Here is a 72,089-nt window from a genome sequence, read left to right as displayed (position 1 = left end):
TTATCTGTCTATTTACAACAGCTGCCGTAACTACAACAACAGACGCATTCGGCTGAACGTCGCCAGTTAACAGGGTCCCTAGTTAAACCGTAACACCGGCTCGTTTTTAGCTTTGGGCTCTGAAGCTAGCTAACACTATGTACAGAGTGCATAGTGTTACCACATATACAGTGTCTACAATCGACAAACTGAAATTAGAACCGTCTGTGAATCAGCTTTAAACTTTGCTAATACCTGGACAAGGTTGTGGACTGCGAGTTGAAGCCCAATTGGAGAGACAGCGAGATCCTCTTTGTGGCACTGGCACCTCAGTGGCTAGTCTGTGGCAAGCGTCAATCAGACGTCAGTCAGGCGTCAGGACTGTGGCACCTCAGTGTCTAGTCTGTGGCACCTTGTGGCACCTGAGCGGCAACTCAGCAGCAAGCGTCAGTCAGATGTCACAACAGCAGCACTCGGTCGGCACCAGTCAAGAAGCTGCCGGACTGAGTGGGCGGAGCCACATTTCCTGAGAACACCCATTGTTCTTACGACAGGTCAGCTGCCGTAAATCAGTTTTATGATTTTAGTTAAGTCACCTGAGCCACCCGTTCTATGTATACATCCGTAACCACGTTGTACTTTTTTGTTTCTCATTCATTTTATTTAAGTATGATTTTGCTGGTTTTGCAACAAAAGGGAACATAATACACTTTCCTTAATATTTATAAATTTACTAATTATTTAATTTACAACAATCAGATAAAGTAATGAAAATAAATCATTTGTTTTATTATCATTTAAAAGTATATATATATATATATATATATATATATATATATATATATATATATATATATATATATATATATATAAATAAAACGTTTTAAAATAAAACCCATAAACAAAATACAAGTCTGAAAATATCGTCACTCTTCCTCTGCTTATATGTAGGTGCTACAAGCTGCCAGTGACAACAGTTGTCACAGGAGGGCCACCAGTAGTCAGAGGTGTTGTCTCGTTCGTCTCAGACTGCCACCTAGTGTTAGACTATTGCCACTAGTCAGAGGAGTGCCACTATAGTTGTTAGAGGATTGCCAAGCTGCCACAGGACTGCCACTAGATGTCAGAGTTTATTTAAAAAATACTTTTTGAAAGGTTCTGTTTTGCTCGATTTATGTTCTGTTTTGATCTGTTTTCAATGAAAAGTGCTGTTGAAAGTTCTTAGATGTAATTAATGTGATGGTGAATGATTCAATAATAGTCAAAATTCAGTTACACATGAAAGCATAAATATTTGCTGAATCAATAAAGTTGCAGTTGTCATGGGTGGGAACACAAGAGGAATAGAACCAGACACAGAGACTGTCAGGAAACAGGGTTGACAGAACCTATTTTTATATAACAATGTTAACAAACAATTGGAATCAAAATAAAACTGAACAAGTAAAAAAAATAGAATAAACTGTTAATTAAACATATAAAAACAACATGAGAATTTATCTACAAATGAATTAAATATGGCAAGAAATTCTGCCCAAAAACATGCAGTATCTAGCGGTGAGGTTGCAGATTGCAACCAACTGAAACTCCTCCCCTGTGCCAAGGGTGCTAACCACACACCTTAAATGAAGCATTTGCGAAGAACGGACAAATGTTTGGGTCGCCTACCATAGTTCTGTTAGGTGTGTTCATTTAAGGAGTGTGCTAATCACATTCCTTAAATGAACCATCCACCTTGTAGCCCTTATCTATGAACTCTTCACAAAACATATCGTAATCACTCTGGTACTGGAATTCAAAGACAAAGACACTTCGTGGTGAGTCTTCGTCTTCTTCATCATCCAGATTTTGATTCTCAAGATCATCTAGTGCTTTGAGCTGGTTTATTTTGTTTTTTATTTTTGTTTTTTTGTATTTTTGTATTTTCATATTTGTCACTTCTGGCAAAGTGACTGTTCCATTGAAAGCCTTGGTCTGGCACCACTTGGCTGCCAACAAAGTGTGTTCCAATCTTCTTAATTTGCCATCATTCTGCATTTGAAGAAAAGGAGCATTATAAAAAAACACCATTCATTTTAAGTACATTTCGTTTTTTAAATCACTTTGACTAGAAAATATGAAACAATAACTAAATAGCACTTTTAATTTCAACAAGAAAGAAGTAATACATCAAAATGCTACATCAGCACAGTAATACTATTTCCAAATGTCTACAGTGATGTGCACAAAATGCTTGTGTACCCGACTGGAGGTCCTTGAGCACCATGTATGTTGTGTCAAACCAAACAAACGTTGGATCCGGTGGGTGTTATAGGAGAGAATAACCAACATTTTTTTGTAATCATAAGCAGGAGTTCACTGGAGCATGAATAATGTAGTGGAACCCCAATTTGGAATTCGCCATCCAAGTAGGGTGGAAAATGTTCCTGTTGTGTTCTTATATTGCAGAAGGGAGACATAATGCTAAACCCTTTGTTTAACTGTGTAATGATGTGTTCAGACATGCTATATCAGACTTGCACAACAATTACCTGTTGGTCTGTCGGGTCTTGGGCTGCAGTGCTGCTGGTTGTGTTATCTGCTCCACTTGAAATTAACAGAAAGAGAATAAATTGTTATATTACTTTCAGGATTTACTTTTCTCTAAAAGATGAAAAATTCACACTTTACAGAGAATACTGGATTCTTATGGCAAACTGAGTATAGGCATACAGTTAGCTGTAGAAACACAGTTCTTCATTTATTTATTATTAACCTTGATACTTTTTTGATTTATATCAATTGCATTGTCCTGAGGTGACTTTGCCCCTCATCACGCAACTTGTTTGTGTCTTTGCTGTGTCTGTATTTTGTTAATTGTTGTCATTCAAATCCATAATATCTTCATTTAACACACACCACCTCTATAGCACCTCTATTTAAACAACTGCACCAGGAGAGTATCGCAGTACTATGAGTTCAAACATTTCCTTAAACTTTACTTTACAAAATACCCTGTATTCACACAAACATTCATTCATTTCACACACATCAAAAAACCACACCACAAATAGTCTGTCTCTAAATGTAGCCTGCAGTAGCCTCCTTAATTGAAACAACTAGTACAAAATCCACTGTTGACATTGCTTATTATTATTATTATTATTATTTGCTTTTATTGTTTTTGACAATCCAGTTTGACAATACATTTTTTTCATTTAGCCCCAATTTGTTTTAACTTGAAAATAAAAAGCATAATTTTGACCCTATACTAGGCCTGTGTTTGAGTGAATTCACCCGCTCTCCTCACATCGCCTGGTCACATCTATCCTTCAACAGGCATAAATTAATAAGAGATATATAAATATATGTATATTTATATCCTAGTTATAGCTATTATGCAGATGTCTAGCCATTACAGACATCTGTTGGCATACTACATATAAACAAAGACTCAAGGAGGCAAGCAACAGGAGAAATGCAAAGTGAAGTTTAACTATACTTCTACCTAGCTCTCCAACTGTTGCTAACCACAAAGCACCCCCCACTATCATATTTACTTTCCCAAAAGCGAAGGAATGACTTAGATCTCACAATGAGGTCTTACCTTTGTGCGTCTTCCTGTTTCAAAAGGATACGTTTTGCCTCGTGTAGCCAAAGACCAAACGTTTTCCTCAGCCACTGAATTGTTACCTTAAAAGCAACATGAATGCACATTTTGTGACCACATTTCATTTCTTCCAGAGGTGTAAGGTGTACAAAATTGTAAAATCAAATTAATCCAATGTTTAACAATTTGCATAAACAACCTTTTATTAAAGCATTATTTGTGCTTAAAACTATCAGCAGGGCCACCGGAAAGCTTGGTAAAAATAAAACTCCAAAGTTATTTCACAAAGTATGGCCAAGAATTCTATTTTTGGGCTGTATGTTATGTATTTATTACACTGCTGTCAATAGCAAATATATGGTCATACAGTCAAAGGTTTATGCTTATGTTTTTCATCAAAATAGCATACATTCACTGGATAACAGTAAAGCGTGGGTATATGTTATCAAAAACAAAGTGACAGTGTATTTCAAAGAACATAACATTTATTATTATAAATGGGATGGTTTTGTCTCTCACAATTGTGTATTATGTGTATAATTATTTTTTGTTGAATACTATGAATCATACCTCTGGCAGAATCACTTCTTCCAGGTACATCTTTTGCTCAACTTCTGTTCCTGGTACAGGCAGGATGTTCTTCAGCCTGTTCATCATCTGTGCAGTCTAAGTTAGTTATTACACATAATCTCCAAAATACAGACCTTTTTGAGGAGCTTTGGTGACAATGTTGTGCTTGTGTTTTTTGATATTATTTGAAATACAGTTAATAATTTCCTATTGAATGTACAAATTGCATGGAATTATTTATTATCTAAGAGTGGAATAAAAACGATTTGAGACAAATAAAAATATCTTTTGCTTCTAGTTATGAGGTAACATGGCAATGTCTTGGGCATACCTTCATTTCATCCAACAATGTGTTGTTGGTGGCATACATCATCTGGAGCCCTGGATAAAAACCCTTATTTTGGTGGAGATAGACTCTGTTGGACAGAAGCTTGCCATCTTGTAGATTTTTCTCCAGATCCTGAGAATAGCATAATAATTCTGATGTTAAAGTATTGGCAATCCCAATTGAATGGGAGTAAGACAAATATGAAAAAACAGCTGCTTAATACAGTATAGTAGTCATTTCAAATCTTTAATTATAATCCATTACTCAAAAGTTTGGATTTTGGGTGTCACTACATCTGAGAAGTTTGACAACCATCCATATAGCGACAGACTGCATTTCAAAATCATTTGACAACATAAAAATTCTTGCATCTCACAAATGTAGGAGGGAGTTCTTAAATACATTAATAATACGTATTTGAATGATCCTTTTTTACCTTTATTTCTTGGTCAGTCAACATGTTGTCCACCTCATGTCCAGTTGATTCCAGGCTTTCCTTACTGGTGACAAAAAGAGAAAGGCTTTTCTAAGCAACCATCCTGCTACACTCTGATCTTTGAATTACCTTTAAAGGTTTTTTTGATAGTATATATGAATACTGTGAGTAAGATATCACAGAAGTATGTCATTTTTAGAATAACTATGCCTTCAAAATCTTCCAAGAGGATATTAGTGGAAGGAAATGCAAGACTCAGGCAAAAGTTGTTTCAAGGTAGGTGAGATCATTACTATCGTAGCACTCACATATTGGGTTGGGCAACATTATTGCAGCCACAATCAAAGTCTTTGTCGGTCCACTCTTCAACAATTCCAGCACAATGGAAATTAATCCATTTCTTGCAGTTTTCGCATTGAAGCCATTTGTAATCCCTTAGGATTTGGTGGAGAAACCTAAATTGAACAGATAATTAAAAACCAAAAAACTAACCAAATGTTAAGTGGTGGCTGAAAATGTTAGATATCTTTGAAATGCAAGTTTTGTCATCTAAAACTTAAAGATACAGTGTGTAGTATTTGGCGGAAATTATCAGTGTGGTTGCAGATTGCAACCAACTGAAACAGTAGCAAACCAGTGTTTGGTTTGCTACTGTAGGAACATAGCGGCCGGCTCTCTGAAAAGAACCTGCTCTGTATGTAGATATAAACAGCTCATTCCAAGATAACGAAAACACAATGATTCTTATTTTTAGGTGATAATACACCTAAGAAAAAATACTTAATAATATCATATTCTATTTCTTCCAATAGATCCCTCTAAATGCTACACATTGTTATTTTAACATCTATTAAATATATATTTCTTTTTTTAAATTGAACACAAACTTATAACTTACACGCTTGTCCCCACGACACGCTGAAAAATGCAGGCTCTTATGCACCATGCGATGCAATGGCAGTTGGAGTCCTCCTGATTTTCTTCTGCTCTCGTCAGCCTGACCTCTTTTCTTTTCATTTCCTCTAACTCATCCTTGGTGAGAGGGAAGGCCTTTTTTCAAAACATAGAAAGGGAAACTGGACAGGTTAAAGTCCAGACAACACATTACAAATATATTTATTAAATATAGAACAAAAAAAATCGTTGTTTTCATTACCATCTCTGGGATATCTTTTATCATTTTTGCTGCATGGTATTTCCGCAGAGTCCGGCATTGGGTCATTGTCAGTGACTCTTCTTGGATATCTGTTTTGGTCATTTCATTCTCAGCAGCCTATATGTCAAATGATAAGATTGTTAATTGCACACAATCTGTGAGGATTATTACATTATAATATTTGAATAATGTGCATAGGCCTATTATAATATTTTAACAATGCACACTGTACACCAGAGTTTACGCTAGACTTTTTTGACCGTTAATAAGGCCGTTGATATTCCAGAATTTCAGCCATATAGAACGACTATTGGACATATGTATTAAATAAACATATAATAGCCTAATTCTGTGTTTGTCAAATTCAAAATAGTGTGGCTTCCATGGCTATAGCCAACCGAATTGTTTGAAGCTTCATTCAAAACCAGCTTCAAAACCAAACTACTTGAAAACGGTTCAAAAGCAGGCATAACGTAAACACATATAGCGACTTGGATTTACTCACTGAGCAGACAAAAATCCCACAATTGACAGAATCTTTCTGAAGCCACTGGACAGGGTATCTCACACTCCAGTCCTGCAGCCCACCCTTCTTCCGAAAGACATTTCTGGGGTGCCAAAATGTTAACAAATGCAATTACATGTCAAAGAGATGAAAAATAATTGTGTCATATTTGTATTTTGGTAGCTGACGTAGACTAACTTCAGAAGATCCATGTCATCCTTGTTTAAACCGGTCCTGGTCTTCAAGGAGTCATAAATACGGATTTCTTTTTTGGAGAAATCCAGAACCTTATAAACAACAATGTCAAGATGTAATTCACCAGATGTTGAGATTTATTATGTGTTGTGCTGTTTAACATGGTATTATAAAAAGCACCATTATTCGTCTGGTCTTATAAGTCATACAATCTTTTTTATGTTTATGGTTATGTTTGTAAACAGTCAATAAAAAGTAATAACTGATGCATACCCATAGGATGAAGTGGTTGCCAGTTTATTTACTGATGTGACCCACAATTCTTGGCAGAAATACCATTTCAGCATCCTGTTGTAGAATAGAGAATTATAATTTTACTCAGTCACTGACAAATGCTTACTGAATAATTTAATTTGTAAAGGGTGTTAGTGATTTCTTTTGTCCACATTTGTGTGAAACACGTACAGGGAGATGTTTAACAAGCCTGTCATTGACATTTTTGTTCATGATCCAGTCTCTGTGCCACAAGATGTAGTCAAAATGACCAAGTGCTGCACTCTGTATACAACAAAATCACAAACCTTTGTAATACACAAGCTAAATGACAATAGAAAATATCACATTCACATTTTGATAGCCATAAAATATTACAGTGACCATGTGACAGCACTTACCTTTGAGTTGTCCATGGCAAGCTGTGCCACACGATAGTTGACGGCCTAAAGGAAAATATTTAATCCTAATTATAAACAAAATCACATATGCCAAGCTACACATGCATATCTATCTATACTGAATTTACAGAAACCTTTTGAAACACTGTATATTATTGTAATCATTGTAGTTTGATAAACTATTTCTATGAACATATAACTTACATCATCAGTGAGCCATGGCATAACCCATGCCGATTCGCCCAACAGTTCCACAGGACAGACACTGCAGATATCCAGTATGGACACAGGATACCTTCGCTTGATGTTGACCAACACCTGCCTTTCATCACGCGACCCTGTCAGAAGTTTCCTTAACTTCTCCTGCGTGATATACACATGTAAAAAACAATGCAAATAACTGTATAACTGTAATTTACTGAAGCACCAACACATGTAGTATCCACAGATATTCAAGGTCATACAAAAGCAGCCATATATTAAAAAGACTTGGATAATACTTAAAATGGACACTTTTTTTAATGGAGAAATTATCATTTCCATAGTGAATCTCACCTTGTCGGGATCATCAATGATGTACTTCTGTGCTGAGAATGCCTTGATCTTGTCCATAGCTGACTCTGGTGCCAAATGTGGCCCAGTGGCTGTTTATCTACAAAATAGTGTATATTGTCATTTCATTTCATTTTTTTTAAATTACAGCATGTACTGTACTTCTAACTTCTTACATATAACAACAGCTTTAAAGCCATTTTTTACTAAAACAGTATTACACATTTATAAGTTAAAGGTTGCAGCATGTCCAATTGAAGACTGATAGATTGAGGCGTTGGTCAGAAAATCTGGAGGTGTTACCATAATATACAAAAACAAATTAAACAGAAAAACGTTTTGCTTTTGTTTAGCATGACTAACTTGATGAAAGAATTTCACTTTTACAGCCACAAACCAACATCTATGATTTTAGCTATTTAAACAAGTAAACACAAAAAAACATTATGATATCTACTACAATAGCAGGCATTAGACACTATGTGGCTGCAATTGCATGTGGCATAAAGGTCAAGAAAGGCTGCATGTCGTTCAAAATTTCTCTATAACACAAAAGAATGAAGTCTATAACAAACGGTTGTCAACAACAATTTTTTTTTTTAAATGAAAACAATGACAATTTTGATGTACGCTCTTACCTGAAGATTCCAACACCAACCTGCCATGTTGTCCTATCGCTAGTGGTGTGCTGCATATTGCCATCATATTTTGGAGGAAGCGATTGTTTATTTTCTCATTGTGCAATTCAATGAGAACTCTGTTTGAGGTGTGCCTCCTTCATTTGGCAGACAGAATACCGAAATGCTGCCAGCTGAAGTTTAGCAGCTCCTCCAGTCGGTTGACAAGGTCAGTGATGGAACCCTCAGAATTGACACCAAGTGCTGCACAGGCATCTTGTAATTCTTTCTTTTGTGGCTGAAATAAACAATGCAGCTTTCAGTATACATTCCAATGAAAAAAATGTACAACAACTTAAATTAAAGCTGCAAGCAGCATTGATCGGGCCCTCGCAACGTCACACACGTCGAGGGTACTGGCAGGACTCTGGTTGACGCGGCAATGCATTTCTGTGACCATCATACACTGCATGCACAAGTTAGATGATATTTCCTGCGTCGACCAGCAGCATAGCAAGACCATGTTGCCAGGTCTTAAGCCTCAAATGTTTTGAGTGTACCTCCGATACAATTATAAATGTAAGCCTGTTAAGATCATTAAGAAAATGAACGTGTGAATGTGCTTCAGTATTTGTAACATAACAGACTGTCAGGTTACTGGGATGGAGTTCAACTCCCTGCAGTGTCCTACTGATTGTATTTGGACTTACATGAAAGTTAACAGAACAGCAGTGTCATTTGTTTTTACTTGAACACTTTAATTTGACACTGTTTTCATTTTAAGCTCTTCTATAACTTAAGATTGTAGTGTGAAGCATTCATTGTAACATTTAACCTGATGCTCATGTAGAAGCTCTGGACAGATCATTTATACTAATGGTGTTTTTTTGCCGCCACGGACACATAGTTCGATAACTTTTTGATCTTTGAGTATCGTTTCACTGCCAAGGTCTCAAGAGCATACTGACCAAATCTGAAGGCAATCGGGTTTAATCTCTAGGAGGAGTTCGTTAAAGTACGGCGCCTTGAAACGGTCCAAAAACGTCATAAAATTCAAAATGGCCGACTTCCTGTTTAGTTTAGGATATACCTCCTTTTGACTTTTTTGTACGTCCCCTCACGTTCCACATACCTACCAAATTTCATACAGCTAGGTGAAACCCAAAGTTGGGGCTACTCTGTAGGGGGCGCTATCGAGCCAAAATGTCATGCACATATTGGACACCCCAATAATACTGGAATTTTCACCACGATTGAATTTTGTGCCAAATTTCAAAAGATTCCCAGTATCCCAAGCACCTCCTTTTTGCGATGAAACTGGTACGATAATAATAATAATAATAATAATAATAATAAATAATAATAATAATTAAAGCTGCAAGCAGCATTGATCGGGCCCTTGCAACGTCACACACGTTGAGGGTACTGGCAGGACTCTGGTTGATGCGGCAATGCATTTCTGTGACCATCATACACTGCATGCACAAGTTAGATGATATTTCCTGCGTCGACCAGCAGCATAGCAAGACCATGTTGCCAGGTCTTAAGCCTCAAATGTTTTGAGTGTACCTCCGATACAATCATAAATGTAAGCCTGTTGAGATCATTAAGAAAATGAACGTGTGAATGTGCTTCAGTATTTGTAACATAACAGACTGTCAGGTTACTGGGATGGAGTTCAACTCCCTGCAGTGTCCTACTGATTGCATTTGGACTTACATGAAAGTTAACAGAACAGCAGTGTCATTTGTTTTTACTTGAACACTTTAATTTGACACTGTTTTCATTTTAAGCTCTTCTGTAACTTTAGATTGTACTGTGAAGCATTCATTGTAACATTTAACCTGATTCTCATGTAGAAGCTCTGGACAGATCATTTATACTAATGCCCGCTGACATGGTTTGAAAAACACTGTTGATTAACTTTTGTTCTCCAAGCATCTTAGTTTGCACATATTTAGATCAGAGAAGTCTTTTTCTCATGGTGTGCCCACAAACCCTGTTTGGGCCGCTGTTATGATAGAATTCTGTTTACGTCCGTGGTTGCCAGTAGGTGGCGCTATGACTATGAGTTAATATTGGCATGCAGAAGTCCTAAAATCATGACAGCAATCAAGCATGTCAAGTTTGGGGCAGTTTTGACAAAGTAAGGTTGAGTTACAAAAGCTTGATGGATGATGGCGAATCATGTAAAATTGCCGCGACACCAAGTCCATGTTATCCGATTAAACATCAAGCTTTTAGTAACTTTTAATCGTTAAGGTCTTTAGGTTGTTCTGACCAAATTCTAAGCTGATCGGATTATTTCCCTAGGAGGAGTTCGTAGTGCAGCACCTGGAAAAGGAAATAAAACCACAAGAAATTCATACAAAATTCAAATTGGCTGACTTCCGGTTGGGTTTAGAGCATGGACCCCTAGACTTTTTTTTAAGTCTACATGTGATACACCTGCTTACTTAATTTCATACATCTCGGTGAAACGTACAGCGAGGGCTGCATCGTCGAAATATTGTAGGGGGCGCTATCGAGCCGAGTTGCCACTCTGAAGCATTAAAATCACATCAGATAACTACATTCAGGATTTTAAATGTGTGTGACAAGTTTGATTTTGTTTTGAGTATTTTTAGTCCCTCAAAAACACCTTTGTTTTTCATGGCGAGGAATGCATCGCCACGGCAACGGCATTTCACGAAACAACAAGCTTTGAGTAACTTTTAATCACAAAGGTCTTTAGATTGTTCTGACCAAATTCTAAGTTGATCTGATTAATTCCCTGGGAGGAGTTTGTTAAAGTAGAGCGCCTGGAAATGCAAAAAACGACACTAGAAAATCAGACTAAATTCAAAATGGCTGACTTCCGGTTGGGTTTAGGGCATGGCCCCAAGAGACTTTTATTTGAGTCCACATGTGATACATGTGCCTACCAAATTTTGTTATTCTATGTGAAACGTACTGCGAGGGCTGCTTCGTCGAAATTTTGTAGGGGGCGCTATTGAGCCGATTTGACACTCTGATTGAATAAAATCATATTATAGAACTACATTTTGGCCTTGTGATCTGTGTGTCAAGTTTGCTTGTGTTTCGAGCTTTTTTAACCTCTCCAAATGACCATCGTTTTTCACGGCGAAGACTGCGTTACCACGGCAACGGCGTTCGACAAAACATCAAAAGCTTAGAGAACTGGCATTATGAACTTCTTACATTTGTGTAGAACAAATTTGATGTTGATCTGATTTTCCAACTAAGAGAAACAAGCCAAAGTATAAAGACTTTAACTTACTGTTGCCAGTAGGTGGCGCTATGACTATGATTCAAAATTGTTATATACATGTGTTCAGGGTCAGGATGTTATGACATCTGAGAAATTTGGAGCAGATTAGGCAATGTACAGCCGAGTTACAACAACTTCCTGTTTCATGGCGAATGGTGTTTTTTTGCCGCCACGCCACGGACACATAGTTAAATAACTTTTTGATCTTTGAGTATCGTTTCACTGCCAAGGTCTCAAGAGCATACTGACCAAATCTGAAGGCAATCGGGTTTAATCTCTTGGAGGAGTTCGTTAAAGGAGCGCGCCTGGAAATTGAAAAAACGACACTAGAAATTCAGACTAAATTCAAAATGGCTGACTTCCGGTTGGGTTTAGGGCATGGCCCCAAGAGACTTTTATTTAAGTCCACATGTGATACATGTGCCTACCAAATTTTGTTAATCTATGTGAAACGTACTGCGAGGGCTGCTTCGTCGAAATTTTGTAGGGGGCGCTATTGAGCCGATTTAACACTCTGATTGAATAAAATCATATTATAGAACTACATTTTGGCCTTGTGATCTGTGTGTCAAGTTTGCTTGTGTTTCGAGCTTTTTTAACCTCTCCAAATGACCATCGTTTTTCACGGCGAAGACTGCGTTACCACGGCAACGGCGTTCGACGAAACATCAAAAGCTTAGAGAACTGGCATTATGAACTTCTTACATTTGTGTAGAACAAATTTGATGTTGATCGGATTTTCCAACTAAGAGAAACAAGCCAAAGTATAAAGACTTTAACTTACTGTTGCCAGTAGGTTGCGCTATGACTATGATTCAAAATTGGCTTACAGTTGTCTTCAGGCCTGGAGTTGAATCAAACATGTGAAATCTGGTAAAGATCTGATGATGCAGAGTCGAGTTACATCAGTTTATTTGTTCATGGCGAAGGATCGAAATTCGCAGAGCCGCCACGTCGCCACGCTTCAACAACTTCCTACAATTTTCACAATGAAGCATTATCAAGGTCTTAAGGCTGTTGTGACAAAATTTGAGAGGGATCCGATTAATCTGTGAGCAGTAGGGTGTCAAAGTACACAACCTATGACTTCCTGTTGCCACTAGGTGGCGCTATTACTATGATTCAAAATTGTCATATACATGTGTTCAGGGTCAGGATGTTATGACATCTGAGAAATTTGGAGCAGATTAGGCAATGTACAGCCGAGTTACAACAACTTCCTGTTTCATGGCGAATGGTGTTTTTTTGCCGCCACGGACACATAGTTCGATAACTTTTTGATCTTTGAGTATCGTTTCACTGCCAAGGTCTCAAGAGCATACTGACCAAATCTGAAGGCAATCGGGTTTAATCTCTAGGAGGAGTTCGTTAAAGTACGGCGCCTTGAAACGGTCCAAAAACGTCATAAAATTCAAAATGGCCGACTTCCTGTTTGGTTTAGGATATACCTCCTTCTGACTTTTTTGTACGTCCCATCACGTTCCACATACCCATCAAATGTCATACAGCTAGGTGAAACCCAAAGTTGGGGCTACTCTGTAGGGGGCGCTATCGAGCCAAAATGTCATGCCGCAGCTGGACACCCCAATAATACTGGAATTTTCACCACAATTGAATTTTGTGCCAAATTTCAAAAGATTCCCAGTATCCCAAGCACCTCCTTTTTGCGATGAAACTGGTACGATAATAATAATAATAATAATAATAATAATAAAAAACATTAGAATAACAATAGGTCCTCCGCTCCGACTACGTCGGTGCTCGGGCCCTAATAATAATAATAATAAAAAACATTAGAATAACAATAGGTCCTCCGCTCCGACTACGTCGGTGCTCGGGCCCTAAAAACATTAGAATAACAATAGGTCCTCCGCTCCGACTACGTCGGTGCTCAGGCCCTAATAATAATAATAAAAAACATTAGAATAACAATAGGTCCTCCGCTCCGACTACGTTGGTGCTCGGGCCCTAATAATAATAAAAAACATTAGAATAACAATAGGTCCTCCGCTCCGACTACGTCGGTGCTCGGGCCCTAATTACACATTTTTGGTAAAGTTCAAATTACAGGGGACCATAGGGACAGAAATACATTTTACCCTTATTGCAATTGCTGCAATTCTAAATAATCACCAGTAGAGGTCGACAAACGTTAACAATTGTTTTGTTTTGTTTTTTTACCAGCTTTTCATAACATGCTGAAAGTGCCCTCAGAAATGACCAGGCACATTTTGTCCAAAAGAGAGCAGATTATATGTAGATATATCAAAGTAATTTGATTTTATAAATACTCCTTTCCTTTAAAATCATGTCATGTGTTTTATGTTCTCTTGCTTTTCACACAGTTGTTCTGATAAGACCTCTGCTCAGGTTAAAAATGGGCAGAGCTATGGTGTAAAATAATGTGCCTCCATGTACTAATAAGAATGATCAAAGTGTAATTTGTCCTACCTTAACAGATGCACTAGAGCTGTTAATCAAGCTTAGTTTCAAACTACCGGTTTGTGCACACAGAAACAAGCCTGAGAAGAGGCCGATCCAGGGATTTAAAAAGTAATTTAAATCACCTGTGTGAGTGTTTTCTGGGTGTGCACAGGCCTTCAAATCTGTATTTTGGCAGCGCTATCTCTTGTCATCTGCAACCTCAAACTGTAATCTACATTGTTGGACCTCATCTGACTGAAGGCTGTCTAGCTAGTGTCTCAGGAGATGATACTCAGCATAAGTATATATTTACTGACTGGCCCATCAGTCAGTATCAGAGACAGAGGCTTCCTGGCTACAGTTTAGATTTATGATACACCTAGATAGCTTTTCCATCATTTGTTTAGTGTAATGATGTTACTGTTTATGTGGTGTTTTGGTTTGTTTGTATATGAATTGGCTAACACTGAGGATACCTGTGGTTACATATATGAGTCGGCAGCTACAGGATCTCATAGAGAATGTTGAAGCGCTTTAACTTTTGGATCTGTATGAAACTCATCAGTATGAAACATAAAGTGTGTTTGATAAAAACTAAATCCACCAGCTTTTTTTAAGCAACTACTGAGCCTTTTTTAAAAGAATGAAACTATATATTTGTGTTTTTAAAGATATTTATTTTAGTAGAAGCTGACAGATGAAGGTGTCATTAAGTAGAAAACAAATGATCCCTTCACATCACAGGACATGTTATAAGGTCTGCATGTTTTTCATGAATCTGTTTTCACAATAAAACCCTCACAAATAAGAGAGGAAGCAGCAGCATTTCATCACGATATGTAACAAACAAGCAGAACATCAATGTGTTTGTGGAACGGCCGTTACATATGTATACAATATATGTATATATATATATATATATATATATATATATATATATATATTATGAGAACATTATTAATATTGCTCTCTTTCTGTCTGGACCAATCACACGCACGCACTCACACACATCCACGTCACTGAATGCCATGGAAACAGACGCGACCGCTGCTACTTTAAGGCCTCAGAACTTTCTGATTGCTCACTCTGCACTTCTATTTACACTTTTTCCTTTACTCTTACTATATTTATTATGACCGTTATGCACTAAATTTCTAATACAAAGTCCTTGTATGTGTAAACATGTCAAAAAACCTGTCAGTTACATATCTAAGCATGTTTAAGTAAAATGCATATTGTACAGTAAAGAGTATAAATATGAAACAAGACTTTATAAACATGTATTCATTCATTCAAGTTCAGAGTGCTTATGATAAATATGATTAGTGATACAAATAGCCTAGTTACATTTTGAACTCTACAAATCCTGAATAAGAGCAGAAAATGTAGGCTCTATCTAAGAACTACAGTTGTTTTCTCCTCTTCAGCAGTGCTTTACATTCGTATGAGTGTTTCTGTGTTTCTGACAGTCCTCCGGGAAACATGTCTAATAAGGATGAAGACTGGAGTGACGACCAAGACGCTCAGGTCCTGAGCAAAACGGTCCTCAGAAACACCCAGAAGGCGACCAGCAGCACAGATGTTGAGGTAAATGTGCAAGCTGTACTACAATAAGGGGTAACCAGTATTGTGTATGGCTTTATTAAGTATCCTGAGTTGTGCAAGTCCAAAATACATAAAGCAGAAGATGGTGAAACCTTTAAAAAGGACAGATGATTGTCAGGAAATGTAACAGCTGGTTTTCTGTAGGTTGTTTTGTTTTAGTTTTTAATGTTTCCTGTTCTGGGAGACAGTCAAGCAGGGAAACATTTGCTGATGTTGAATTGGATTTTAAGAAATAGATAAATAATTGAATAAAAAAAGAAACACACACATGCACACACACAGAGAGAGAGAGAGAGAGAGAGAGAGAGAGAGAGAGAGAGCGAGAGAGAGAGAGAGAGAGAGAGAGATCAGAAATGTAATTTGTAGCACAAGAAGCCATTAAATATGTGATTTTCCACATTTACAAAGAAAAAGGGACACTTTCTACATTGGACAGTCTTCAACATCAGGCTGCATGTTTCAGTTCAAAGACTTATTACATTATCTGAATTTATCCCCAGATCAGCCCAAGCTGGTTGGAAAGAAGAGCCTGCTGCAGACCCTGCAGACACTCGGGTCAGTACCAGAGTGGAAGAACGACGACCATCAGCTGGACAGCGACAGTGAGGCAGACATGGTCCCATCACCTGGCAAGAAAAAGAAGAAGAGGAGGAAGAAGCGAAAGCAAGCAGAGACAACAGGAGAGCAGCAAGACAATGGAGACTTGGATCAGACGGTTAATGAGGAGACACTTGCAACAAAAAAGAGGAAGAAAGACAACAAATTTGGTGAGTAATTAACTGGTTAAAGGCTTACATTGCATCAATTTAAAAACTTTTTAGTGTGGAGAAGTATTCATTCATTGGATTAATAAACAACAATGTTGATGTTCACAGTACTTAAATATGAGATAATATCCAAATGTTTTTCTCCCTTAAGCGGCCCTGAAGTTAAAAAACACATCAATGGGTGAAAACAACGGATAACCAAATGATCAAATCCAAACCAGATGACTCGGAGAGACTGAGCAGACAACAATGGAAAACCAAAATGAAGAACAAGAGGAAATATAAAAATATATACAGTCAGAGTAAGCCAGAGAAGGAAATCAATAAAGTAGAATCTGCAGCACAGAACAAGCCAACGGAAGAAGTCAAAATAGATTCATGTAGCAACAACAACGGTCAGACACCAGCCAAGAAAAAGGAAAAGCAAAGTAAACCACAGAAAATGAAAAAGCCAGAAGAGGACACAGACTTATCCGGTACAACAGACACACAGACGCTCGGAGAGGAAAAGCAGCGAGTCGGTGGCAAAGTTGAAAAAAGACTGAATCGTCTGCCAATGGATCAAAACAGAAACCAGATGTACCTGAAGTGGAGATCGCAGGTGAGCAGCAGATGAAAAGACTGAAACCTGAGCTGAGCAAAGAACAGATTCTGAAAAGAGAGAAGCTCCGGAAGTTGCTCCACAGACAGGAACCGGTCCAGCAGGAGAGTCCCGCGGAGACGACAGACGAGCCTACGGTCCCAGAAGAAGAGGCGAAAGAGGACCGCTCTGCCTCCATGAGGTCCCGCATGGAGCAGCGGCTGGAGTCGGCCCGTTTAATGAGGTTTTGTACAGCATGTCCAGCGGCGAGGCGAAGCGTATGTTCAAGCAGGACCCACAGGCCTTCGGGATCTACCACAGAGGATACACGGCGCAGGTTCAGAGATGGCCCAGCAATCCAGTGGACGCCATCATCTCTTACATCAGACAAAAGTGAGACGTTATAATCAATGTATAAAATGCATTGTTACAGACACGCCTCTTTAGTTCAGCTTTTTCTCAAAACATTAACAAGGCCGTCCCTCTACACCGCCAAAACAGTAAAAACAATTTAATATCCTTCACATTTCGTGTTGGGGGTCCTCACCTCCCATCATCTACATCATGTATCTGCTGTACACAGTAAATACCTTCCATTACTCTGCTGAAGAGTAATGCAGGTGATGCTGCTGCGCTGTGGGTGTTGAATTGATGCTTCATTTGGCTGCTGTAAGGAGACGGCTTTGTTAATGTCAGCAGTTTGGGAGAAGATCAACAGTTTTGACTCCTTGTGGTCCTATTACCTAAAAGATCTGCGTTGGCACTGTGTTGATTTCACGTACAGGTGAGCCGCTACTTTTAGTTTAATGTGCTATAATTGTAAACACATCAATTGTGCCTTTTTATTTCAGACCTCCCTCTCTGGTGGTTGCAGACTTGGGTTGTGGCGACTGTAAAATAGCGCGCAGCGTGAAGAACAAAGTGCAAAGCTTCGACCTGGCAGCCGCCTGCCATCTTGTCACAGTCTGTGACATGGCCGACCTGAGTGTCGGTGTTTTCTGCGTGCCAATCCACTTACAGCCTGTGCAGTTGTTCGAAAATATAAAACGCATCGTCTGTGCAGGTCCTTCTTTGTGACGGCTCTGTGGACATCGCCGTGTTCTGCCTCTCTCTCATGGGAACCAACCTGGCAGATTTTCTAGCAGAGGCTAACTGTGTGTTAATGAAGGGTTAAAATATGTCACACCGATTTAGTACAGGCACGGCAGGTTTTTTTGGTGCATGTATAGTACATGTCTGGATAACTGATTTGCACATTTGTTGTAGGAGTGTCCTGAAAATAGCAGAAGTGGCGAGCAGGTTCGAGAACATGCGGAACTTCATCTGGGATTCAAGATGGTGATCAAGGTGAGACAACAAACGAGGGACATCGGGGACAAAGAAACACTTCCTTGTTTGTCTAGTTTCTCATGTTTTTTTAATATAAATGAAGTGTAGATAAAATAAAATGGCTCAAAATCCAATTATGAGAACCCTGATGAAGCAAACGGTTAATCTCACATGTAAACACCTTAATTTTACACTTTTGTTTCCAGCTGTAAAATCTTAAACATTGAAAAATATGCAATAATATTCATTGTCATGAAATCAGGATTCATTTTTTTCCTTTTTAAAGGCAGTTTTCTCAAAAAGGGAATAAGCGGCTGGAAGCTGCATCTTTCATAACGTTTAGTTATAGGTTGTGGTGCTTTGGGCAGGAAATCTCAGGGAGAAAATATATTCAGTAAACTGGTTTATTGTTGGAAAAAAACTGACTTTTAAAATGTATTAGACATACATAATTTAAACAGCTCAGTCTGAAGATTTGAACCAACGATGTGTTCGTCCATCTCTCAAATGTTTCTGACTTCCTACTCTGTTTACACCTCATCTGTTCCTACACTTTAGACATACAGTTGAAACCAGAAGTTTACATACACTGCAAAAAGACACATAACTAATTTTTTTCTCACTGTCTGAAGCTAAATCAGACTAAACCTCTTCTGTTTCAGGTCAGTTAGGATTACCAAAATTATTTATTTTTGCTAAATGCCACAATAATGAGAGAGAGAATATTTTAGAGAATTTTTTATTACTTTCTTCAAGGTCAAAAGTTTACATACATTTCCTTAGTATTTAGTAGCATTGCCTTTGAACTGCATGACTTGGGTCAAACGTTTTGGGTATCCTTCCACAAGCTTCTTACAGTACTCTGCTGGAATTCTGGCCCATTCCTCCTGACAGAACTGGTGTAACTGAGTCAGGTTTGTTGGCCGCCTCGCTCGCACACGCCTTTTCAGATCTGCCCACAAATTTTCGATGGGATTCAGGTCAGGGCTTTGTGATGGCCACTCCAAGACATTGACTTTGTTGTCCTCAAGCCACTTTTTAACTATTTTGGCAGTATGCTTAGGGTCATTGTCCATTTGGAAGACCCATTTGCGCCCAAGTTTTAGCTTCTTGGCTGATGTCCTGAGATGTTGCCTTAATATTTCCAGGTAATGTTCTTTCTTCATGATGCCGTCTATTTTATGAAGAGCTTCAGTTCCTGCTGCAGCAAAACAGCCCCACAACATGATGCTGCCACCTCCATGCTTCACAGTTGGGATGGTGTTTTCAGGTCTACAAGCTTCCCCCTTTTTCCTCCAAATGTAACGGTGGTCATTAAGGCCAAACAGCTCCACTTTAGTTTCATCAGACCACAGGACATGTCTCCAGAAGTTAAGGTCTTTGTCTTGGTGTCTTTTTGCAAACTGTAATCTGGCTTTTTTATGTTTCTTTAGGAGTAATGGCTTCCTTCTTGCTGAGTAGCCTTTCAGCCCATGTCGGTGCAGGACTCGTTTTACTGTGGATAATGACACTTTCTCACCAGCTTCAGCCATCATCTTCACAAGGTCTTTAGCTTTTGTTCTGGGGTTGATTTGCACATGTCAGACCAAAACACGTTCATCTCTGGGACACAGAGCCCGTCTCCTTCCTGAGCGGTGTGATGGCTGGACATTCCCATGATGTTTATACTTGCGTATAATTGTTTGCACAGATGAACGTGGCACCTTCAAGCATCTGGAAATTGCACCCAAGGATGAACCAGACTTGTGGAGCTCCACGATTCTCTCCCTGATTTCTTGGCTGATTTCTTTTGACTTTCCCATGATTTCAAACAAGGAAGCAGAGTGTTTGAGGTGTGGCCTTAAAATACATCCCCAGGTGTGCCTTCAATTAACTCACATGTTGTCAGTTAACCTATCAGGAGCTTCAAAAGCCATGACATCATCATCTGGGCTTGCCCACGTTGTTTAAAGACATAGTACTTTTGGTGTATGTAAACTTTTGACCTCAAAGAAAGTAATATAAAATTCTCTAAGAAATTCTCTTTCTCATTATTGTGACATTTAGCAAAAGTTAAATAATTTTGGTAATCCTAACGGACCTGAAACAGGAGAGGTTTAGTCTGATTTGACTTCAGACAGTGAGAAAAAAACTGTTATGTGTCTTTTTGCACAGTGTATGTAAACTTCTGGTTTCAACTGTAAATGTTCAAAATTGCACCCAAATTATGAAGTTTAATTTGTTTGCTAAAAAGCTCAGTAATTTCCTCTTTCCACTGTGCACTGTAGTTTTTCGCAAAAGATACTCGAAAACACAACAGGAGTACATGCACATTAGATTGCAGATTTAAACACATTTTGTCTTCTAGTGAGTATTTGCAGCAGAATATGTGGAGTTGATCCAAACAAAAAAACTACAGTACAGTTCATGGGATTATAGAATCTCTCTAAACTCAAACTTTAATGTCAAAGATATGCTGGATGATGTCCATGATGTTACATTTCCAGGCTGATAATTGCTAACTCTGGGTGTAATAGCTCCTATAAATTGGGCGGACATTTAATTTAGTGCCGTACACTGTGCGTACAGCTGCATCCTCATTAGCTGGTAGATAAAGGAGGACACATCACCTTTTACAGATGAGGTTGTACTCTGGCACGTTGCCTTCAACTCGGAGCAGCACTCTCTGGTTGAGAAGATTTTCCTGGAGAGCCAGTCTGTGTGTGATGGTTTCACCGCCGTAGTGGCTTTGCAGAGGACTCGTGTGGTTTAAGACTCTCACAAAGGAGATATCTGCAGAAAAGTCAGTTTAGCAGTCAGCTGAATGCATTTGTGTGAATCACTACTTTTGGAGCAACTGAAGTGTGCAGGTGCTCGTAAGAGTATCGTTTCTAAACTCACGGTATCTGGGGACGTAAATGGTCTTTTTCTCTGTGGCTCCATGATCAAAACGACACACACAGGTCAGGTCCTGCCCCTCATGAAGGGCCAGAGGAAACTGGTAAGTCAGCGCCTGGCTTTAATGCGGCCCTCATACTCTGAGTGCAGAAATGTTTGGCCTTTGGCATTTTCTGGAAGGAGCCAGGAGAGGTCAGCCCCGACACCCTCCCCTCTGCAGTCACTCACTGCCAGCCAGAGAGAAGAGTCCTGCTGTCTCACCAGAGACACACTCAGCAGAGCGGCTTCTGAAAAAGACAACGAGGGGACAGGAAGGCGATGAGCAGCTGCGTGAGTTTGTGTGAGTCACAGAGAGAAATATCGCAAAGAAAGAAATAACGTACTGTGGAAGGAGAAAATTACCGATAGAGTCCAGTAGAGCGCTCCACCTTAGCCTATAGTTATGATGTAAGCAATATCGTAACCTTTGTTTTGGACATACAAGGTTTCTGCTCAACGGCAATCATATGCATCACAGTATTTATTAAGAGGAAAAGAAAACAGGATTTCTTCCGATTCTGAAACTTCATCGTTCTCCACTGAAAGCTGCGTTTTTCTAAACTACAACTTTTGCTTGTACAAAGGTTCTCGAAACGAATGCGTAGATGCTCACATCAGTAATTTATGCACAACGTGCATAAACATGCATAAATTACTTTATATAAAACTTTATATACAATACATTTGTACAACCCACCTCGGAATGTGTATTAGAGCCTTTATCCACTGGCCACAACCTGAAAAAAGGCATGTCAACACGACCATTTTTGTTGTGTTAAGGCATAAGAACAAAGCTTGTTAACACAACCAAACTGTACGTGTTAACATGCCTTTTAATGTCTAATTACAAAATATCCTAGGCCTTCCCAATGGCCATCCGATGCATTGAGGTACAATATTGAACCATTCACCCATTCCTCCTGCCCATCAGGACTATCTAATATTCACTCACTGTAGGCTATGGGAGCAATTTTGTGGGTTAAGTGTCTTGCCCAAGGACACATGGACATGGACTAGCGGAGTCAGAGATCAAACCGCCGATCCTCTGATTGAAGGACAACTCTAATCTCAAAGTGCTTTACACTACATGTGATCATTCACCCATTCACACCCATTCATACACAGCCTTGGGGAGCAATTTGAGGGTCAGTGTTTTGCCCAAGGACACTTCAACATGGACTGCAGGAGCTGGGGAAATCGAACCGGGATCGAACCGCTGATCTTCCTACCTTGTAGCTCTACCTCTGACCCAGAGGTATCGGGTCCTGACCTACCCTGACCTTACATTTTACATTACATTACATTACATTAATTTAGCAGACGCTTTTATCCAAAGCAGTCTGTATTATGTAAATTCAGTATCTATCTATACACCATAGGCACAGCTACGGGAGCAATTTTGGGGTTAAGTGTCTTGCTCAAGGACACATTGACATGCGACTAGCGGAGCCGGGGATCGAACCGCCGATCCTCTGATTGAAGGACGGCCCTGCTCTCCACTTAGCCAGGAGGTATCAAATAACAACAGAGACTAAAGTTAATTGTCATGTTTAATATGTATTTAAAGCTACTGTGAAGAACTTTTAACTGGGAATGGATCAGTCTCAGTTAGATAGTCCCGATGGGCAGGTGGCACCTTGCATGGTTGCCCCTCCCATCAGTGTATGAATGGGTGTGAAAGGGTGAATGAACATGTAGTGTTAAAGCACTTTGAGTGGTCGGAAGACTAGAAAAGAACGGTACAAGTACAGTCCATTACCATTAACAAGACCATCAAACAGATTGTCTACCGCACGTCCCTGCTACTGCTGCTCCAAGAAAGGCAGAAATGGACAGAAGTGAGAAAAAACTTGAATATTGGAGACATTGTCCTGGTGGTTGACCCCACTGCTCCTTGGGGTCGTGGCCATTAGGCAGAGTGCTGGAAACCAAGCCTGATGAAAGAGGTCTGGTCCGTTCAGTGGAGTTCCAGACTAAGACTTCAGTAATTAAAAGGCCCATTCTAGAGAATGAAGAATAAGCCTTCCTTCTAAAGCCACAAGACAGCCATGAAGCTGTATGAATGTATATTTATTTTTCTAAATACATAGTTCTTTATATATAGCTCCTTCTTTTTGGTAATACATTTAATTGATTCTGTAGAGAACAATTAGGGGCTGGTTTGTAGGAGCCGCATTTAAGTTCATGTCTATGTATTTTAATTACTGATCTTTTTCTTCATTTGTGTTGAAAGCAAGTGTGCCTCGCCCACAGGTGAGGAGGGCAACCTATAGCACATAGGGAGGTGACGGCAAATACCGTTTTTGACCTCGGCCTCAGACATAAAGCACCTGAACTCTACGTAGTGGTAACAACTATATAGGACACAAAATATAGGGGTTAAAGGAACAACCAAATTTAGGAGTTTTGCCAATACAAAGTGAATACAAGAATGTACTAAAAAAGGGGACCAAACCCTGTCCCTCCCAAAACCACCCATTCGGAAGCAAAGATAAATGCTGCTAGACAGGCAGAGCCGAGCTGTGACGGTCTGTGACAAATGTTGGTTCTTCACGGGAATTGAGCTACTGACAAAATACGACATACCTTCACCTGCAAGCAGAGCAGAGGCAAGCTACATTAGGATCACTATTTTTGATATCACAAGTTCTGTGAAATGTTATGTTTAAATTTGCAAATGAGGCATTTTCTAATGGTACATTTTTGATAAATTTAGGAGAAATCTACAGATACAAATAGACAAAGATGTCATATGTAAAATAAACAGCTACATATGTGTTGTTGTTTTCTTTCCACTAGACTGAAAAAAGATTTGTTATGGAAGTAAAATTCTTCTTTGTGACAGTAGACATTAACTGTAGACATTAACTGTAAATGGACTATACTAGTACAACGCTTTTCTAGTCTTCCGACCACTCGCCATGTCATCATTCACCCATTCATACACTGATGATGGGCTACCATACAAGGTTCGTTCATACACTGTAGGCAATTTTGGGGTTAAGTCTTGTCCAAGAACACATCGACATAAACTAGCAGAGCCGGGAATCAAAGTGCCGATCCTCTGATTGAAGAACAACCCTGCTCTACCACTGAGCCACAGTTGCCCCAACTGTACATAAACAGGTATGTCTGGGCATCACCTCTAACTGACACATTTCAATCTGAAAATGGGAGTGATGGGGAATATTTTTAAAAGATAGTTGATGATTTCATAATCATTGTAGTTTAACCATATCTTCTAAACTAAGTATTTGTTCACTGATCACTTTAAGAAATCACAAAAAAAAAAAAATGTAACAGGGTGTTTTTATTGTGGAAAGAGACAGTCATCTGAGCATGCTCCTGCGCCGTAGTGGAACCGAGGTTCTTTAGTCTACACACTGTATGTCTCTGCTGGAAAATTAAAACTCTCAATAACCCCAAAAGATATTACCAAGAGTAACTTTAATTTCACATTTCATTTCCACACAGTTACATACTTCCACATATATACGACATGTGCTTGGACTAGTACTGCTACACTGTCGACTCAGGATTTATAGTTTTTGATTCTTTAATGTCAATATCCTGTGGAAACTGACATCGGTTCAGGAAACAGGAAGCTGGCATCGACACAGTCCACAGAGCAGTTCCTGATGGTGAGATCATTTCTGCAGATGACCATCACTTCCAGAGGAGCAGCAAGAAAACAACAGTTTCTTAAAGTCAAACAGCGTATCTGGTGTGGAAGATCTGCAGCTCATCAAATGGGCCTTGAGCTGAGGTCTATGGTGTGTGTGTGTCCGTGTGTGTGTCTGTGGTCTCTGTTGTCTCCTCGCTGTCAGCACCGACTGACTGCTGCTCCGCCAACATGTCCGTAAGCTTCAGCTCAAGCACTGGATCCCTGGATCCCTCTGCTGACACCTGTAGAACAAAAGCAGTACTGTGATCATGTGCCGCAACATCAGACTGATGGTTTTCTCCTGATTACGGTTACTTGCCCGGAATTTATCACTTTTCACAAGCTTTCTCCACATAAATGAAGTTTCATTTTAGACAGAAATGAAGATAATCACAAAATAGTGTCATTTCATTTAATTTCTATTAAAATGTTTGTTATTCTTCAGTTTATGTGATAGGAAAACAATAGCTCCTAAAGGTGCCTTTGAGGTGGAATAAAAACAGTGCATGTTTTATTTGGTTTGAGAAACAGGAGCGTTCCTGTTGGACATGCAGTATTAACATTAGGACTATCTATGAACATGATGTTCCCCTTGCTGAATGTCTCTGTATTCTGAGCTGGAGACGGGGCCTCCATCCTGCAGATCTCAAGACAGTTGAGTCATCTCTGTAGCTTCTACTTCATTCAAACTGAAAGGCCTTCACACACCAGGGTCGTTTTCTTTTCATGCAATTCATTTGCACGTAAATATATTTTCTTATTGCCATTTTTGTCATGAGTACTTTCAGACAGAATGCAAATATTATGCAGTGAAAAGGTGTGTGTGTGTGTGTGTGTGTGTGTGTGTGTGTGTGTGCGAGAGAGAGACAGACAGACAGAGATAAAGCAAGACCTACAGCATTGTTAACAAGTTTGAAAAATAAAACTTCTAAAACTCCATGAAATTTGTCCGTTTGACTTTATAGAGGAAGATTTTAGAGGAAGATCTGAGTATCAAGCACTACCTTATATTACTAAAGACTACCATAATCCTCATATTGTCTGTAACAAATCAACCAATCTACTTCCTGTTTACACTGGCTCCGCATTCTCAGTGTACGTGAATAGTCATGTGATATTCGTTTTCAGGCTTGAAACGATGTGACTGAGATTGTTTTTGTTTTACAACCCCGGTTTTAAGCAAAAATGTATTAATGTGGAAGTAGCCTCAGACTCTTACAGGAGGAGCTCCTCTCCGCCTCAGCATGATGCCATCTGTGAGTAACGCCTTCCCTGTATCTTCAAACAGAGCAGAATCCTCCAGCTCACTGTGGCTCTTCAACTCTGTGTACTTGTCTACAAACCTGCGGGAGCAACGTGAAACATTTAGTCACACTGTCAAGGAAATAATGTATTGTATTTAACTCAATGAATGAGTTATTTCAACCCTGCACTTTGTGTGCAAACACTACAGATTCTGGAACACACATAAAAACAATTCACAGCCAAATCATTTAGATCACACCTGACATTCTGACGGGTGTTTTCATGCTTGTATATCATATCTTTTCATAAATCACTCCAAAACCAAAATGATGATTGGGGGGGAACATACCTCTGACACGTCGAAACAAAGTTTGACTTGACCAGATCCAAAGGCCGAGGACCCGTCCCATACTGCACATAGAACTTCCTGAAAGGCAGACACGTATGGGTAAGTGGGGCCTCAACAATAAGGATGCTCACTTGCGCGGGGCAAGTAGAGTACCATGTCAGGCGAGTAACTTTAGCAACTTACTCGCCCAAGTAAGTGATAAAAAGAATTTAACACATTGCTTGTCCGTTGCTGCTAATGGTCGCTAAAGGGTGTTCTGATTTATTTACTTAAAGCTATTATAAGAAACTTATTGTGTTGGTTTTGGCGGTCCCTGTGGACAAAAGTTAAGCACCAAACTCCATTCAGAAAATCTCTCATTTCACTGCAATAAGAATCTGACAGTCTGCCTCTCTCAGTCCTGGTTCTTCTTCTCTCGTGCCTCCCTTCCCTCCAGTGGGCCCAGCAAAACAGCCTGGGACTCCAGCAGCATGGTGTCGGTGTTGGCTCCCAGCGAGGACCGGAGGAGCAGTGAGGAGAAGCTGTGCTCCGGGAGGAGGAGGAGGGGCTGCTGCCGGGAGCAGAGCTCTCCTCCTCCCCCCGGTGCCCCGACTGCAGGTTGAAGTCCACGGTGGACTGGTCTCTGATGGAGGTCCCACTGGAGCCTGAGCTTAAGAAGTTTCTGGTGGACCTGCATGATTTCATCTGATATTGTGTGAAATCAAAACCATACACTGATGACAGAATAAAGAATAACAATTTAAAATGACCTCTGGGTCAGAGGTCAGGAAAATTTAACCCTGTCTTTCAACAACTTTTAGTGCTGACATGAGCAGCAGCTGATTTCCATTTAAAAAATGTTTGTGAGTTCAGATGAGCTCTCAAATTAAATGGCTAGTTTCATATATATTTCATAAACGTATGTACTACTATATTAATCACTCCAAATATAGTGATGAAACTAGTGAATTAAGAATGACGGGCTATAAGGGAACCAGTGAATGCACTGCGGTGTATCCACAAACAGTTAATAAAGCTATGAGCTGTGACAAAACAAAACCCACTGATTTCATATATTCAGGTAAACAACAGGCTTGCTTAACTGATTGGTGTTCTGGTAAACTCAGGTGCTATGACACATGAAGTAGGGGATTCCTAACAAAATATGATTCAAACAGCCACAACTTTGTTTGTGGTTATCAGTGACAAATATCAACACTCCCGATCAATGTGTTATTTTCATAATATTTACACAGAAAGCATGTATGTGCTTACACATGGAAGCACACATAGTCACTATTGTGAGTACTCGACTTACGCTCTAACTTCATCCTCTCTGTAGAAGATTTCAGGCACATCTTCCTGTTTGTTGGTACAGGGTCTGGTGTGTGGCTTCACATGAAGTGGGTCCCTCTTGGGTGGAAAAGCCTCATATACATCATACCAGATGGGTTTGTCTGACGGCTTTATGACCCCAGAGCGCATCAGATCCCGAACCCTGTTCATCACACAATTGATCATTAAAATGGCATTTGACAAAAACATGATTCATTGTAAATCAGAGACTTACACAGACATTAATAATGTTGCTGGCTTAAACTCAAAGATGGTATGTATTAAGCTACTTTAAAGTATGATGTTGACCTCTTGTGTTTCCAAATTATTAGAATGAGCAATAAGAATAAGTGTCACATACTCTGTATTATAATACCCTCAGCAGCCAGCACTGAAGAATTAGTCACTTTGATCGCATTTAATTATGCTGAGCTCCTCAATCCTTCTTTTTTACTGATCTGTTTAATATTAGTCAAGAGCTTTGGACCATGGTTAAGACTCCTTCCGAGTCATGGTTAAGACTCCTCCTTGTGTGCATACTCAGTCGTATGCACACAAACATGACTATCTGAGATCCGTCTCTGTCGCATGCTTATGTCATCACACCGTATCCTTAAACTCGTTTGACCGGTCAACGCTTAAAATAAGAAATGAATTTGCCATTAGTTTCGTCCACATGTATTTGAAGTTAGTGGTGCCTGAGAAGAATGCCGACGTAACGTTAACGTGCTGACGTGAGACGACTTATGCGAGGGTCAGCTAATGATGTCACCGATGCTGCAGGAGAGACATTTGATTATGAGAACAATGAACTGATTCCTGAAAACCCCGTTTTACTCACTTAAACAGCATGACGTATTCCGATTAAGCAACACGTAACGTAAATCTGTGGTAAACAACATTTTCTGTGGACCTGATCCGATGGCTTTCAATAGCTCAAGGATATGGCTAACATTAGCTATTGTTAGCTAGTTTGACAGCTTAGAAGCTGTCAAACTAGCTTCTAAGCACAGCGTAAAATGCTGTTCACTTACCGGGTGAATACAGTTCCAAACCTCTCCAGTCTGCTGCCAGCCATTGCTGTTTTTTTATTGACAGCGGTCACACTCGGTTACAGTGAACTGGTCCGGTGCTAATTATCTCAAACATCCGGTGGTAGCGTCCACTTCTTCTTCTTTGGTGGATTTTTGGCAGACCAGATGCTTTGCGGCACATTTCTGCCTCCCTCGGGTCGGAAGTGTGTTGCTGCTTCTTCTTCTTCTTCTTCTTCTTCTTCTTCTTCTTCTTCTTCTTCTTCTTCTTCTTCTTCTTCTTCTTCTTCTTCTTCTGTGGTGTTTAACGGCAGCTTGCATCCGTTTTGTTGCATTACTGCCATCTTCCGGTTTCAATCAGTTCCTATGTTCCCAACTACTAAACTTTCCCCATCAGTCCCGTTGCTCGTAAAAAGTTTGTAAAGCACCTTCTTCCCAGATTACTAGATCCCCCCTCGAGTATATTATTCAGCTCTCTTCCTCTCATCCCTAGTCTTTGCATTTCTCCCAGCATGCCCCTCCTTTCTGAGCTGTGTCTAATACAGGAGATGATAACATGTTGCACAGTTTCTGGTGCCTGGCAGTGCTCACAGAGACCGGTTGGATGATTCCCTATGTGTAGTGTGCTGTGTAGATTGCTGTGCCCTATTCTTAATCTTGATATTGTAACTTCTTCTCTCCTGTTTCCTCCCCTATATCTTACACTGCTCACTTTACTCTGAATTGAATGTAGATGTCTCCCCCTCATCTCCTGGTCCCAATATTGTTGCCATACTCTGTTGATATTTTTCCTGATGATACCCTTTCCCTCTGCTTTGGATAACTTGATATAGATGTCTACTTTGTTTTCCTTTAGCGCTTGTTTGGCTAATTTGTCCACTTTTTCATGTCCTCTGATACCTACATGGGCCGGTATCCATATAAATATAACTTCAGTGCCTCGTTCTATTGCTCTAGAGTGAATTGACATTATGTTTAATAGCAGATCTTGTCGAGTATTGGACATACCTGACTTCAGACTAACAGACATGAGTGCAGACATGGAGTCACTGCAAATAAGGACTTTGCCTGGTCTGTGTTGTTCAACCCACTCTAGGGCCAAAAAAAATTGCATACAGCTCAACTGTATACACAGCTAAAAAATTCGAAGTGCGTTTAAATATTTCAAATTTGTGACTAGGAATTGCAACAGCAGATCCTGTACTGTCTGTAGCTGGATCTTTTGATCCATCAGTAAAAGCATGCACATGCTCTGAGTATTTTTTATCTGTGTATTCATAGAACTAAATTAGTATTTGTATGTCTTACCTTAATTTGCATCAACTCCATGTCCACCTCTGGTTCTTTAAGCAGCCACACAGGAGTTACTGGCCACATGACAGTAGGGCAAAACTCTATATCAGATACTCCTAGGTTTCTTGCTGTTGCTTCTCCTACCCAGCCAAAAATTGTCTTTGGTACTTTATGTCTTTCCCAACACGCCTGTAATATTTTTTTAGTTGGATGATTATCTTCATGACCTCTCAGATTTATCCAATAATTAACCAAGTTGTTTTCTGCGAAGACACAATGGCATTTCTCCTGTCTCTACTTGGATGGCGCACACAGGTGATGTTCTTACTGCCCCTATACAAATTCTGAGGGCCCTGGTCTGGATAACATCTAGCTGTTTAAGTGCGGTTTCTGATGCTGAACCATATGCTATAGTACTATAATCTAATCTGGATTTAATTTGAGTTTTGTAAATGTGTATCAGGGATGCAACCTCTGCTCCCCAGTCCAACCCTACCAGACATCTCATTACATGTATAACTTTTTTACATTTATCACTAACATTTATTATGTGGTCTTTCCATGTTAATCTGCTGTCAAAGTGTACTCCTAAAAACCGAAATGACACTACTATTTCTAACTTGTTTTCATACCGATTCAGCTGAAAGTTTCCTCAGTCTCATAAAGAACATTACTTTCGTTTTTTCCGATGAGAATTTAAATCCCCATTTCTTCCCCCATATTTCAACTTGTTTTATCCCTTCTTGCAGTTTTTGAACAATATGTTCCAAGTTTCTTCCTTTTTTCCATAAAGCCCCATCATCTGCAAATAATGACCTTCCCATATCTGGTGAGACCGTTCCAAAGATGTTATTTATTGCAATTTAAAATAGTATAGGACTTACCACACTGCCTTGGGGAGTCCCATTTTCTACCTCATATTTCCTTGACCTTTCAGTGCCTACTTTTACCTGGATAGTTCTTTTATTTAAAAAGTCCATTATCCATTTAAACAGTTTCCCCCTGATTCCCATTAAATTCATTTTTATCAAACGATCTTCCCTCCATAGCATGTGTGTTGCAGCTCAGATTATTTCCAAAGGCATAAACCTGTCGCAGCAGACAATTCAAGGACTGCTCCCCCAATCTTGAACTGGTTCTCGGTCAGGTTCAGCAGGCTCTTCATTGTGATTGTCTCTTCTTCTTCTGCAGAGAAAATCTGCCCTCAGCCCTTCATTGGCCTCCATTCAGGAAACAAGCCGGAAACATCAGTGCAGACCCTTCACACACTGGACCGGATACAACTGTTAGCGTCTCCTCCCTGAGGCGTGCTCTTTATGTTTCTTTCCACAGACCACTCTGATGGACAGTTAACCAGTTAACATGTCAATTACACCTTATCGCCAAAATATACACTGCTACCAATATAAAATATAATTCAGTGGCGGGCCATGTATTTCATACCTGGGCCTTCAGTGCTGTCCTACTACAGTTGAACCACCTCATAATAACCTCATTATGACACCAGCATGACGGGATGCTTCGTCATTAACGGGCAATGCATATAGTCAAAATCAATGTATTTAACACAATGACAAGAACAAACTCGCAAGAACCAGTCACATATTTATATGACAACAAAGCAGGTAGAATAACATAAAACCCAAATAACACGATTCAACAGGCCTCTGCACATTCCAGCAAAACTGCGGCGCTAAAACACGCAATCCGCCACACACTCAAGGGCACGGGCCATTCAAATATTATTCATATCAGAGGGAACAATATTAACCATATCAAAAAAACAACACAAAAGAAAAATTAACACAGGAGTAACGCTACTGCAGATGTAAAAAAACAAAAGCAGTTCACTTACTAAAGCTGCTGTTCACTATTTAAAGACAAAGTCCATTCTCCTTACAAAAAGTTTAATGACACGGTTGTACAGTACATCGGTGTAGTTCAGTTCCAGCAAGAGGTCCTTCTCGATTCATGGATGCCAGTGATTACAGTCGAGCCTCCCCGGTTGTATTTCTTGAATAAGTTTTAATGCGTTTGAGGACTGAAAATGTCCGCTCGACAGAGGCAGTAGACATTGGGATTGTCACTGCCAAACATGCCAAAATGCTAAAAATGTAATGTCACGTAAAAATGTCTTACATATCTTTAAACTTTAACTCTTACTACTACAAAGTTCTGCTAGCTAGTTTCACAACAGTCACGCTAGCCTACTGACCAATCAAGCCGAACGTTAATGATGACATACTTGTTGGCCAGTTAGAAGGCTCTGACTGTACTATACAAGTACAGTCCATTTACCATTTACAATTTACTTAGCATGCCTCATCCATTTAAATGGGAAATGTTGATGAATGATGGAAAGTTATTTCCAAATTAAAGCTTTTCAAATTCTCAGAAAATGGCTTTAACTGCCTGAGGACCTTCTTAACTTCCAAGCTCTTCTTTCCACTTTTTCCTCCTCTCTATCTACTGCTAAAGCTGCGTTCTTCCGCTCTAAAATCCTAACCTCTGCTTCCAATCCTAAAAAACTCTTTGAAACTTTCACTTCTCCAACCCCCACCCCCTCTCCTCGATCCTACCAGGTGACGTGGAGGGGGGCCGTTTCGGAACCACGCATGCTGACCACAGGGGTTCCGCAAGGTTCAGTCCTGGGCCCCCTTCTCTTCTCACTCTACACAACATCTCTGGGTTCTGTTATTCGCTCGCATGACTTCTCTTACCATTGTTATACCGATGACACCCAGCTGGTCTTGTCATTTCCTCCCGGTGACACCCAAGTGGAGACACGCATTGCTGCATGCTTGGCTGACATCTCGAAGTGAATGACGACACACCACCTCAAGCTCAACCTGGACAAAACCGAGCTACTGTTCCTCCCGGGGAAGGGTTTCCCGCACCGGGACCTGACCATCACCACTGATGATACCGTGGTGACGCCGACTCAGACTGCGAGGAACCTGGGTGTGACCCTGGATGACCAACTGTCATTCTCAATAAACATTTCATCCATTACACGCTCCTGTAGATTCGTGCTCTACAACATCAGGAGGATTTGCCCCTTCCTCACTGACGAGACGGCGCAGGTGCTCATACAGGCTCTTGTCATCTCTCCCCTGGACTACTGCAACTCTCTACTTGCCGGAGCCCCGGCGTCAGCCATCAGACCTCTGGAGCTTGTCCAGAAAGCTGCAGCTCGCCTGGTGTTCAATTGGCCCAAGTTCTCCCACACAACTTCCTTTCTCCGTTCTCTACACTGGCTACCTGTAAGAGCTTGCATCCAGTTTAAGACTCTGGTGCTAGCCTACAGGGCAGTGAAAGGAACAGCTCCTTCCTATCTCCAGGCCATAGTCAAGCCCTACACCCCCACCCGACCACTTCGCTCTGCTGCCTCGGGGCGATTGTTGCCCCGTCGCTCATTGGTCCCTGCGGCCGATCGACCCGGTCACGGCTGTTTTCTGTCCTGGCCCCACAGTGGTGGAATGAACTTCCCACTGACGTCAGGACAGCAGAGTCGTTGGCCATCTTTCGGCTCAGGCTGAAAACTCACCTCTTCAGGAAGTGCTACCCTGAGCCTTCCACTTAGCACTTATTGTATTCCTACAAGCTTGTTGCACTTATTGTATTCATATTACTTTTATTTATTTTTTGCACTTACTGTTTTTGTTTGTTTCTGCACTGTACTTTGGCTCTGAGTTATGATCTGCTTCATGCTCTTAGATGCTTGCTTGGAAAAGAAGATGTACTTATGACTTCTGGTGACTAGTAGTTCTCTTGAATACCTATGTTGAATGCACTTATTGTAAGTCGCTTTGGATAAAAGCGTCTGCTAAATGACTGTAATGTAATGTAATGTAATGTAATGTAATGTAATGAAAGGTGCACCAAACATCCCATCTGAGGACCGGAACCTGCCCTTTAACTGCTGACTTTGTAGACCCTCTGGGAGCTATGTTCTTCTAGGAGCATCCTATTGAGGAGCAATATACAACATTCAGAGCATTAATATATAACAGCAAACAACTATTTACAATGTAAATATATTGTTGTAATAGCTACCCGAACAGAAAATACAGTTGCTCTCCCTCTCTGTTGTTAACCAAGGTTCTCCACTTTACTGACATAGCGGCCGGCCGGCCGTGCATGCTTTTAGTGAGTGTGAGTGCATGTGAGTGTGCTCCACTGGCTAGCTCACAGTGTGACCGGCCACAGTATGTCAGAATGGATAGCTGTGCCTCTGAAGTTAATAATAATAATAATAATAATAATAATACATTTTATTTATACAGCGTTTTTCAGAGTACTCAAAGACACTTTACATTAAAATCATCATATATAAAAGCTATACACTAAAAACTTAAGAACACACAATATTGGTCACGCATCAGTTTTGAAAAGGTGGGATTTGATTTGGGATTTGAACATGGAAAGGTCAGTGCCGTCTCGGATGTGTTTGGGGAGAGAGTTCCAGAAGGAGGGGGCAGCTATGGAGTTGTGATTAAAGCAGTGACGTGCGATGAGGTTCGTGGCTGGTGAGGCACTGACACTACATAAGTCAGAATTACAAATATATGAAGCCAATAGAGTAGCTTAAAAATCACCATTCAATTGGCAGCTTGCACATTGATTACTGGTTGTTTTTCATATTTCATATCAGCATTATTTACACACACACATGAGTTACATATTTGATTCCACCGGGAGCGTGTGCGCCGCGATCTGCGACCTGCCCCACTGGGAGCGTTTCAGAAGCGAAGCGTTTGTGGGCGCCACCCGCGAAAATCGTGAGATTCCGCTATAAATGCAAATCACTGTGGCCAAATCCCAATGTCCTCCCTAAACCCTAAGCCCTGAACCCTCAAGGACTTAATTGACGTCACCTGGTAAGTGGTTGAGTGTGAGAGGCTGCAAGGGCTCGAAATGGTGTAAATAGGAATGGGACAGCACTTTGCTGCAACATATCACGTTACCGTGAAAACAACAAAAAATAAGATGTATAATTGTGGGTATTTATTTTATATTTTGTACTCCCTGACTTTTTTTTAATGTCTCCATACGTCCACTGGTTACCCCGTGTTTAACGTCACGTTGCTATGACTTGTGGGTAATTCCCTTAGGCTGAGTCAGCATACCATGCTGACTTACGGAAAGGGTTCATAAAGAGCTCAAAATGTCTGCGAGAGAGCCCTCAAACACTTAAGGATTTGACAGTGGGACATCCCTAAACCCTCACGGACTTCGCAGGAGTGTGCCTCAAAGTCCGTGAGTCCGTAAGGGGGGGACATTGGGATTTGGCCTGTCAAAATCCGAGAGCGCAAATGAGATCCACGCGCGCGCACAAATCAAACATCCGCGTGCGTATTTTACTTTGACGAGTGCTTTTACATCACTCCGCACGCCCTCTTCTTTAAGCCAGAGGTAGTGTTTGCCTCCCCTCTGTGCTTTTTCACTGCGGTTTCTGTCAGATCAGCAAGACTAAATATGTTCTACACCTACGTGAAATACAGTACATATTATATGGAAAGAAAGGACATATAATAAAAGTGTCTACAAATATTGCAGTGGTGACAAAGCAAAAGGCACGCGCTCAACCCAGTTAGTGAGGGATTGCGCAATCTGAGGTGAGGCACAGCTCGTCGCTGCCTCACCTCATGTGTCTCCTCTGTTTAAACAGGACATGCACTAATTCAGTGATTTTGATTATAAAAATGCTTGAAATGATTGGAATCATACAGAAATTACATTTATAGTACAGATCAGTAGAGAAATATTAATATTTAATTTATTTTAGCATTATTTGTTTTTTACTTTTCATGATGACAGGCTCTGCCTCACCTTCCTCCCCTGACCGCACGTCCCTGGATTAAAGAAACCTCAAGGAACTGTATTAGCGCCATTTCTCTTCACTCTCTACACCTCAGTCTTCCGGTTCAACTCAGGTTCCTTCCCACAACTGCTTCACTGTTGGATGCATCAACAAAAACTTGTCACATGGTGCAACAACCATTGCCTGGAGCTCAATATCAGCAAGACCAAAGAGCTGGTGGTGACTACCAGAGGAACAGAAAGGCCCCCTGTTGCATAATCCAGCTGGTGGAAGTGGAGGGTGGACTCAGCAGACTCTACAAGCTCTGTGGTCGGGCTGGAATTGGACAGGCTGGAGTTAGTGGCAGAGAGGAAGATGAAGGACAAGATCATCCTCTCTATGACGAGCTGCTCATGGCAGGCTCAGGCTTTCATATCTGAATGTTTTTATATACATAAGGAGGGTTAAATTCACTAGATGCATTCACATGGAGACTTCTGGTTGGTTTAAGTATTGGTGAGCAAAATGTCTCAGTCAGCATTCTTCCCTCCCTATAACTGATCATAAAGTTGTATCTTTATCTCCGTCCAAGCATTTCTTTCATATGACAGTTGTAATAAAGCAAATTATTGGAACTGGAACAACTCTTTTAAATATAAAAAGTGAAGTTAAAAATCGCTTTAGCAAAGAAATCTTCTATTGTTAAAACCGATAGCTATTTAAATATGATACAGTACTTTCTTGATCTTGCATGAAACATTTTCACACATGTTTAGATATTTTCCCAAATATATAGTCAGGGTCACTAATAGGCAGTCACTAATAGTCCGTGTCCGGACCCAGACGGCGTTGTATCCAGACCCAGGACCTAATACCGATAGATAATTGAGAATTATTCCATTTTGACGGAGAGCTTGTATTTTATTAACTGGCGCAGCTTTTTCAGCCTTTACGGCACTTGCTCACGTTAATTCACTAAACAGCAATGATGTTAACAGAGAGGATAGAGCTGAAACAAGTGGTTTAATAACCACAGATAAAGTCCCTGCACATAGCTTTATCTTGTTAGAAGATGAGAAAAATATAATAATATGGCTTTTTTGATTGACATCACTTCACACCTGAATGAAATGCATTTAAAGCTGCAGGGCGATTCAGTGAAATTCATTTTTCTAAAATTAAGTACTTTATTTTAAGATGTACATTTTTCAAAAGCGTTATTCTTTAATCCAGCCCTCATTTTACTTGAAATGAGAAGAACATTTATTTATGTATTTCTATGTATTATTTATAATCCATCCAGTTAAATTTGAAAACTGAGAATAATAATTGTTAAAATATAATTGATGTGTACTTTCTTTATTTGATTTGACAGTTGTTGACTACACAGAGACGTTGTTACTACTTCTAGGCTTCTTGAATATATATATATATATATATATATATATATATATATATATATATATATATACATATATATATATATATATATATATATATATATATATATATATATATATATCATTAAATAGCGCTAAATAGCGCAATTAATGTTCCGGACCTTTGCCTGAGGAGATTTTCTCAATCTGGACCTTTTGGAATGTTAATTGAATACCCTGATCTAGTGCTTTAAAACTACATGTCACGGAATTACCGTATTAACATACCTTTACTAATAGACTCCTGAAAGATAACAAGTCTCATGGAACAGATAGTAAATTCTCCAAATTATTTTACCAGCAGATGGTGCCCTTTCTATATGAATTATTTAATGAGAGCATGTTAGTCAGTGCCTGCCCTTTGAGTATGACTCAAGACTACCATAATTCAGGCATAATTAAGTCATATTGATTAATATTGGTATTTGCCTGTTGATAAGTCATTATACGCTTCTGGTTGTGATAACAACAATAGAAAAAGTTTATTTAGTTTTTAAGGAAAAGCTCCAATCATTGTCTTAAACTTATAATGAGTGAGTATATCAGGAATTTCACTGGACTTTCACATACAGGCTTAACATTGAAGAGCTGATTACAACCTGCTTTCACTACAACATTTCATTGTACAACCCTGTGTTGTAAAAATGACAAATAAATGAACCTGGTAACTTTTTCATCAACATGTTATTAATGATGTCCATCCTGTCTGTCTTATTTATCTGTCCTAAATCAACACATGTCAGTATTTTCTTTGTGCAGAGCCTTTCCCTGAAACGATTGTGGTTTACAGCTGCTCTGTATATAAAAGGACACAGATTTCATTCCAACAAAATAAGAAAACTCTGGATTTACAAACGCCTCCATGCAGGCTTAAAATGAGTTTAAATTCTGCATAAATGCGAATGGGAATGTAAAGAATGCAGCCCCACTCTCCAAACCGTTCTTGTTCCCAGGAGCTCAAATACCAACGTGTCCATATTTCAATAGGCCCTCTTCTTTTACTATTTAAAGTGAAATAATATAATAACTTATATTAGTCCTCTAAATGTTTAACTGAGGTCAATGCTCACAGAAAGCCAGTATGTTTATCCTTAACATTTACCATATTTATCACCCCAAACTTTCCAAAGATTTTCCAAAGAATTTTTGGGAAAAGTGCCTTAAACAATTCACAAGACATGAACCTATTGTAGATTATATCAAACTGATGGAATGCTGCAGCCATGAAAACCTGGAGTCTTCAAATATAAACACATATTATATATCTTCAATGAAGAGCTGGAACTACATGCTACACATTATACTGTATGTATATACTGTATGGTACTGTCAGTCAAACAGGATTTTAACAACCATATGTCTGTTGGCATTATTGTCAACAAATCTCATGTGCAGACCTAAACCTACAGTGAATGTATCTACAAACAAGTATTGTGTGTGTCACATCCTGATATCTCTTCTTCTTGTAAACCATAGAGCTTCATTAAAACACAGCAACGAGCTTCCTTCAGAATCATAATCAGAACCGTTTATTACCAAGCATGTTACACATACAAGGAATTTGACTTGGTGACTGGTGCATAACAATAAACAATGAACACAGTGCAATAATCAAGACATCATTTAAAAATAGAAGAAATATTAAAATTTACAATGAAATATGGTAAAAAAACAAACATATAACAGTAGGTTCAAACATGTATAAGACTCAGAGTCAGTCAGTAGGGGTCCCAGGCTTTGTTGATGAACCCAACTGGAGAAGGAAAGAAACTGTTCTTGTGGCATGAGGTCTTGGTCCTGATGGACCGCAGCCTCCTGCCAGAGGAAAGGGACTCGGACAGTTTATGTCCAGGGTGAGAGGGGTCGGCTACAATCCTTCTTGCTCGCTTCTGTGATATATTTAAGTTTAGAAGTATATTATTATGATTAAAAGCACACCTGAAGAAGCACACTGAGACCGGACTTCACAGACACTCCTATTGAATGCTGATTTTTGACTGTTTGTGGAGAGGTGGGCATCCAGCTTGCCAGACATGAGAGAAAGGTTGGTTGGGTTTTGAGCAGCGATAAGTTGCCATTCACATTTTCTGCTTAAAGCTGCAGAATTTGTGGCTCTCACGTAAGTCTGTAAGCTCGCTGCCAATAAAACAGTTAAAATGTACACATATTCTTGTTATACTTAACGTATTGAGACGTATTGCACGACTTTGATGCCCTGTGAAAACACAGAGGCTTTCTGACATCATCCGACAAACCCATTTTCGCCACCGTCTCGTGCCTGACTTGCTGGAAGCCAGACTCCTCCCTAAAACTGTATGTGATATGAAATGTGATGCTCATACTAATCCTTTTGATCCCGTTTCTATAGGAAATGCTGCAGCTGAGGCGGCAACTAAGCAGGCGATTTTTAGATTACTCTTTTCAGCTCAATAAAATTATTAGGTGTGTCTACAGAAATATTCCTCACTTAAATGATTCAATTATTGCAGACGTTGACTATCCCTGCAGAGAAAAAGTGTTGTACCACATCTGGTACAGTTTAAATAAATTATGTATGAATGAACTTAGATTATTGCTACATGATCTTTTCCATAGTTATGCTAAATTGGCTCACAGCAGAGATAGTGTGGCAAAGGGGGGACAGGTAATGTGTAATTTGGTTGTAAAGATAGATCCACGTTTAGTACAGTTTTTAGTATATATGTTACCCACATTTTGTATTAGTATTTAGGAACGTTATGAAAGACCACAACAGTTTTCAAAATCCAGCCTATAACTGGATTAAATCTTATACTTTTATTTTGGTAACTGTACCATTCAGGTTATAATTAATTTCTTCAACAGGTTAATAAAATATTGATGTATCACCAAATAAAAGAACAGAACTCAAATACCATTAGTATAGTATAAATGTTTTAGAACATTTTACCTGTTATGCTATATCAGAATCTCATTTCTCCACGCACACAGTTCAATAAAAGATACAAAAAGGATGTCCAGACTGGAGGGTCATTTGACGACCATGTTTACATAGATGCCATAGAGGTACCAAGGGGGGTGCCTAATGAGTTTAAAGCCAGAAACCAAATATCAGCAGGTTTTGAATCTGCTTTCTTCTGGTGGGTGTCAATCAATAAAAATGTCAATTGGATCAATTACATATATTATAACCAGCAGCGTTTTGTAAACTTCACTTGTGATGTCATAACAGGACTTCATGAGCAGTTAGATAAAACTAATTTAATAACCTGGCAAAATAGAATGACATTGGATATGATTTTAGCAGAAATAGACATAGTTAGCAGAAGGTTTGGGATCTGCCTGTAATACTTTCATTCCAAACAACACAGCCTCTGATGGATCGGTGACCAAAGCTCTGGCTGGATTGACAGCACTCAGCCATGAGCTCGCAGAGAACTCTGGTGTTGATGATCCATTCACCATACTGGATTTTGAAAGTAAACCACTGACTTTCGGGTATAAAAACATTGTTCGGAGAGAAGTTATTTAGCTCTTGGCGATCCTTTTTTACAGATAACTGGCTTTTGTCGGACTGTTGGAGGGGGAGTGTTTGAACTCGGCTTCGCGAATCCTTATTATCAATAGTGTAATTCAGTTTGTAACTGCCTTTTAGCTTCTGTGAATTATTAAATACTTTTTTATTGTAAACCGGATCCAGCTGACTTTTTGGCATGACTTCGTTGCTCAAACAACATCAGAGCAAGAGGTCCGCGGCCTCCTGCAAGGAGAGGTTTACCACCTTTATACTTCAGGGTCCTGGAAGTGAACAAATCTTGGAGGGACAGCAGATAGCAGTCAATCACTCTTTCAGCAAAAGCGAATGATGCACTGCAATCTGCCCTTGTCCTTGGCAGTGGCTGCAGCGTACCAGACAGTGACGGAGGAGCGGAGGATGGACTCAATGATGGCAGTGTAGAAGTGCACTATCATTGACTTTTCAGCTGCCTCAGGAAGTACATCCTCTGCTCAGCCCTCTTGTTGATGGAGCTGATGTTTAGCTCCCACTTGAGGTCCTGGGTTATGGTGGAGCCCAGGAAGCGGAAGGACTCCACAGCGTTGACGGGGGAGTCACACAGGACAATAAGGGCATGTGGGGCTGTGTTCTTTCAGAAATCCACAACCATCTCCACTGTCTTTAGAGCGTTGAGCTCTAAGTTGTTTTGTCCGCATCAGGTCACCAGATGGTCAATCTCCCACCTGTAGGCGGACTCATCCCCACCAGAGATGAGTCCAATGAGGGTGGTGTCATCCATGAACTTTAGGAGCTTGACGAACTGGTGACTGGAGGTGCAGCTGTTGGTATACAGGGAGAAGAGCAGAGGGGGGAAAACGCAGCCTTGGGGGGAACCGGTGCTGATGGTCCAAGAGACTGAGACATGTTTTCCCAGCTTCACGTGCTGCTTCCTGTCAGACAGGAAGTCTGTGATCCACTTGCAGGTGGAGTCGGGCACGTGCAGCTGAGAGAGCTTGTCATGCATGGATGATGGTTTTGAAGGCAAAGCTGAAGTCCACAAACAGGATCCTGGCGTAGGTTCCTGAGGAGTCCAGATGCTGGAGGATGAAATGAAGGGCGATGTTGACTGTATCGTCTACAGACCTGTTGGCTCTGCAGGCAAACTGCAGGGGGTCCAGGAGAGGGTCGGTGAGGGTTTTGAGGTGGGACAGGACAAGGCGCACAAAAGACTTCATGACCACAGAGGTCAGGGCGACGTGCCTGTAGTCATTAAGTCCTGTGATCCTTGTTTTTTTGGGGACTGGGTTGATGGTGGATGACTTGAAGCAGGCTGACACATGGCATGTCTCCAGGGAGGTGTTGAAGATGTATGTGAACGCTATAGACCACTGATCAGCACAATGATTCAGAGTGGAGGGAAAGACAGAGTCTGGGCCGGCTGCTTTGCGGGGGTTCTGACTTTTAAACAGCCTGTTGACATCTCTCTCCAGAATAGAAAGAGTTGTCACTGAGGTGGGGGGGCACTGGGATGTGTGGTTGAGAGGCATGGGCCCCTGCTGAGCTGGGGGAGGGGGACGGGGTCAGGACTGTCCCATTGTCCATCAAAGCAACAGTAGAACTCGTTCAGCTCGTTTGCCGGGCGGAGGCCATTCATGGAGTGGGGGGCTTTAGGTTTGTAGTTGGAAATGGAGACCTCTCCAGACAGAATCAGAGTCACTTGCTGAGAGCTTGTGTTGCAGTTTCTCAGCGTACTGTCGTTTAGCGTCTCTCACCGCCTTGCTAAACCCATCACCAACAACACACACACTAGTTAATTTTGACTCAATCAAACTTACAGCGTCCTGCTGTCACAAATACTCCCTAGAGCACCAAATGTGTACTAATCTGCCGCTAAAAATAGTCCTCAACAAATGCTAAAACATACAGTGCTTGTCAAAGGAAATTACTGAGCCTTTTTTAAAAGTGAAACTATATGTCTGTGAGCTGTTTTTAAAGATGTCTTCAGTAAGAACCAGTGGGCATGGAGCTGAGATTGACTGCAGCAGAAAATCAATGGATGGAATGAAGAAAAATATAAAATAATGCCAGCATATCTTTTAACAGGAAATAAAAACGGGTGATGTGTCGATCAAGGTATTTTACAGAAATATAACCAAAACCAACTATACACACAAAGTGCATGCAACAGCTTTTTCCTAAACTAAATCATCATACATCAGAGGGCAATTAAAAAAATAATGAACAAATTTAGCATAATTTGTGTCAGCCTAACCCTAATACAACATGTCCCGCTGGACAACAATGCAGGAAATACTCTCAGTGTCTGAGGACATCCTTTTGTTTGTCACTTTGATTTCACAACTCTTTTTTATGAAGAGCAGCACAGGCAGGCTGATTGCTGTGAGGAAAATAAGAGACAGTGAACTTTAAACCCTCCTAGTCAGCTGACTACAGATACAACTACTGTATGGAGCCCTGGCTCAACAGGACCTGAAACATTACACACATCACTGTAACACACAGTTCTATACAAAGAAATAACTGACACCATATGCAAAATGTATTTAATGTACTTTGTGATTTATTCTGTTCCTTAACCTGAATAATTTAACCTTTTTCTGAGTCCAAGAGCGAGAACATGTACAGATTTTGTGGAGTGATCTGAGAAACCCTGAAAGCACAGAAAAGTGAACAGAGTGTAGTTTGTCAGCAGGTGGCTTTTCAGGTTTCACAACAGGGAGAGTTTTAGAGCCGCGAGGCATGCAGGCTGGTAAGACCAGGTTGAGTTCAGGAATGTCAGCGCGTAAGAGGGTGGTGTAGAGAGAGGGACGGAGGTAGGCAGCCTATCAGAGGAGGGGTAAAGAGCAGGAAAGAGAGAGAGAGTCATAAATGCAATAATTACAGCTTAGGCAGAAATAAGTGACGCACTCTGCTGGTTCCAAAGACTGCCTGTGTAGCTAACAACACCGCTGTCCCACTGACAGGAGGGAGAGACGGCCCTGGAACCAATTCTTTGTTCTTGGACTTGATCTTCGGATTTATTTTTTACCAGAACTTTTGATTTCTAGTCATGGATTTGCTTCTGGATTCTGGCTAATTATGATACATTTTCAAACATAATCTTCCAAACACACTTTTTTTTTAAAGCAAAGGGAATCATTTACCATGTCTGTGACTGCCCTATTCAGGGGCAAGTGGGGGCACAAGTCACCGGAACCCCCAGAGAAGCATCCAGCAGCTGTGGTTAAACCCAGCCAGGGGGAGGACGATGATGAAGAGTTGACCAGAGAGCCTATCCGCAGGAACTCCCGCTTCTATCGGTCCATGAGGAAGAAGAGGCCAAACTTATCTGACCAGCCTGAAAGTAAGAACATATCAGGCCTCCACTGTGCCTGCATTTTAACATTGTTTTTGTACTAAACTTCAAAGTTAATCAACATTTAAGTTGACTTTTCTGGTCCTTAAGCAACATGTACTGAGATTAATTCAAACCTGTTAGTCAACTGAATGCATATTTAACATGAACATGCTTCATTGGAGAGCATCACAATGCAGCAGAATGGTTTTGCAAGTGGAATCACTGTGTATTGTTGCTCTGCATTCTTGCCCCATTAGCAGTTGGCATTGATGAAGTTGTTTTTTAAAAAGTGGAACAAAGGCTTGGTACTTCCATCCTATTTACAAGTCCAACCTGAGAAACTAGTTGTGTTTAAGCAGCACTATGATCTGAGTTATTTTTCCACAGGTCAACCTCTGATCTTGTGATTTCAAGCAAAAAGTATGTTGAAATTAAATAACCAACATATCCCTGATATGACAAAGTTCTGGTGTTGATATGAGAGTCTGAAATGATTTGCAAAGTTCTTCTGGTGGAAGTTCTGTTTGTCATCCTGCTTTGCTCTGAACAGTCTGTCAGAGGCACAATCCCAGAAACTGAATGACAGTGATAAAGAATGTATTGTTGTTGTGTTTTATGCGCTGCATTAGTCATTGTTCTCTATAGGAATGTGCCATATTCATACAGTAGAGCCACACCAAACTCAACAATAAAGCATTTGAGCTTAGACTTTGCCCGGCATCTCGGACAGGCCTCAAAGGGAGGGATTAAAGTGATTACTTCATACATAACTAGACAGCGTCAGCCTTATAAATAAATTAAGTTATAAAACACTGAGGCCTGTTGAAAAATGTCACACGATCCAGTCACCTGATCATCCTGTGACCTGAAATAATAAGGAAAATGTGCATTTTCAGAAGCAGTTTATGAAATTATGATTGTGATTAATTTTTTTGATCATATCAACAGTTGTCAGCTACCCCATAGTGATCAATTTCACAGGCACTGATAACTTTGATCTTTGCATTTCATCAGGGATATGATCAGATAGTATTTGTTTTGATAGCATGTCTGATAAATGCACACCAGATCACAGCACAATGTGGCCACCACAAAGGAATATCTAACTGTACTTTCTCACTGTATTCATATGCAGTGAAGAATAAATACAGCAGTTTCTGTAATTATAAAACCTACTAATTTCAAAAAGAGTGCAGGTGGTATAATGTTGGGACAGTTCTTAGAGCAATTATGTTTTTTTCTTAAAATTCCTAAATTAAAAAATCTAATCTTAGATAGAAAAGCTATAATGAAGCTTCTAGCATAATACACTTACATCCAGGAAACGGGTCTGTAGCTGACAGAACCAGCTTTAGCTCAACTTAGCCCAAACACTGGGGCAGGCCAAATATTTCTTATCTATTTGATCTTATTATGTATGTGTTATGTATTATGTGTATCTCTACCATGCAGGAAACATGATATTAGGCCAACATTTGTTGGCCTAATATCATGTTTCCTTTTTGAGTGGAGGAGTCACATAGAGATGGTCTGCTTTTCTTTGCAGTGGAAGAAACACTGACCTTGAAGAAAGATAAAGCCTCAATATGCTTTACAGAAGTCCGTTTTAACCCTCTGAACCCCAAACAGTGTTGGGGCGGGTTTTGCTCCTGTCAAATTTTTCTCCCTGTGGCCTTGATTTTCACTGTAATACAAAAGTCCTATCTATGGAAACAGAACAATCATGAGTAGAAGTAGAGAGAACTAAAACAAGTCTTTTGTGCAGAATAACACAGTTACAATGACGTAAATCATAAAAATAAAAAAACTCAAGTTAAATATCTTTGATCATTTATTTTACAAATAAATAATGGCAAACAATCTATTATCAATGGAATCTATACAACATTGTTCCAAGTGCCCACAAGCGTCACTAATGTTGGAAAAAACAATGGAGGCTTTTTGTGCTATAAATAGGAACTCTTTACATTTTTACAACCTTACAGCCTCTGCTGTCTTCACCTCTCTGCTCTATGTTCTGAGATTTTAAATATAGCATAAAATGTTTTTGATGAAATATCAAAATTTTAAGCTTAGTTTTGGTTGCTTTTTCTGACAGAAGCGTTCATTACACATAATGAAAATCTGATAAATGGTCTAGTTTTGGCAAATGTTTAAAGAAAACATGCTTTTCCGGTGGCAGGTTTTGGGGTTCAGAAAGACAGACCAAAAAATACAAATCAGCTAAATTAATGTTCTGTTTATGATATCATCATTATTATGGCGTACCAATTTTCTGAAAGATTCAACAACATTGTTTTAAACCTTTCCTTCACAGTTCATTAAGTGATGTCCCTCTGGTGTCACATTTACTCTATAAATCAAATCAAACTGTAAAGCATGTCTGTAGTTTGTGTTTAACAAAAACATTTGACTACTTACACATCTTCTTTCCGAGCAGCAATGGTACATTTTTTAATTAAGATCTTCAACCGATTTTGTACAAGTTAACTTCTTCATGACCAATTAGACTGATCAGATTGGTGTGAATATAGAACTCTGATTTATCAACTACCAAATCATCCAAAGAACTGAAAACTGTTATAAAATACCCCATGCTAGAAAGGAATGTAATGTCTGATGAGAAGCAATAGCTTGCCCTTTTTTATATAGGCCCCCAAAATACTGTCATATACCAGAAGGCCTTTCATATACGAGTTATACAATTATTAATGAAAGAGGTCAAAGTTCTATTCGTATACAAGTGAGACTGAATACAGACACATTGTCAACACCCTTTATTTCTTAAGTTTACTGCTTGTGTGTTTGCCCTCCACAGTCTATTCAGGAGGACAGAATAGGATTTTGGAAAAGCAACTGGCAACATCTGGAAAAGATATTAGAATTTGTATAAAACATAACATATTTTAATAATGCTTACATGACCTAAAGATTCAAAGGATTTTTCAAGTCTTCATCTACTTTCTACTCTTTTAACCAAAGATTAATAATTCATAAATCTGAACACGTCTGCCTGTGCAGACAGGCAGTGTAGTTTACATTATCTTTATCGCTAAAAGTCACCATAAAACATTGTGTAATGTGACAAATTTCTGAGTAAAACAGATGTAAGTGGAGGTAATTATGAGGGAAATTCAAATCAAATCTTACTGTATTTTTTCCACTCCGTCTTTAAGGATGATGAGATGGTTTCAAACAATTCTAAATCAAAGTGGAGTTAGAGCAGAGTTAGCAGTGCCAAGAAGTGTAGAGAGACTGTCCCTTTCCAAATCAGTTTCAAGGTAATTACCACACAAATAGCCTGTAAAAATGTGTAATTATTGCCAAATCATATTTCTTCCTTTTTGTCCCGAGGCCCTGGAGTTGGGAACCCCTCCAGTATATAATACAATGCTTTCTTGTAGATTTATTACAGGCAGTTAGTCACGCAGAATGATAAACAGGCATTCTTGACCATGGGAATAGGTGACAAAATCATCTAGACTCAAGGTTGTTCTGGAGGGTTGAAACACAGTGCACGGTGTCTTCTTTAGATAAGAACTGAGCAAACTCCCTTCAATGATGAAGACTGAGAGATATCGTTGAAAGCGCAGGAACAAGCCAGTATGAGTAGACATTAGTAGAAATGGACAATGATGGAGAATATCCTATTGTATATTTTAAACACACATCTGTTGATCAATTTCTTCATTGTAGTTTAAGCGCACTATGTGTTTGTGAATGTATGTAAGAGATGAGTGTGTGTAAGGACACACAATTTCCTACAATACAGTGCACCAACTGAAGGATGAGGAGCGGGGACTGTCCTCGTCATTTCAGCAAATACATATACAGTAAAAAGATGTTTGTCTCTTAACTTTGTCCAACTTTATTATTTTTGTATTTGTCATATTTAATTATAAAATGCTTTTGTAGCTATGCACTGCTGAGTGTTAGTCTTAAATGTCATTATGAGTAATATTATAGGGGATGTTTTTTTTGCACAGCAGCGTATCTTCGGGGCTTATTTGCAGTCTTTGTAGTCTGTCCAGAGGTTTTCCAAATTAATCTGGAGATACTGTATTTATCTGTCACATGTGGGAACAAGTCAAAGTGAAACACTCCCAGTGGATATTCAATGTATATTCATAAACACCCACACACAGTGGGAACAATACAGTAGCATGCAGTGCTAACTGGAGATTCTGTTATTGTCAGGACAGGATGACGGGAGATTTGTATGCTTGACATTAGGCTATAGGCAAAACATAATTCTTAAAGTCTCAAATCATTTTATTTTAATGTTAAATATAAATATAGTGTTCATTGTATCCGTATTTAATGAGGCAATGTCATTAAAATCTATTTTCTAAGAGTAACCTGAGAACAAGAAACATTCCCAAGAACACGATCGGCAAAACAGAAACAACACAACTACACAAAAAATGTAAAACAGTTAAAAGAATCATAAAAAGCATTAGATAATAAAGCTTTAACATCTCCATGGGGAATGCAAGACTCTAGTTTGAGGGTAGTTTGCAGTTCATTCCATTTAAAAGGTGCCTAGTACCAGAAACCAGTTTGGCCAACATTAGTGCGTACATGAAGGATATCCAAGTAGTTACTGGATGATGGACTGCAGATACTAGACTTAAATGAGAGAAGAGATGTCCAGCAGTAGAGCTCTTTAAATGATGAACATGAGATGGCTGTAAGGAGGCCCATCCACTAGGTGAGAATGACATTTGGTAATGCCCTGTGATACACAGAGTTTAACATATCCAAAGTCATGGAGGTTGACTGCACAAAAAGATAGACATCCTTTAATTGATACATGATACATTGATAATTAGATTTTTGAGTCAAATGTTGAAAATACTGACTGATTCAAATACTGAATGACAGTCTGCTGTGAAGCCAAATTCCTAAGTATTTATATGACTCGGCAAAAGCATTGTGAGTGCCATTTAAACTTTTAATGGCCGGAAAGTGAGTGTCACTGGCATCTAAGGCAGACCGAAGATGAGTCAGATTCTGGGCTGGAGCAAACGTATCCTCATACAACCAGTGACGTGCGGTGAGGTTCGTGGCTGGTGAGGCACTGACACTACATAAGTCAGATTTACAAATATATGAACCCAATAGAGTAGCTTACATCACCATTCAATTGGCAGCCTGCACATTGACTACTGGTTGTTTTTCTTATTTCATATCAGCATTATTTACACACACATAGGTAAGGTACATATTTGATTCCACCGGGAACGTGTGCGCCGCGACCTGCCCCACCGGGAGCGTTTCAGAAGCAGAGCGCTTGCGGGCACCACCCGCGAAAATCGTGAGATTCCGCGATAATCTGTGTAACAACCACGGATGTATAAAGAGAACAACAAACACATAAAAGGTTACTTTACCTGTCTGACATTGAATTGCTGTTGATTTGTTCATATTTCCTTGTTTTTTGAGACATTTTTAAGCTTGGATATAGAATCTTACATTTTTGTGCTCAAAACAAAATATGAGAAGTATAGAAGAAGAGCAACGACAGAACAAGTATAAACCTGACCCGTGGGCTCTCGCACACCCTCTTCTTTGAGGCAGAGATACTGTTTGCCTCCCCTGTGTGCTTTTTCACTGCGGTTTCTGTCAGATCAGCAACACTAAATATGTTCTACACATATGTGAAATACAGTACATATTCTATGGAAAGAAAGGAGATATAATAACAGTGTCTACAAATATTACAGTGGTGACAAACAATGAGAAAGCAAAAGGCACGCGCTCAACCCAGTTAGTGAGGGATTGCACAGTCTGAGGTGAGGCACAGCTCGTTGCTGCGAGGAGACACGTGAGGTGAGTCACGTGTCTCCTCTCTGTTTGAACAGGGCATGCGCTAATTCAGCGATTTTGATTATAAAAATGCTTGAAATGATTGGAATCATACAGAAATTACATTTATAGCACAGATCAGTAGAGACATTAATATTTATTTTATTTTAGCATTATTTGTTTTTTACTTGTTTTTTACTGACCACACGTCCCTGCATACAACGGTTCGTATGATATCTTACAAAAAGTTACTCTTCACCTTTTGTGCGTTTTCCTTCAAAAGTCCAGCAACACGTGTCAATTTCTGCTCGTTACATGAAATACAGTCTTCTCTAAATAAACCTCCGTCTGCACAAGAAACTCAGTCAGGTTTAATTAACAAAACCACTTAGTGAAGTTTAGTAAAAGATTGTCGCAAGTTAGTTGCATGTGACAAATACTTTCATATTATAAGGTTTCTCTAAATATATAGAATCGATTAATCTATTAAACAGTAAAGCTCTCTTTAATAATGTGGCATGGATTGTTGTTCCCTGTGTGACTCTATGTAGCAGGTGTGCTAAGTTAAAAAACAACAACCACAAAAACAAAAAACATTTTACATTTAAATATATGAATAAACAATGTTTTAGTCTGATTGCTGATAAGTGGTAAGACGCTGGTCTCTGACAGTGCTTTTAAAAACACCATCATGGCTCATTATGAATTATTCCTTTCTTAACCAAGGTGTTGCTTCTTACTGTACTACACTCAGCAGTCGAAGAAGGGTGTTTGTGTGTGTGTGTGTTTGTGTGTGTGTGTGTGTGTGTGTGTGTGTGTGTGTGTGTGTGTGTGTGTGTGTGTGTGTGTGTGTGTGAGAGAGAGAGTGGTTGAAATGTTGGGATGATAACATTCCACACTGTCCGAGCGCCACTGTCTCCATCTGATTACTTTTCTCTCTCTCCCTCTGTCTCTCAGGTTCTACCAGTCCTGGTTTGGACAATAGTCCATCCAGCAGAGCTGGAGTCTCCACCTCTTATGCTCCCTTACCCAACAAATCACCTTTGTTGCCTGTGGCTAGACGGTGAGTCCTCATGCCTACTACTGCCCAACCCTGGCACAGAACACGCCCAGAAAACAAACAAGCACATACAGTGCTTGTTTAAACACTGCACACACACACACACACACCACGGTTACACTTCATATTTGGCACAGACTCTCAAGGCGTACCATGTCTGTGATAAACACACAATCCTTTCCAGTCACTCTGAAGGTTAATTCATTAATATTGAAACAACAGTCCAAGTTATAGCCAGAAGAGGAAGCTGTTGATGTCCAAGCCCCAGTACTGTGATAAAACTGTTAACTTGAACAAGAAAACTGCAAAAAGCATTAATCTTCAAAGTAATTTGATCACTTGTGTGCCATAAAAATCTGAAAAATAAAGCCAAATCAGAGATATAAGCTTTTTGCCCGTTGGCTTGTTAAAGAAAGCTGAGGCTTCAGAATGAGTGGCAAACTCACAGCTTCCAACAACCCTCAATAAAATCTATGTTATTCTTTCATCCATCTGCCAACAAGAGAAAGAGTCCAAGGAGGCGGCCAGCACAGTGCTGTATCTGAACACATGTGAACACCCTAACTGACTTATAGCTTGGGGATTTCTGTATGGATGACAAACCTTTAGAGAAAACAATTTGGACACTTGATACATAGAGAAGGTTGTAATCCACATTAAAATGGACATGATACAAGATGGTCTTTGCCACAAAATTTGACATCAGAGAAACATTGTCCATCCGTTTTGACTGTGTTTGAGAACCAAGCATCATTGATGTAAACAGCAGTCCTCTCATCCAACCAGAGACCTGCTCTCTGTCCTGTGGTCTGCCTGTCAAGTGCAGCTTGATCTGGGATGAATGATGGAGCCAGGTCTCTGTGAAGATGTGGGCACAACAGTCCCCGACCTCCCATTTCTGGGTTAGCCTTAATTCGTTAGCTTAGCTTCCAACTCGGCTCTCCTCCTTCTCAACTTCGCGTTCAGATGATGGTGGTGTTCATCTGTAGGCCTGCTTCCCATGAATGAATCCAATCCCCACGCTTCCTTTTCTGATACCAATGAGTATATTCTGACATATGTTATAAGTGATCCAATATTAAAGACAAAAAGACATAAATTAAGACAAAAATGTAGCAAAATTCATGTGAATGAAAAGTCTTCATTCAGTAAATGGGGCTGGCTCAGGAGTAATTACTTGACCTTCCTGGAACTTTGGTCACGCAACCCATTTCTCTGTTCAAAGCTTGGTCTTCTGATCAGATGTGAAATGTCCTCCTTGTTCGGCCTACTCCTGGTTGATAACCTTGTTCCTTTCCTAGCCGATGCTGTGAGCGGTTTTGGTCAGGTCCACTATATATGGGATTTAGAGAACAACGAAGGACATATCTGTTGTTTGGGTAAAAGAAGATTGATGAACTTGATCTCTTCCGAACATATACAATATTTGAACGAGAAATGCAGTGTTTTGAGAATTCAGCCTGTGAATTAGGACATAGAATGTCTAAAGGACTCGGTTGCTGAAGAAATGCTTAGAATGCACTCACTTAGACGACTAGATATACACTGTTAAAATCACATGACAAATGTAAAGAGACAGATGTACATGGCCTTACTACATGGCAGTTTAAAGAATTTTAGTTTCTAGGTGAAGATGAAGATGATGGTGACTGTATAGATGTGATTTTAAAGTGGGTTTTTTTGCTATCAAATGTAGCCCTCAGCTTTCACCACAGCTCCATCATTCCAGAGCTGTGTTGCCAAGCAATGGTGCGGCCAGTAGCAGACATGCTCTGTGCAACAGAGATGCTGTGGATAGAAGAGGAGGAGGAGTGGGAGGAGGGAGGAGTGTGGACATATCTGCTGCCTCCGACAGCCAGCATCGAAATTGCACAGCCGACATGATCACTTACCGGACTCACAGCATTCATAGCGGAGACATAAAAAATCTGTCTGAGCAAACAACTGCAGCTTGCACTGTCAGAGGGAAAACCATGAGCACTCAACGGCCCAGTTCTCAGGGAGCAGATCGGGACGTCAACCTCAGGTCAGATCTGATTGCAGTAGAAACAGAGAGGTGTAAAGGATAGAAATGCAAAAGAATTATTTGCTGAAGCTTAACCTGTGGGTTTCTGCCAACAGTAAATATAAAACATAAAACAGGCAAATATAAATAATTATTGTTTGTAGTGTTTTTGCTTGTGAGCAACAAAATTACAAATGCGCTGTGAGTTATGAGAGAATAGGTGATGGAGAGATTGGAATAATTGAGTTGTGACTCATTGTGTGGCTAGAGAGTGAATATGAAAAGGCGCAGATGGATGTTTTTATATTTTCAACAAATAATGTGCAGAGTAATCCCGCTGCTCAGGTTTACTTTGTTGGGTTTGATGGAGAAGATCATTGTATCAATGATATTGTGCTAGAATGAACCAAACAGCACTGCTGCATCATTTATTGAAACAAATTGAATCATGAAGTGAATATATTCTACCTGCCTGTCCAAACTCATATTTCCTATTTTCTTTCATTTCAGGTTGCCAAGCAATGGAGATAGCTCCCAGACAATCTGCCACAGCCTCAACATCGTCAAAAACATTGGTGAGGAAAGACATGACGTGAGGGTGTATGTATTCCACCCACTGTTACCAGTGCCACAGCTATAAAAAAACAATCTTATTTGTGAATATATATTATATAACTAAGACTTAACATTGGCAAGACACACACATTCACATATGCAACACACATGCAAACACTTATTTCTGATTAATAATGTACTAACCCAACAACAGGGTTCAGCATTGCCACTGAACTGTATATCTGTTACTGCATATCTGACTCCTTCATCAACCTTGATCGCTTCTCTAAGCTGATTGTCAGCTGTGTTGACTGACTACTCACCCAAGTGTTGTTTAGTGTGTACACAGAATAATGGTTATTTGCAGGGTTTTGTCCAAATTTACTCAAGACAGCAGTTCACCTGCAGGACTATGGTGAACAATTCACAAAGGGTAGAAACAGTTTTATATCTTCGATAAACAAATAAATGTGCCATTTACTTTTCTCCAACCTGTGCATTTCTTGGCTATATACGCACATTTCACTCTCTCTTATGTAAGTGTCAGTCCAGTTCTACGCCCACCAAAGCAATCTGCAGTATATGACTGAGAGAGATTATGCAACAGGCTCCTGTTGTTCAAAGTCACCTTCCCTCTTGATATACACATAGCCAATGTTCCCTGAAAAGAGCAGCTGTTCTTATCAGCAAACTCTTTTAGTTTTAGTCCCAGTCCACACATACACAGGTGTTTTTGTACATTGCAACATTATCAACCTTTCTGTTTTTTGTCTCTTAGTCTCCGGTTGCTATTACTACCTAATCGGTTCAAACAGCCGCTACCTTTTTCAAATCTGGGTTCACACTTCTACTTTTATGAGGAGGTTGTATGACCTGACACCACCACATCCATCTTCGGCGGAAAGTTCCCTACTGAGTTAACTCACTGTGTATTGCTGCAGTACATTAGTTTGATGTTTGTGGGTGCGTTTAACTGATGTGTCCACCACGGAGAAGGATCCTAATGGACCATGGATTGGCATTGTTTTTTGCACGTCACAAAAACGGACAATCCTGTCAATGTAAAAAAATACATAGATTTCAATTTCATGACTATTTCACGAAGATGTGAGACTGGGTTGATTTATCAGTACGATGATGCAGGTCAATGTTAATAACTTATAGCATTAACACATTTGCCACAGACGATCAATGAACCAGCTTTGTTGTTCTGGAAGCAGATTTATAAATATTAATTAAAAAGTTGCTTCCCAACCAAATATGCAATGTGTAATATTGATTTTTAAACTAAAATGATAAATAATCTCTTGGCTGAGCTTAGAATAATAATCACATGTCATTTAAAACTAGACTGTGTGTAATATTGTAACTATAAATGAGTCGACTTCTGTTGATAATATTATATTGTTATAAGCACAAAATAAAAGACAAAGAACAACACATTCTGATCATTCACCATGACTGTTATCACAGTAACATGACTAGCTGATCCCAGAGCAGTGTAAGGGAACAGATCTAGCTAGTGCTGCTATGTAAATAGCAGTGGATGTTTGTCAGACTGCTGTAGTGGAGAGTCTATCATGGTCTTCTATCTGTCTGTCCTTCACACTCTACAGAATATTATAAAACTGCTCAGATATTTGACAAAATGTAGGGGCGAGGTGATTACATGCAGCAGATGTCAATTTACAGAATGGCACACATTCTAACTTTGGATATAAGCAGGAAGTTGAAAGACAAAATTATGGAGTAGGAGCACGTCCAGAAGGTCAATACTTTACATGGGCTAGTGAAACAGAAGCAAGTGTAGCAGGACCTACCTCTCTAAAACCATTCCTAATAATGTCTGAAAATGTCACTTAGGTATAAAGGAAAAGTGGCAAAGCCCCACTTGCTGGCAGCAGAATATAGATTAATTGTTTTAATAGTACTGAGTTGCTGCTGTTTGTCATGGTCTGGAGAGCAGGCAGCAGACACAGTGCAATTTTTTCATTTGAAAAACATAGCTTATAGCATAGTCCAACAGAACAGGCAGGAAACAGCAGGCCAGGACACGGGCAAACTGGTACACAACTCCAAACACAAATGAAGACAAACCAACAACCAACAGACAAAAGACAGAACTATAAATACAATGCTAAGATGTGTTAGGATCCAACACATCTTTCTGAGGCTACATCCACACTAATAAAACTAATAAATAACTAATAAATCTCTGTCCACACAGCGTTTCAACATCGTTTTCAAAATGATCTCCATCTAGACTAAAACGCCTGAAAACGAATATCACGTGACTATTCACGTACACTGGGCTTGCGGGTGCCGGTGTAAAACAGGAAGTAGATTGGTTGCTTAGTTAAAAAAAATATGACAGAGTAATAAAGTAGTCTTTAATAATGAAAGGTCGTGTTTGATACTTAAGATCTTCCTCTGAAATCTTCCTCTATAATTTCAAACAGACACATTTCGTGGAAAGTTTTAGAAGTTTTACTTTTCAGACTTAGTTACAGCGCTGCAGGTTTTGCTCTCTCTCTCTCACACACATAAAATTTACTTTAAAATGAACACTTACACATAATGGTTTATTAGATTATGGGTCCATAAATGTGGTCAACACACGTCTCTCACTCGTTTCCTCGGTTTTGTTGTTGTCTGTTCTCACTCGTAACTCTGCTGGTGGTCGTACTGGAGAGCAATTCATGTTTTGTTACATTACAGTTTCTGTGTGGACTTCACAATAGCTGTGCAGAACAAAATTAGCATTAATAAGGACAGGAAAGTTCTCCTTTTTGTGTCCGTCTTCCTCAAAGCCGCTAACCGTGACTTCAGACGGCCGCTCTGTAGGTCTGATAACGCCGCTGGACACGCCGCTCACTAATCGCTCCAATAACAGCTGCTTCCTCCACAAAAATGCAGACTTTAACTGGACAGCAGCTGCAAATAAAGACAACAAGGTCAGCAACACCTGTTGTCAGTTGTCCATGTTGAATTAACCTGGTAGTTGATCGATAATCAAGACTGTTGTTGTTTGTGATCTTCCAGGAAAGGGTCATGTGATAAGGGTGTGACAAATCACGTCGTGACTGCTAAAAACCAATGAACCTAGTGACCGCGGTCGTAGTGTGGACGCTTAGTGTAAATGTAGCAAAACATATACGTTTTCAAAACCTAGTAGTGTTGACATGGCATGAGAGGATTACCAAACATGGAAGCAGCAGGACAATGTGGTAAACTTGGGCAAACATAGTTACCCAAAACTGGTCACAAACTACTACAGTAGAACAGAAAAACAGAAAATGCAGGTCTGTGCAGTTGAATTATCACTTTTGTTAAATTGTGTGGTAAATGTAAAATAGCGCATTATAGCAAAAAGTTAACTTGTGTAATTTTCTTGTTTTGCATCCAGAGCAGCTGTTTTTTCCCATCTAAAACACCATTGCTTAGTCACAGTGGTAATCCAGACCTTTGCAAAAAAATAATTCTACATGTGTACTTCATGCCTGACTCATTGTCTTTTGACTCTCCAGCCTTCCTGTACCAGGAATACCGGGACACCTCCAAGCAGCAGGAGATTGAACAACGGCGGCAGCGTGAGAACCTTGCTCCTGGGGTCCCTACAGGGACTGTGGTAGAAGGGTCTGGTGTCATGTCCCCTCCAGTGCTACAGCTGCAGCTAAGGAACAATGCTCGGTCACTGAGCTTGTGGCAGAACCTGGAAGTTGTGCAGGCCAGCGGCCTGCTCACCCAGTTACCACAGAGTGAAGTCATAATGCAGGAGGTGAGCAATTTTATGCGGGTGTAGGCTTATTTAGATATGAACATGTATTAGTTATAGAATTCCCATTACAGCCTCAGCTGTAATGGCAATGGCATTCATTTGGCAAGTATTTGGTCATAAACCAAAGTATTTGACAAATTCAAATTTCGACCTGATGTTTGTTATGAGATCACCACAGTGATTGCAATCCATCCTGATCACGAATGTCTGAACCAAATTGCATGGCACTCTATTTAATAGTAGTAAAGACATTCACTTTAAACCACAAATGTTGAATGTTAAAAAATGTGTTTCACTAAAATCTCAACCTACAGGAAAAGTCAGGGTTTCACCAAATAGTGTAGACTTCATCATCTGGGGACCATGAATGTTCCTCCATCCAATAGTTCCTGAGATATTCAAGTCTGGATCAAACTGTTGCAAAGACTGTGCGACAGACTGATATTGCCATCCCTAGAGCCACGCTGCTAGCTGGACTAGCATTACTGACAATTCTAGTGTCAGTATAAGAGAAACAAACAAGAGATACATTTAGACTGGCAGCTGCCTTACTCCAAAATAACTTCATGAATATCCAAGCAAACAGATTGTGAAGTCTCATCTTCCATCAATACATAAGTAAATGGATTACTCTATTACACATCCATCATTTAAATCTGGTAATTTGGTAGGTTTTCCAGTGAAAATCAGTAAAATAAAAACAATGAGCCTCATCCAGCTGTGCAGCAGGACATCAGATTGTCATTACATCAACTGTTCACTGGGTGTAGGGATCCTTGGTTAGTATTAATGTGGCATTGTGATTTGTTTTTCTGTCTAGGCCATGTTTGAGCTTGTTACCTCAGAAGCATCGTACTACAAGAGTTTGGAGATTTTAGAGACTCACTTCCTACGTAACCCTGATTTAATCAACACTCTCAGCCAATCCGATGTGCATTTTCTGTTCTCCAACATCGAGGAAGTGATGAAGGCCAGTGAAAGGTAGGATGAGGTCTTGATTAACACAAATCAGTTTAGTATTTAAAAGTCTGATCAAGTTCTAGTCCAGCAAACAAGCTTTGCCTTATATCCCTGGATAACGATCTCTTAATAATTTCAGGTTCTTAATGGATCTTGAGCACCGAATTGAGAAGTCTATTTGGATTTCTGATGTGTGTGATATTGTTTACTACCACGCTGTGGAACACTTCGATGTCTTCATCAAATACGTCATTAACCAGGTGTACCAGGAGAAGAACTACAGACGCATTTTGTGAGTACCCACTTTCTAAATACATTGTCTTCTTCATACACTGCTCACAACAACACTTCATCCGATTTGACTACTGATGATTAGAGAGAGGAACTGGGAGAAAGAATAACAGGCTTCATCCTTCATAGGCTGTTATTTTTTTGTGAATGTTGTCAGCCCGGCTTTTCAGTAGAGAACAGCTCTGCTTTTGATCATAACAAATGCGATGTGCAGGGTGTGGTTGACTATGAATATAATGCGTATGTCTCTCTTCATCAACCACACATACCTGAGTGAGAGGGTTGCTTTCCCACGCGCTGCAGAGGACAGGTTCCTCGGATGACTAACACTGTGGGACTTCTGCCAGCTACCAGAAAACATTTCTGAGACCTGCTGGTTGTTTCAAAACTTGATATGAACATTTTAAAGCCTGCGACTGTATTTATGAACTAACATATTGGAGATGTGGCACAGAAAGTATATGTATTAGATACCATTGTCCATCTGTTTTGTAGATGTACAGTACATAATGCCAAGTCTTTGGTGTTACAGTCTGATCACACTCATATGGGTGTTAGGAGTGCCAAGCCTAATTACTTGTCACAAACAATAACATCAGTGGCAGTGTAGAAAGATTAGTTCTATCAGCCTAGGAAGAACATGACAAAACTGTTCAAAACATGGTGACTAATTATTGTGATACTGAGAGGAGAAGAGCTGCTTTCATTTTCTCTCAGGTGTAAAGCATGTTCCTTCTTCAAACAGGCTGGTCCACTTAGCGCATTACAGGACAGATTATTTCTCGGCTGAATATTATAAAGCAACGATAATTTGCTCTCAAACTTCACATTCACCGTCATGATTGTTATCATCACTGTTGTATCACTGTGTACCTTAAAGGACAGTTATGGTGGTATATTGTATTTTTCTTACTGTCATAAAAGTCACCTGAAAAGACCAAAACAAGTGGATTGATCCAAGTATTGCCTATGGGGCCACAGTCTGATGTTTAGGTCTACTGGAAACTCAAAATCAGGATTTTGTTGCTCGGCTTGCCTTCATCTCTCTCTTTTACTTTGATCATTTTCATTTCCTGCTCCAGACGTTGGCTTTTAAAACACTTTGGCAGTGGTTCCTCACAGGGAAATGCTGCTGCTGCTCTTCAGTGGGTTTTCCCTTCGATGAGTGATTGATCAGCCATTAGTTTAATTAGTGTGATGGGAATACCAACATGCAACATTACAGCTGAAACATTCAACTGACCTTTCACCATAAAACTTCCACAACATTCATTCCAAGTGACAAAAAAAAATGATATCTGTGTGCAGTTAGAAATGGATAGAAAACAAACTAAGCCGGTAAACAATTTAGTGAGAAGCTAAGAGAACAGATGACTTTTTACCTAATTAAATGTACAATGGCAGCAATATACATATGGTTCATGCTTTATAGCTTTGGGCAGACCAACAAGTAGTTATATCATTAAATTGATTCTGTCTTTGTCTCTCTCTGGTGAAACTACGGTGCACACAGAGAAATTTGTGAATGACCCCATGAATGACAAAAAGAAAAGATTTTGCTTCATCAATTTGGTGTATGTGCCGTATAAGTCAGTCACAATTATGTACAATAATATTTTTTGTTCAGGTTGTTAAAAGCTCATCTGGCTCAAACATACAGTTTATGGCTGGATGCCTCCAATACCGTTACACTGTGTGCCATGTTTATGCATTGCCATAGCAACTTCTGCCCTGTTGTTTTTACCGTCTTCTTAATTTGCATGTTATTGAAACACCTATACCTTCATAGGGCTAATTGTACTAATTTTAATCATAATTTTATTGATCATTCTTGTAATCTACACAGTGTTCTGTAAAATGCCAAACAAATTGTGATTTTTTATCATAGATTTTATTTACATTTGAGCTGTCAATGATCTTTAAATTGTATCTTTAATTGTAAAGCACTTTGTATCTCTTCCAATATGAGCCTATAAATAAATGATTGATCAGCTGTCTGACATTTAACAGGGACGTCTAAGATATCCCGTGAATATGTTTTTCAAGTGATTAATCGATGATGTGTGCCACGGATGTGCAGAACTGTGTATGTCCCCAGTGGGGCAATTTCATTGTATATGGAGCAGAGCACACACACACACACACACACACACACACACAATAAATAAACACACATAGGATAAATGTCATAACAAATAGTTGACATTTAAATATGAAGAAATAATTATTGGGGCTTGGTGCTGGGAACCTCAGTCTGTAGTGGAGCTTGGAGGGGATGATTCCCAGAGGGGATGGAGCAAAGTTCAGGACAGGTGCCAAGTTCAACAACTATGCATATTTCTGTCTTAATGTGCACTCGTGCTTTAGACAGAGTGTCATGCATCTGGCCCCTGGCATTTGAACTTTAATTAGAAAGGTAAAAATAAAATGATTTTGAGCTCTTATGTGATTTGTATTCTTTACAGAACATCAAATGCTTACCAACTGTACATATTCATATGGATGAGAGAGAATGTGTGTGTTCTTAATGTAGGATCAACTAAGCATTGTGTTGTCTTAACATGTCTGTCCAGGGAGGGAAACCAGGCTTTTCGGGAGGCCATGGCTTCACTGGAAAACCATCCGCGAGTCAGGGGCCTGTCCTTTACCTCATTCCTCATCCTTCCTTTCCAGAGGATCACAAGGCTCAAGTTGCTCGTACAAGTGAGTGTGTCAACATGAGTTCAAACTAAATGGATACTTTCCAGTAAAATGGCAAGATTCAGCAGTGAGTCTGGATATATTTTGAACACGACAAAGTTTCAGTCATAATTAGGGTTTTTGTGCCACTGTCGAGGCTTTTTGTTGTTGTATTTTTATTTCACTTGGTTTCTTTCCCAGAACATCCTGAAAAAAGCAGAGGAAAACTCAGAGAGGGAACCAAACGCTATAAAAGCACATCAGCAACTGGAGCAGGTGAGCATCAGTCAAGGGCGGGGGCCAAGTTGGGTTGAGAAAGGAAATGGGGCTAAAGGATTGTGTCAACTAATGATATGACAATTACAATGATATGACTATCATTATCTTGGCACATTTCTTTACGAGCAAGCACAGGATTCCAGGTGTACTACTGTATGATGAGCGTGACTTACATTGATTGTTGACATGAAGGATAAAATGATTGTTGCCATGATAACTTTCCAACACAGCGGTGCAGTGTTTTAGTGTCTGATAACCTGCCTGGTGGTATCTCGTTGTCTCCCCGGTACCTGAAACAATGAATCTGAAGCCCCCACACATTTAGCCCTTTGCTTCTCCAGTAAGCAAAACTGTTATTTATGTTCTCAGGAGGAATAAACTAAAAACAGGTTAATTACCTCTATCTTGTTTACAGGGCAGTCACAATACACTTCCACTAACAAGAAGTAACAAGAATAAATCATAAAATAAATTAGATAATAACAACACTAAGGAGCATGTCTCTTCACCTCATTAAAACATTTTAAAACACCATGTTTGCTTTGCTGTTTGTTGCTGGTTTTCCTTTGGTTGGGAGTTAAGACAGTGAAGCATAATTGTAGGTTATGACCAGCTCAAACTGGGTGAGGCCAGCAAGTGCTGTCAGCACCTCCGACATCCAGCTGCTTAAAAATCAATGACCATTGGAGTTTGTAAATCACGTGTGATTGGTAAGTGTATCATGACTTTGCACCCCATCTAAGTCACAACTAGTTTACAAGAACTTGTGCTCAATCTGTGTTTTCTACAGTGGCACCACAAAGCTCACCATATTCAGTGTTTCTTGACCCTGCAGAGAAAACCAATGGGATATTAGTCAATAAAAGCAAGTTTGATTTGATAAGAGTGACGGACGCACAGTTTTTATCAGAATTCTTATTTACACCTACTGTAGAACATCAAACATTCACTGGGTCCAAGTGTAATTACCCAAACTCATTTCCATGTAGTGGAGTCAGAACTCAGATAATGATTTGAAACAAGACTGACATTCTTGAGTCTTATTGATGTTTGCCATATCATACATGTTCTAATATTACATGCATGATTTATTTGCATGGACCACATGGACCACCACAATCAGCTGTCTCTTAACTGGTTTTCATCATGAATTACACATGCAGCCAATGTTTTTCATAAGTTACACCTCAATCCACTGAAATAAACAATACATGTGAATACAGCAATTGGTGTTTCTATGATATGATTTTCTTTCACTTTGAAAAAAATGTATGCATTCCATAACAATTATAACCAAATTCATGATACAAAGATAAAAATCTAGCATATGATGTTCTCAGGTCATGGATTGATGGTGTATATTTGTGTCTTCCCCAGATCGTGAAAGAGTGTAACGAGGGGGTGAGAAAAATGAGTCGCACTGAAGAGCTTATCAGCATTGAGAAAACACTGGAGTTTAAATCCAAGGTAAACAAAAAACTTTTGTTTTTATGATGGCACATGCTGATGCCTTGCTGATGTGGCTGTAACAAAGTGATAAAAGACAGTTAGTAACAATCAAACAGTGAGATACAATAATGGTGTTCAGGATAAAGGGGATTTGTTCAGAATGTAGCTGTGTCCCAATTTAGAAACCACCTTCTTCAAGTCTGGATTTAAAGACTCACTACATCATAAGTAAATAAGTCCCATTCCAATGGTTTGAGAAATGTGGCTTTCTTTTGCCCTATGTTTGACATGTGGTTCATCCTTCATAGCCATCTGTGTCCCACAATCTATTGGGCACTATACCTATTCAAAGGAGTGGTGTTTGGAAGTATAGCACAATCACATGGTATTTCTCTAGTAATTGGATTCAGATGGTCATTACTCAATGGTAAATACATCACATGAACAAGACCAATGGAATATGCCACTATACGGAGTAAACCAGAGAAGCTGCTATTAAGAGGGATGAGTAGAGCTCATGTAAACTACTGTATGAGCTATGGACTACCTATTCTTCTTTAAAGCAGCATCATTACATATGGAAGCCAAAATAATGGGTGGAAATCTTGTGTTAATGACTAAATTAACTTGATTATCTTGCAACATAATGTTTGTCACATTAATTATTCAAGCTTGAAGAAATAAGATAAGTATTAACAACTCGGTGTCCTACAAAATTACTTCCCAACTAAACTGCATTCTCAGTTATGTTTCGAAGGAAATGCATCTCCTCCCACATTACAGCTGTGTGCTCTCTTTAGCAAAAAACAAAGAGCTATGGCTGCTACAGAGACCCTTTCTGATAGTATCACAAAGGAAGAATACTGTCAGATTCTGCACCACCCTGGCAAATAGCACTGAAACAAGAAGCCCCCTAAAAAGAAATTCCAAAGAAATTGTGATTGTATATGTAGCGGAGTCTAGCCCTCTGTCTAGACTGCAAGTGTATCGGACATGGTTTTTCATTTGCACGTCTCAATCATTACACATGTCTGTACTGGCTCTGTGCAGGCACACGTCTCAGCGCCGTCTCACAGACATAACTGACACTTGGAGTTTGTTTGGGCTTCAAGTCTAATTTTTGACAATATTCAAGTAAACGTGAGGGTGATGCCCAATACAAAGGCACGGAATAACTGTCTTTGGCAGAAGGTTATTTGAGAAAGTGTGAGTCAAGAGGTACTTGAACACAAAGCGATAAATGAGCTCCTCACTGGGAAGCCAAAATGATATGCTCATTCTACTTAATTATAAAAACTATAAATTAACTAAAACAATTAAGTTAATATTTAACAGATACAGATATGTAATAATGTTTGCTGGGTGTTATAAGACAATATGATATACTCAAGTTAGTTTAGGTGAAAAATCTGTCAAGATGAGTATATCCGCAAGCCGAGTGAGCAGTCATGCCTTTTAAACATAAAGGCGGCAAGAAGTACCTAAGGTCCGTCATAATAGCATGCACTGGAGCTTGTCGTAACTATTATTAAGGAATCAGGAGACCACAATCCCATATTAAGAACTTTTGAGGCAATATTTTGTTTAATTAGTGTGGTAGTCAACGAGCTTAATCACACACAAGCTTGAGACTGATCATTGAATTGTATTCTTATGCTTGGGGGGGAAAAGGCACTGGGGAGGTCGCTCCGGCAGATTTACGTTTAAGGCACATACCACATAACCACAACGTCCCTTGTGGGGGGGCTTTGTTACATGTCATACCCCTCTCCCTCCCTTCGTTTGCTGTGTGCCTCTCTACTATCATCCTTCCAATAAAGGCCACGATGCCAAAAACAAATATTTAAGTGTGTACTTAACAGTGGTACAAAAGTGGTGACTGCATATGTAGGTAAGATGGTTGGTAAGAGAGGAGAGAAAATAAATCCAGTTGAATGGTTGATGAAAGAACACATCTTGTTTAAACAAAAAAACAAAAACTGCACTAGTTGTTGGTGAAGTACAGAGTAGTTTAAATGGAAGAGGGAAGGGATGTTGTGAAGAGACTGTTGCAACTGCTGTTGCATGTTGAGACCGATAGAGGGCTGTAGTGCTGTTTGGTAAAGAGCCACGGAGTGTATGCTGTCAGGACTGGAGACATGGTAATCCATCTGTGACAAACATCCACATAGATGTTTGTCACAGATGGAGAGAGGCAGAGATGCATGAGCAGGCATTTCTCACTGAGAATAGTGCGAAGAGTGCTAGACTGGCCAATTGTGGCAATTGCGTGGATTCATTTTGACAAATGTGCTTGAGGCATTTGGTTTTTAGTTTTAACAGACTTTCAGATTTTTCAGAAAAATGGGATTATAAAAAGAAACAAATTCTTATTCATTTGGAGTTCAGTCCCAAAGGTTTAGGCTAAATTATGTTTGGCTCTTTGTGATTATACTGTTTTCCACAAAGCTCAACAGTTAGTTTGTGTCAGAGCAACCAACTGTTAACAAACCATGCTAACTCTATTCACTCATGTTTTGAGTAGGGGCATGGCACTCTCCACTGACTAACCAACCCAAATGCTCTATTAACTGCTAATAATCAGTGATACGTATCTATCATTAAGGACAGGTTATCCACACCTACTAATCGTCAAAGAGGTCACACAAAACATAGTTACAAATGTAACTTACTGTACATCTATCCCGTATCAAGTGACCACATGATGTACAAACTAATACATCAGAATGACACTGTGCAGAAACTATGACATCAAAGAAGTTTTAGAAATTAGGAAACATTCCACTAACCCTGATTGGAAACTCCTATCTTTCTTCCTGTAGTCTGTGCCCATCATTTCACACTCGCGCTGGTTGCTGAAGAAAGGTGAAGTGCAGCAAATGGCTGGACCTAAGAGCACTAGGACCATGCGGAGTCGTAAGCTCTACCAACCAGTCTACTTGTTCCTTTTTAACAATCTGCTGCTGATCACGAAGCGCAGCTCAAGGTAAGCATTTGGTAATGTATGCTCACTGTAAAATACTCAGTTAAACTGTAAATCCTTCATACATGAAGCTTCATTTAGTGTTGAAACTGTTTCATAGAGGTGTTTAACTTCATGATCACGATGAAGGATATAGTTTGTGGTGCTGGGTAACTGTATTGCATAATACAGAGAGGTCTTTTGTTGTTTAGCCTACCCTCATTGATGTTAATGGACTGGACAAAATAATTAAACAGTACAATGCAATACAATTCAAAGGCACCACAAACATGTGTACATGTATGTTCACATTCAGAATGTTAATTCAGTCAACTTGTTGTCAGTGGGGACAAGTTCCTGGTTATTGACTCATGCACACGGGCCATGTTGAGGACTGAAGATCTTGAAGACCAGGGCCAACTTCTGGCGAATGTCTTTAATCTGAAACTGCTGGAGAACCAAGAGGAGCGTCCAGTCAGCTACATGCTCAAGGCCTCCAGTATGTAAGTATCTGAAGCAGGATCAGCTTAGGGTTCCACTGAGCTGTTGAAAATGAGATGGGGTCACTGTGGATGGGTTTGTTTGAAAGCAAACAGACTAATCACAGTTATTTATGATAAAGATATGTGATTTTAGCATGAAGCTGAATTACTATTAAATTAATCTGCAGATTGTGAACTGTTCAGAGAGCAATATAATGATGAGCAATCCATATAAGACATGACAATATTTATGTAAAATATATATAAGATGAAATACATTTAACTTTAGTCCTTGCGCTTTTGGCCTAGTCCGCCTTTGTAAACAAGAATTTGTTCTTAATGCCTCACCTGGTTATAAAAAGTTAAAATACATTTTAAAAAACAGACTGGATCAATTTTGTGTGGATGATTCTCCTCCTCTGAAGAGCAGGGCCCTGTAATCGAAACAAGATCAACATACTCAGGGTATCTTCTGGTGATCTGGTTTGACTAACCCTAACAACCGCGATTCCCACTCAGTGGTTCTATGAAGCTCATTATCAACTTGATAAATCAACCAAGGTTTCTCAATCTGGGTGTGACCGCGTTCACATGATGAGGCGGGGTTTGCAATCACAAACATGGACAAGTCTGCTGTCTTATACAGACAAAGAGAAAACTATCATATTTGACAAATAAGTTAAACATATAACTCAGGCTGTGAGTAATACAGTTTTAATATCACTGTTTGACCTCTTTGACCTTTAGTAGGTGTGGAGAACCTGCCCTTAATCACAACGTTAAATAATTACGTATCACTCTCTAGATGATGCAGTGATATTACGGAGCTCTATAGGACTCAGAGGAAGAAGACATTTTAGACTTTGTTTACACAGAAACAACTTGTTAATAGGATCACTTCACTGTCGTTTGTTGTCTTGTCATGGGGCTTTAAAGAATATGTCTGTGTCAAATTGTGAATTTGTATACAACCTTATCATGCAAAATGTTGGTCCTATTGGGAGAATGATGAACATACCAAACAAGAACGAAGTTTATAAAAATGTATTAACCTTTACTGGTTACTCATCATGACATCATGTGAACAGGAGTGATAAGCTGCGATGGATGTGTACCCTCACTCCTAACCGGCGCACACGCTTTATGTCAACTAGTGCCCACCAACAAGGTGAGACAGAATATCACAGCAACATTGTGAACAGTCCTCAACATGCAGACATGGAGATATGAACTAACTATCTGTGATATTTATCAGACTCTCCACAGGTGCAATGTATTCACTCATACTCATCTCAGGAGCCAGATGAACTCTCCATCGAGACGGCCGATGTTTTAAACCTCCTAGAAAGAACAGACGATGGTGTGTAGAAGCTTTTATGTCCCAAGTCTTGTGCATTGTTTTCTCTTTCCATCTCCATGTCATCTCTGGTCTTTCTGTGTCTTCTGTATTCCAGGCTGGATGATGGGGGAAAGGCTCCATGATGGTGAAAGGGGCTGGTTCCCTTGTCGATTAGTAGAGGAGATCCTGAGCAAGGAGGTCCGAGCTCAGAACCTGAGAGAGGCCTTCAGGATCCAGCAAGCCCAGAAAGGTGGAGGAGTTCTGCAAACTGAAGCCAGGATTGGTATAAGGGTGGGAAGACGCACTCCAAAGTTCTCCAACTTCTCCAATCCATGAATTCATCAAATGTGGAGACCAATGAAGTAAAACAGAGAAAGTAACAGTGATGAATGTCAACATTCAGGCCATATGCACCAAAAGAAATGATCAGGATACATGTGACTTAAATCCCATACAATGACATCTTGTTCTTTTGATTTTCACTTAGCAGTTGACGGTTTTAAATATCCAAATGATCAGAACGCTTGAGGCAATTATCTTGTACAAGCGATGCTGCATGTCTCATATAAACGCATGCTGAAGGTGTTTTGTAGGCCCACACACTGTGGTGTCTAATGCATGGAGCAAAGCTCTCTGTTTGGTTGGGAGCTGTATTTGGGGATGGCAAGAACTCCAAAAGTCTTGTAAAGGAAGTGTTAACATCCTTCAGCTGCATGGGCATGTTTTAAAAGTTGTATGTGTTCATTTCATTGTAAAATACCTTTCAACACTGAATTATACCCCACAGCCACAACACAAACGTTTAGGTGTACGGTGACCACAAGAGTTTAATATAAAACACAACACAATGAAATACAGAAACATCAAAAACAAAACAAAATACATGCAGTGCATTTAGTGTTTGATGAAATCCTATTTTATGAAAATTAGCAATGATCACTAAAAAGTCTTTGTCTACGAATATTCAAATAAGTGAGTTAGCTAAAGCGATACTCCACCCAAAATCTTGAGTTTGAAACACTGAATACATCCAGAGTTGATTGCTGGCTGTAAAATGTTTCATAATGGAGAACAACGGCAGTAGTCAGCTTAGCTTCACAGCGGTTACAAAAGCGACTGAACATCCATAAGAAAATCTGTGGTGTCAGCTTCAAATGTGTGCACAATCATGTAAACACATATGCACCAAATAGATTGCACGCCCACAGACACATAATATATCTCATTAGGTTTGGTACATGCACATCCATATCAAAACTGGTATATGTCCCAAAAAATACATTCTTTGCTAGCGGAGACCCAAATCGGACCCTCTATGACTGTACAGTATAACAGCTTGGCACAGCGGCTGATCAGAACACATACCCCTACCAAAACACACCTATAGTCTACTCACCTCATTTTATTTAAATGGTATCTGACGAGTCTTGTGTAGTGCAGAATCCTTTAACGTGTCCTGTAAATCAAACTCCCTGTCTCTGGGATAGTTTTATTTCATTTAGGTTTTGACTTTCATTTTAGTTTAGTTTTAATAGTGTGTTTGCTAGTTTTAGTTTAGTTTCAGTTTCTCAAAAAGGTTGTATTTTTTAAATATTTAGTTTTTGCTTTAAAGTAGTTTTAGTTAGTTTTAGGGCCAGGCATAATGTTTTAGAAGGATGTAGCTACCACATAGCTATCATATTGCAACTTCATCCTGACCCCAATTGGTTAACATTGTACCTGAGCTGAATAGCCTGGTTAAATGGCATTTGATTTACTAAAATATTTAAATCATGCTCTTGTTATTTAATTAGTCTGCATGTGAAAAACAATAGGGAAATATGTGAAAACATTTTTTTTTCATCTACTGGAATATCAAGTCTGTTCAATTTCTGTAGTTTATTGTCACAAGCGTAGACAAAAATCACACCTCTCTCCTAGAGCTAATAATCTAAACTGAAATAATTTCATTCATTTTTAACCAGGCAATATTGTTTCAAGAAAGACTTTTTTTTCTTAAGGGATATTGTAAGTTTTTTTCAAATGATAATTTTTGTTTTAGTTTTGATTTTATGTAACATTGAGAAACCTGACACTCTCCTCTGCCACAGTGCAAGTATTTTTCGAATTTGATCTAACGTTAAAGGTGCTAAATTCAATATTCAGAGCATTAATATAGCAGCAAACAACTATTGTCTATGCAAAGATATAGAGGAGTAATGTCTACGTAGGCCAGTCACTCTCCCTCTGTGTGTGTTGTGATCCAAGCTTTTCGGGTCGGACACGCATGTTAGCATGTCCAGTAGGTCACAGCGGCCGTTCTGCACTGCTTTCATACAGTGATTACAGCGCCCACTCTCTAATTCCACCTTAGGTAAACACTGTTAGCTTTGTCAGCACCTTCGCTGGTGCTTGCGCTGTTAGCTGCAAACTTCCTGCTTAGCTGACGCCATGTTGGGAGCTGTGGGAAGACAATATATATGCTCTGAATTCCTTATAAAGAACCGTTAAAAAAGATCTCTCTGCTCCTGCAACATCATCTACATCATCTTGTTAGATCATTACTGTCACATGATGAAGTAGGCACTTGTGCGTGGACTAGAGTATTCCATTAATCCGTGCAAATGAAATGAAAACAATGTACACACATAATTGAATTGAATAACTCATAATATATAGCTATACAGTATGTACATATAGCATACAGAAATCAGAAAGTGTAATTGCAGTTTTTTAGAGACATGCACTTGAAATATATATTATACTACCAAGTGCAGCTTCAGGTGAGATTACAGTTTACATTCCTGTGCATTACACATGGCTCCCAGCCAGGGGTGGACTGGGGGAAAAAAGTGGCCCGGGAGTTACTGTCAGACCGGCCCACTCAATACACGGCGCGTTGCCCACTCAATGCATCGCACGTATCAACTAGTCAGTGGCCTACTTGGAAAAATACCCATACACTTAACGTTCTGGTGCCGGTGCCATGCTGCCAACTCGCGCTCAAAAACGTCTTTGTCTGCGAGCGAGTGGCGCAAGTTGAGTAGGCTAGAGTGATTGACATTTAATAACACCTAAAACAAAGTTAGACTGACGGAAGAGATTAGATGAGTAAAGAAGTGAATGTGTGAATGTGAAGCATAGAATATAGTTGGGGCCGGTGATGTTAGAGGGAGGGCTGGTTGGTTATGGACGTGGGCCGGTATTGGACCAGCCCAACACCGTCGGCCTACCGGGGATTTCCCTGGTATCCCCTATGGCCAGCCCACCCCTGCTCCCAGCTGTAATAATGTATCTAGCACACTGTCATAACCAGTCCTCTTGATTTTCGACCTGCCATGAACCTAAGCTGACCACAGTATTTGTCCTCTGTCAAAGAACAAACTACAAACTAATAGTCACCTTCTGAGCCTACAGTATTTCTAGTGAAAAGATAAATTTTGTGCGGATTACTTGTTTACAACAGAAGTGTACACACACACACACACACACACACACACACACACACACACACACACGGGATAAATACTATAAAAGCAGTTTAATGCCAAATAACTGCAATTTGTCGTAACTTTATAGAATGTATCAACACTATGGATCAGCATGATTGTAAAGCCTTGTTTGTCTTTAAATATGGTATATGTACAGTGATGCAGATATTTGATGTTCAAGCTAATAATTACTAAATATTTCATTTTGTAAGATATAAATTATTGTTCATAAAAAAGCATTAATCAGAGATATGCCTGTGTCGCTGATGTAAATTTACCAATTGCATTATTATTTTGTTATTTCTTTGGAATATAGTACAAATACTTATGCACAACTGTTCTTTTCCCTTTGTACTCCTCTGGAGATAGTAGAGACATGCATGTAAATGTTCACCAATGCTAGCACGGAGCTTCAGGAGGAGGTTTATGGTAACCACCTCCCATTTTAATATTTACATTCACAGTCTGTAGGACTATACTAGAATAGGAAGCTTAGCGACAGCGTGGG

General features: G+C 39.6%; 2 protein-coding genes and 1 pseudogene across 2 annotated transcripts; 2 read left to right on the top strand and 1 right to left on the bottom strand.

The window, feature by feature from the left end:
• The first annotated feature begins 15,778 nt into the window (after nucleotides 1-15,778).
• On the top strand, nucleotides 15,779-18,590 carry LOC137892727 (ribosomal RNA-processing protein 8-like; annotated as a pseudogene).
• A 6,331-nt stretch (nucleotides 18,591-24,921) lies between these two features.
• Nucleotides 24,922-29,322, bottom strand: mrps23 (mitochondrial ribosomal protein S23). Its single transcript, XM_068712671.1, has 5 exons — nucleotides 29,100-29,322; nucleotides 28,049-28,228; nucleotides 26,752-26,829; nucleotides 26,377-26,500; nucleotides 24,922-25,399 (listed from the first exon to the last, which is right to left on the bottom strand). Exons 1-5 carry the CDS (start codon nucleotides 29,141-29,143, stop codon nucleotides 25,262-25,264), a joined length of 564 nt encoding a protein of 187 aa, XP_068568772.1. The 5' UTR covers nucleotides 29,144-29,322; the 3' UTR covers nucleotides 24,922-25,261.
• A 14,726-nt stretch (nucleotides 29,323-44,048) lies between these two features.
• Nucleotides 44,049-71,858, top strand: ngef (neuronal guanine nucleotide exchange factor). The gene is made up of 15 exons (XM_068712662.1): nucleotides 44,049-44,470; nucleotides 51,230-51,335; nucleotides 53,029-53,358; nucleotides 53,848-53,912; nucleotides 57,420-57,670; nucleotides 58,491-58,651; nucleotides 58,770-58,922; nucleotides 61,495-61,624; nucleotides 61,802-61,876; nucleotides 63,257-63,346; nucleotides 66,151-66,314; nucleotides 66,635-66,793; nucleotides 67,861-67,940; nucleotides 68,028-68,132; nucleotides 68,227-71,858. Exons 1-15 carry the CDS (start codon nucleotides 44,272-44,274, stop codon nucleotides 68,445-68,447), a joined length of 2,289 nt encoding a protein of 762 aa, XP_068568763.1. The 5' UTR covers nucleotides 44,049-44,271; the 3' UTR covers nucleotides 68,448-71,858.
• Nucleotides 71,859-72,089: the final 231 nt, after the last annotated feature.

Source organism: Cebidichthys violaceus, unplaced genomic scaffold, assembly GCF_023349555.1.
Source record: "Cebidichthys violaceus isolate CVI_PGR_0920_01 unplaced genomic scaffold, fCebVio1.0.p SCAF_1, whole genome shotgun sequence".
NCBI lineage: Eukaryota > Metazoa > Chordata > Actinopteri > Perciformes > Stichaeidae > Cebidichthys > Cebidichthys violaceus.
This window is presented reverse-complemented; position numbering and strand designations above follow the sequence as displayed.

What these genes read in the sequence shown, in the direction of transcription:
- mrps23 (XM_068712671.1), bottom strand. Translation starts at nt 29,143, where the DNA reads ATGGCTGGCAGCAGACTGGAGAGGTTTGGAACTGTATTCACCCG. An exon ending in TTTGGAACTGTATTCACCCG is followed by an intron (nt 28,229 to 29,099) that starts GTAAGTGAACAG and finishes TGTGATGAACAG; the next exon opens with GGTTCGGGATCTGATGCGCT. An exon ending in GGCGGAGAGGAGCTCCTCCT is followed by an intron (nt 25,400 to 26,376) that starts GTAAGAGTCTGA and finishes TTTGTTCTACAG; the next exon opens with GTGTCAGCAGAGGGATCCAG.
- ngef (XM_068712662.1), top strand. Translation starts at nt 44,272, where the DNA reads ATGTCTGTGACTGCCCTATTCAGGGGCAAGTGGGGGCACAAGTCACCG. An exon ending in TTGTTGCCTGTGGCTAGACG is followed by an intron (nt 51,336 to 53,028) that starts GTGAGTCCTCAT and finishes TATCAAATGTAG; the next exon opens with CCCTCAGCTTTCACCACAGC. An exon ending in GGCTCAAGTTGCTCGTACAA is followed by an intron (nt 61,625 to 61,801) that starts GTGAGTGTGTCA and finishes TTTCTTTCCCAG; the next exon opens with AACATCCTGAAAAAAGCAGA.